The sequence below is a fragment of the Mauremys mutica genome, chromosome 5 (assembly GCF_020497125.1).
Source record: "Mauremys mutica isolate MM-2020 ecotype Southern chromosome 5, ASM2049712v1, whole genome shotgun sequence".
NCBI lineage: Eukaryota > Metazoa > Chordata > Testudines > Geoemydidae > Mauremys > Mauremys mutica.
The window spans coordinates 56,631,359-56,703,447 of record NC_059076.1 but is presented as its reverse complement, the minus strand read 5'-3'; the positions used below and the strand labels follow the sequence as shown (position 1 = coordinate 56,703,447).

The 72,089-nt window shown below is 41.6% G+C and overlaps 1 protein-coding gene and 1 long non-coding RNA gene across 4 annotated transcripts; one reads left to right on the top strand and one right to left on the bottom strand.

Moving 5' to 3' along the window:
- Window positions 1-43,633: 43,633 nt before the first annotated feature.
- Window positions 43,634-61,647, bottom strand: ZNF330 (zinc finger protein 330). Of its 2 annotated transcripts, none has more exons than XM_045017850.1 (10): window positions 61,510-61,647; window positions 57,467-57,596; window positions 57,168-57,187; window positions 57,006-57,076; window positions 52,456-52,535; window positions 50,441-50,567; window positions 49,192-49,296; window positions 46,481-46,527; window positions 45,213-45,330; window positions 43,634-44,349 (listed from the first exon to the last, which is right to left on the bottom strand). In XM_045017850.1, exons 2-10 carry the CDS (start codon window positions 57,584-57,586, stop codon window positions 44,072-44,074), a joined length of 966 nt encoding a protein of 321 aa, XP_044873785.1. In that variant the 5' UTR covers window positions 57,587-57,596; window positions 61,510-61,647; the 3' UTR covers window positions 43,634-44,071. The 2 variants fall into 2 exon arrangements, with proteins under 2 accessions (XP_044873785.1, XP_044873786.1); XM_045017851.1 differs by having other exon boundaries at window positions 61,476-61,585.
- On the top strand, window positions 44,834-61,530 carry LOC123370927. Of its 2 annotated transcripts, none has more exons than XR_006579639.1 (3): window positions 44,834-46,568; window positions 48,959-49,120; window positions 60,593-61,530. It is a non-coding gene; the product is annotated as an uncharacterized LOC123370927 (long non-coding RNA). The 2 variants fall into 2 exon arrangements; XR_006579638.1 differs by lacking the exon at window positions 60,593-61,530 and adding an exon at window positions 50,640-51,790.
- Window positions 61,648-72,089: the final 10,442 nt, after the last annotated feature.

The window sequence follows — 72,089 nt, the reverse complement described above, 5'->3', positions numbered from 1 at the left end:
ATGTTCTTTTTTTTTTTCTGTTCGATTTGAAAGCTATTATGAGGGTAATTTTATAACAACTCTCTGTCCAGTTCCTTGTGTGAGGGGAAAGTGTCAACCTGTTTCTGAATAGCCATCAGATAACAATGACTGTCAGTCACATATGCACTCTTCAATTAGTGTCATCAAAGTTGACATCTCAATACCAATCAGTCACTTTCATCTATCCTCTGTGAATCTTCAAGGATATAAAATAGGTCTGGATTGGTGTGATTAAAATCCAGAATATCTGGAGAAACATGTTATGCAAATTACTATCCAGCACAAGCTGCAGTCCTGAAGCCCTAAAACTCTGCCTCTGTGCAGGAAGGGAGTGTCTTATTTAAAGGATCTCCGTGAAATTCACCACACGGCAGAAAACCACGTGCATGTTAGGTGGAATTTTAAAGGCTCCAGGGCTGTATATTTTGCTGTCACATTTTGGAACAAATCTTCCACCCCATCAAGGTCTCTTTGTGCCATGCCTTAAATCAGTCCTAAATGGACACCTGAGGATTCCCCTGGTATAGAATAACCTTCAGTTTATGTAAGGGCAGCAAAGCTGGCCTTCTAACAATCCAGGAATTGTGTGTGTGTAAAGCATGTTGAGGTCGGAGGAGGTAGGACCAGAGTGCAAAGTGCTCGGGTGGTCATGGGGCTCACAGAAAGGTCCCTAAAGAACCTTTCCAGCTGATTTGTGTTAAGGAAGGCCTGTGGATCCTCTAACTTAAGCTGTGGGCCAGTATATTCCATGCCAACTCCTGGGGTAGGGATGGTGGAAAAAGTGGCTTATAAACATAAAGTGTGAGCTTGGTGCAGTTGAAGATTCAGCCCTATCTGTTTGCACAGTGGGGACCTGATTGTATTTGGGGCATCTAGTTACCCTGCCTGCTAGACTTTGATGTGGCTGTTTGATCCCAAGCTTAGTTACATTGGGGAGGGTTGAGCACAAGGCTAACCTAGCCTCACTTACAAAAATTAACTAATTCGTTACAGTAATTGAACCAAGCTACCATTCCAGTAAAAATGGCTAATTGGTAGAGAATACTGCTGGCCTCTTGTGCTGCAAGAGGCTCCCTGGTGAAAGCCAGTCTCTGGAAGTGGGGACCCCAAAAATTTTGATGCTGGCAGCAAGCAAACTCTTTAAAGTCAGTTATTGGAATGTGGGAACAGTGTGTTTCAAACCTCAAAAAAATAAAAAAGGTCTCACAGATGCTGGGGGAGATGGACAACTATGGGCTAGAAATTCTGGACATCAGTGAGAGCAGACTAGCTAAGAAATGCTTCTCTTCAAGCCATAGTGACAACATAAGCTCATAAGAGTGCTGCTTCTTCTGTGGAAAAATCACTTGTCAACTGGGAACCTATCTACCAACACATCATATATGCCAGATTCCTAAAGATGTCAATCATACAGTGCTATGTTCTGGCTTTGCGAACAGGGGCTGCTAACAGGGAGTTTCGCAAGGGAGTTTGGAAGGGGAGTGGGAAGGGAGTGGGAGTCCCTTGCCGGCCCTAACCCCTTCCCTGTAGCCCCCCCTAAAACCCTAAAACCTATATACCAAACTACATTCTAAAACTACTTTCCGTAAACCACCCTTTCACTAACTAGGAGACAATGCAGGCAGAAGCCCAGCAGCAGAGTGGGGGCTATCCAGTTTATTGCACTGACTGTCGCATGTATGATTACCTGCCCTGTGGGTGGGTGGCGTATGTGTGCAGTCGGTGCAAGGAGCTCCTGGCCCTCAGAGACCATGTACGGACTTTGGAGGCCAGGGTGGCGGAACTGGAGGAGCTGAGAGAGGCAGAGAGGTATGTTGATGAGGCTTTCCGGGACACTGTAGAATTGTCCCACCTCCGCTTAGACAGCTCCTGTGCTGTTGAGGAGGAAGAAGGGCTCAGGGAAGTAGAGCAGTCAATGGGAGCAGAGGGAAACCTTCCCATAGTTGGGACCCTCCTTCCAGATGGTGCTGGGGTTACCTCTCGCACTGAGGTTGCCTCTCCGGGGGAGGGAACTCGAGTTTCTAGGAAAAGGCAGGTGTTAGTAATGGGAGATTCGATTATTAGAAATGTAGATAGCTGGGTCTGTGATGACCGGGAGAACCGTATGGTGACTTGCCTGCCTGGTGCGAAGGTTGCGGATCTCTCGAGGCATCTAGATAGACTTATGTGTAGTGCTGGGGAGGAGCCGGTGGTCGTGGTACATGTAGGTACCAATGACATAGGGAAGGGTAGGAGAGATGTCCTGGAAGCCAAATTTAGGCTGCTAGGGAAGAGACTGAAATCCAGGACCTCTATGGTGGCATTTTCAGAAATGCTCCCAGTTCCACGCGCAGGGCCAGGTAGGCAGGCAGAGCTTCAGAGTCTCAATGCGTGGATGAGACGATGGTGTAGAGAGGAGGGGTTCACGTTCATTAGGAACTGGGGAAACTTCTGGGATGGGAGGAGCCTATACAGGAGAGATGGGCTCCACCTAAACCAAAGTGGAACCAGACTGCTGGCACTAAACATTAAAAAGGTTGTAGAGCAGTTTTTAAACTAGGAGATGGGGGAAAGCCGACTGCTGCAGAGGAGCGTGTGGATCGGACACAGACTTCTCTTAGGGGAGAGTCTGATGATAGAGAATCTCCAGGTTATAGTCAGGAGCAGAGGAATGAGAAGTATAATGTAAGGGCTGGATCAGATGATAAACAGTCACATAAAAAAGAATCTGGCACATCAGAAAAAGGTAGGCTAATAAACAGGGACAAGTTTTTAAAGTGCTTGTACACAAATGCCAGAAGTCTAAATAATAAGATGGGTGAACTAGAGTGTCTTGTGATAAAGGAGGATATAGATATAATAGGCATCACAGAAACCTGGTGGACTGAGAGCAATCAATGGGACACAATCATTCCGGGGTACAAAATATATCGGAAGGACAGAACAGGCCGTGCAGGGGGAGGAGTGGCACTATATGTTAAAGAAAGTGTAGATTCAAATGAAGTAAAAATCTTAAGCGAATCCACAGGTTCCATAGAGTCTCTATGGATAGAAATTTCATGCTCTAGTAAAAATATAACAGTAGGGATCTATTATCGACCACCTGACCAGGACAGTAATAGTGATGATGAAATGCTAAGGGAAATTAGAGAGGCTATCAAAATTAAGAACCCAATAATAGTGGGGGATTTCAATTATCCCCATATTGACTGGGAACATTTCACTTCAGGACGAAATGCCGAGATAAAATTTCTCGATACTTTAAATGACTGCTTCATGGAGCAGCTGGTACGGGAACCCACACGGGGAGAGGCGACTCTAGATTTAATCTTGAGTGGAGCACAGGAGCTGGTCCAAGAGGTAACTATAGCAGGACCGCTTGGAAATAGTGACCATAATACAATAGCATTCAACATCCCTGTGACGGGAAGAACATCTCAACTGCCCAACACTGTGGCCTTTAATTTCAAAAGGGGGAACTATACAAAAATGAGGGGGTTAGTTAGACAAAAGTTAAAAGGTACAGTGAGTAAAGTGAAATCCCTGCAAGTTGCGTGGGCCCTTTTTAAAGACACCATAATAGAGGCCCAACTTCAATGTATACCCCAAATTAAGAAAAACAGTAAGAGAACTAAAAAAGAGCCACCGTGGCTTAACAACCATGTAAAAGAAGCAATGAGAGATAAAAAGACTTCCTTTAAAAAGTGGAAGTCAAATCCTAGTGAGGCAAATAGAAAGGAGCACAAACACTGCCAACTTAAGTGCAAGAGTGTAATAAGAAAAGCCAAAGAGGAGTTTGAAGAACGGCTAGCCAAAAACTCCAAAGGTAATAACAAAATGTTTTTTAAGTACATCAGAAGCAGGAAGCCTGCTAAACAACCAGTGGGGCCCCTTGATGATCAAAATTCAAAAGGAGCGCTTAAAGATGATAAAGTCATTGCGGAGAAACTAAATGGATTCTTTGCTTCAGTCTTCACGGCTGAGGATGTTAGGGAGATTCCCAAACCTGAGCTGGCTTTTGTAGGTGACAAATCTGAGGAACTGTCACAGATTGAAGTGTCACTAGAGGAGGTTTTGGAATTAATTGATAAACTCAACATTAACAAGTCACCGGGACCAGATGGCATTCACCCAAGAGTTCTGAAAGAACTCAAATGTGAAGTTGCGGAACTATTAACTAAGGTTTGTAACCTGTCCTTTAAATCGGCTTCGGTACCCAATGACTGGAAGTTAGCTAATGTAACGCCAATATTTAAAAAGGGCTCTAGGGGTGATCCCGGCAATTACAGACTGGTAAGTCTAACGTCGGTACCGGGCAAATTAGTTGAAACAATAGTAAAGAATAAAATTGTCAGACACATAGAAAAACATAAACTCTTGAGCAATAGTCAACATGGTTTCTGTAAAGGGAAATCGTGTCTTACTAATCTATTAGAGTTCTTTGAAGGGGTCAACAAACATGTGGACAAGGGGGATCCGGTGGACATAGTGTACTTAGATTTCCAGAAAGCCTTTGACAAGGTCCCTCACCAAAGGCTCTTAGGTAAATTAAGCTGTCATGGGATAAAAGGAAAGGTCCTTTCATGGATTGAGAACTGGTTAATGGACAGGGAACAAAGGGTAGGAATTAATGGTAAATTCTCAGAATGGAGAGGGGTAACTAGTGGTGTTCCCCAAGGGTCAGTCCTAGGACCAATCCTATTCAATTTATTCATAAATGATCTGGAGAAAGGGGTAAACAGTGAGGTGGCAAAGTTTGCAGATGATACTAAACTACTCAAGATAGTTAAGACCAAAGCAGATTGTGAAGAACTTCAAAAAGATCTCACAAAACTAAGTGATTGGGCAACAAAATGGCAAATGAAATTTAATGTGGATAAATGTAAAGTAATGCACATTGGAAAAAATAACCCCAACTATACATACAACATGATGGGGGCTAATTTAGCTACAACGAGTCAGGAAAAAGTCTTGGAGTTATCGTGGATAGTTCTCTGAAGATGTCCACGCAGTGTGCAGAGGCGGTCAAAAAAGCAAACAGGATGTTAGGAATCATTAAAAAGGGGATAGAGAATAAGACTGAGAATATATTATTGCCCTTATATAAATCCATGGTACGCCCACATCTCGAATACTGTGTACAGATGTGGTCTCCTCACCTCAAAAAAGATATTCTAGCACTAGAAAAGGTTCAGAAAAGAGCAACTAAAATGATTAGGGGTTTAGAGAGGGTCCCATATGAGGAAAGATTAAAGAGGCTAGGACTCTTCAGTTTGGAAAAGAGAAGACTAAGGGGGGACATGATAGAGGTATATAAAATCATGAGTGATGTTGAGAAAGTGGATAAGGAAAAGTTATTTACTTATTCCCATAATACAAGAACTAGGGGTCACCAAATGAAATTAATAGGCAGCAGGTTTAAAACAAATAAAAGGAAGTTCTTCTTCACGCAGCGCACAGTCAACTTGTGGAACTCCTTACCTGAGGAGGTTGTGAAGGCTAGGACTATAACAATGTTTAAAAGGGGACTGAATAAATTCATGGTGGCTAAGTCCATAAATGGCTATTAGCCAGGATGGGTAAGAATGGTGTCCCTAGCCTCTGTTCGTCAGAGGATGGAGATGGATGGCAGGAGAGAGATCACTTGATCGTTGCCTTTTAGGTTCACTCCCTCAGGGGCACCTGGCATTGGCCACTGTCGGTAGACAGATACTGGGCTAGATGGACCTTTGGTCTGACCCGGTACGGCCTTTCTTATGTTCTTATTATGTTCTTATAGTGACAAGGATTAAAGATAAATTCTATAATTCCCTCCAAAATGTGATTGATAGAATACCCAAACATGACTTGCTCCTTGTGATGGGTGACTTTAATGCTAAAGTAGGATGTGATACCCTTTCCGTTCCCAGGTTAATGGGGAAGCATGGTTGAGCATCATTAATCAAAATGACAAAAGACTTATTGCATTGTACTTGGTGTTTGACCTAGTTCTTACAACTACACTGTCCCCTCATAAACACACACATAAAGAAACATGGAATTCACCAGATGGCAAAACAAAAAACTAGATCAAACACATCAACATCGGCTCGAAATACATGTAATCGGCCCAACACTCAAGAGTACCGTATATCGAGCAGCATCAGTAGCAACATAATCTTTGCATTGCCAAAATGAAATTAAAACTGAGATCCACTTTAAATGGAAAGTGGGGGGAAAAAACCAACTATACAGAACTGAAAATCAAAGTACTGTGAGAAATTCCAGCTTGAAATGAAGAACAAGTCTGAGGCCAGAAGCCAAGGAAGGTGAGACACTGACCAGACCTGCAGAAAAATGGCCAGTGCTCAGATACAATGGAATTCAAGCTGTAGCAGTCACAGCTGGATATCAACATAGACAGAGCAAGAATTGGATAAGCCAAGAAATGTGGCTTTTCATTGATGAAACGAAACTCCTGAATGCTAAGACCAATGAAATACTGGAAAAAAAAGTAAGAGTACCAGAGAGCAGACAAAGCAGTTAAAAGCAATGCAAAGAACGATAAATGAAGATATGTTGAAGACCTAGTAGGTGAAGCTGTTGCCATGGTAGTCACTTATAATGTGGAAACTTCAAAACTGGAAATGGGCCAATAAAAAGTAAAGGGAGGGGGATGCTTACAACTGAGGGAGAACTAAAATGTTCTGCCAGTCTGTTTATTATTCTAAGTCTTCAAGTGCGGTACCACAGCATCAAAGTTTGAAGTGTGAACCTGATCAACTTGATATCAATATCTGTCTGATAGAGACATCAGAAGTACAGGCTGCAATCAAGAACATAAAAAAACCAACAAAGCAGTAGATGATCAAATCACAGCAGACATGCTAAAAGTATTTGACAGTACCACACTAATGAAATTGTCAGAGCTGTTCAATGAAGTCTGGGGAAGAGAGACCCTCTCGTGACCAGTGGGAACATGGAATCTTATTGACTGTAACAACTGGAGAGGAGACACCTCTCTGAATGGAAAGTCTTCTGTAGCATGATACTACACAGGATGAAAGAGGCAATGGGTAGGTAATAACAGGCCAGATTCAGGCCCAAAACATCCTGTGTACATCAGATATTCACACTACAAACCATCACAGAAGAATGTATTGAATGGCAGGCTCCCTTTATCAACTTGATATTTTTTTCTCAAAAAAAATTCGACAGACAGCATCAGTATACTTTGTGGAATATTTTTTTCAGTCCTATGGAATTCCAGCTAAAGTTGTCAACATCAAGGCTATGTATAGCAATGCGAAGTACGCTTCAAGATAAAATGTTTTCAGCTCACATACAACTTTGTTGTTGGGATTCTGCTTACAAAATGAATTCTAGCTATCTTTCTTGATGGCATTTGGCTGAGGCAGTGTTATTCCAATGCTTTTGGGGATCTGAAAAGGTGCTGTTCTACAGCCGACATCTTATAAATATACCCCATATGATCCTGAGCTTTTTAAAATACGTTATGGGGAAAAAACTGATACACTATCAACAGGCTTCTAACTGCCATGTTAGAATCTCAGTTACAGCAACAACCTGGATATCAGAAATGAATATTAACAGTTACCTAAGGCCTGCATTGCACTAAACATAAAGAACAGATGTGGAGGAAAATAGAAATAAGTTGTCATTGAATAGGGTTACACTTCCCCATGCTAGCCAGATACAAACACACTTTGTAGGATGTTCTGATTTTCCTTGAACCAAACTCTCCAGCTGAGATGAGCATGAAATGGTGGGAAAATGGACCAAGGTTTTTTTTGTTTTTGTTTTTTTCTGAGTGCTACAACATTACCTGCACCCGTTACATCGTCCAGTAATGCATTTATTTCACTATAAGTTTGGGGACATTGTTCTAGGTTACTAGAAGGGGGTGGGGGGAAGCACAGTAAATACTACTGACTTATTGTAGAAAAACAGCTTTGTGAAATAATTACTGATGGTAAACCCCAGAAGGTTTGGAATTTTGCCTTGGGTTGTATAAGCATTGTGTTAAGTCTGATCAGGTTACAGTCTGAAAAGGCAAGACTTAAGCTGTGTGAAGGGGATATAATATACAAGCAAATTGTTGATGTTAGCATGCCACTGCCTATCTTGTGAGTCTCATGGTGTGATTATCTAGGGTGGGATTTTTGAAAGAACTCAGCAATTGCCTAACTCTTTGTTCTGACTGAAAATGCAGAAGACCATGTCAGTCTGTCTTTCCTGACCTCTGCATGAGGTGGGGTTTAGATGGTGTTTTGCTGAATCTCCGAAGAGAGCAAAAGGAAATATCAGGAGAGAAGTACGTGAGTCAAAAAGCTGGCATGATTCTTGCTATTAAATGACTCACCTTTCTGCAAGAGTTAACTGTCCTTTCACTTTAAAATGTCAACATCTAATGCCAAGATGTTTACATAGAATTGTGTGGGTTTTTCATAAAGTACAGCGATCAAATAAAACTATGTTAAGAGATAGAAAAAATGTGATGAGGAGGTATCGCTGACAAAGGCAAGAAAATAAAATCCGCTTCCTCATGCAGAAATGTTTGTGGAAATAGGGGTGCTGAATAAACAAATACCAAAGTAGATGCATAACCAGTCATTTGATATATATGCAGTGGCATTGTAAATATTATTTGATTAGCACTGACAGTGTGTTCAGAGCTATACAGAAGACAAAGTTGGACATAATTCTTGACCAGAAGAGTTTAAAATCTAAACAGAAAATGAAACTGTGCTGTATAAACAAATGTAGACTCAGTTGAAGGTGACTTCTGCACACAGAAGTAGGGCCAGAGGTGAAAGTAAGCCAGTATGGTGTGGTACGGCATCGGCAAGAGCCAGTACACAGCCGACTGTATCGGCAGGGGGCAGCTTCCCTAAGCAGGCAATTTAAAAGGGCCCTGGGCTCCTGGCAGTGGCTGGAGCCCCGGGCCCTTTAAATCACCGCCAGAACCCCGGGGCTCCCAGCTGCAGCTACCATGTAGCTCCGGCGGTGATTTAAAGGTCCTGGGGCTCCTGGCCGCCGCTTCCGGAGCCTTGGGCCCTTTAAATCACCACTGGACCCCTGGGGTAGCGGCAGCAATTTAAAAGCCCTGCCCCTTCTGCCTGAGGGACCTCCAGCCCCGACTGCTCAGGGCCCCGGCCCTGCGTACTGGTAAGTCCCTGAAGTTACTTTCACCCCTGAGTAGTGCTTCCCTCTCTCTCTTTAATATTAGTTCTACAATAAATTAATCTGGATAAACAGCTTTGGGGCAACAAAGCTGTGGTACTGTCAGACTGAGATCAAAAAAGCTGAGGATGGGGCAAACCAATAAACTAAAGAGTGACAAATCATCAGAACTAAATGATATACAATTCTGAAGTAACTTGAGGCTGAAGTGACCAAGCTGTTAACAAAAAATATTAATTTTATTTGCAATTTCATTGAAACCAGCTATTATATTGGAGGATAACAAACATTGTAGCTATCCTTTTCTTTTTATTTTTAAAGCCACTAGTAGCGAGCTTGGAAATTTGAAGACCAGTGATCTTACTTCAATACCAAGTACCTTAGATTAAATTTATATTTAAACTTCAATTTAGTAACTACCTTGATGAACATGATGGGTACAAAGCAGAGTGGCTTCTGCAATAGAAAATCAAAAAAACAATGAAATCGAAAGGTAAAATAGGATTTTTTCAAACACAACCCATAATTAACCCACGAAACTCTTTGCCACTAGATACCATCAAGAGCAAGATTTTTTTTATCAGCATCCAAAAAGATTTTGATCATGAGAAAATACAGAGTCCTATTAGAGAGGATACTTACTTATATCTTTTATAAAAATTTAGTCCTCCTGCTTCAAGGTCTAAACCAACTCCTAACTAATAGGGGAAGTTTCTTCTTAACCCTATCCACAGGAAATTCCATAACAATAATTGTCCATTATAAGGTTTCTTGTGCCTTTCTCTGAGGTAGCTGATACCAGCCACCGTTATCAATAGGTTTCTGGGCTAGACAGACCATTGATCTGATGGCGATTCAATTCCTATGTTCAGTTAAGCCTGTGCTGCTCCATTGACTGCTTACGTGGCACAGACGTGGGCTGAAAGCAGAAACAAAAAAGTAGAGAGAATAAATGTTTTCCCAGTGGAGGAACTAACCTATTACACCACCACCTTGTGGAAATATGCATGTCTGCACCCCTGAGATGCCTGGGGCAAACCACCAGAAAGGTAACTTGGGACATGTTTTCAATTAGTCAACTAAGGATTTAGGTGTCCTCAGCAGAAGAAAATAGTCTCCAAGGAGCTTTCTTTTTCTAATTTCATTGGGTCTATGCTTTGCTTAGAAATCCTGTCAGGGTGTATTTTTGCCTTTTAAAAATTTGTGGTGTTTTTCCCTGAAAACTTCCAGATGAAAATGCACTTTTTCTTTCAATACCAAACAAAACATTTCTGCCACTTGCTGCCAATGGTCCATTTGTTTGTTTTTGTTTGTTTTTTGTTTGTTTTGGGGGGGGGGGTTGGTTGTTTTTTTTTTGTTTGTTTGTTTGTTTTGTTTCCTGCACATCTCCAACAAAGTTAGTTCTTCTGAAGTTCTACAAGTGCTCAGGCAAGATGAACTGTTGTACAATCTTTTACGATGGGCTCTTATTTTACTATTTAGTCTGCAGAAGAGAAGTGAGGGGGATTTGATAGCAGCCTTCAACTACCTGAATGGGGGTCCCAAAAAGAACAGAGCTAGGCTGTTCTCAGTGGTGGCAGATGACAGAACAAGGAGCAATGGTCTCAAGTTGCAGTGGGGGAGGTCTAGGTTGGATATTAGGAAAAACTTTTTCAATAGGAGGGTGGTGGAGCACTGGAATGGGTTACCTAGGGAGGCGGTGGAATCTCCTTCCTTAGAGGTTTTTAAGGCCTGACTTGACAAAGCCATGGCTGGGATGATTTAGTTGGGGTTGGTCCTGCTTTAAGCAGGGGGTTGGACTAGATGACCTTTTGAGGTCTCTTCCAACCCTAATCGTCTATGATTCTATACTAGAGTCACAAACAATATAATTTTTCAGCAGAAGCAGAATGCTCAAAAATGGTAATTTTAACATGCTTTACCTTCCTCTTCCTTCCTGCCCCATCCATCAAACATTTTATATATGGATTTACTATGTACACTTTCATACTGGAGTGCTGAGAAACGTGTGCAGCTTTCTTTAAAGAAAATAGAAGACTCAGACTGGTCTTATGGTTTAATGCAGACCAGTCTGACATATCCTGTCCGACATCTGGGAAGAAAACTAGTCTAAGCTGGTGAGGCCTACAGCATAAAAGTTTGTTTTTAGATTGCATGGTTAGCTGTAACAACCCAAGGCCACTCGCATTACCTTCCTTTTTAGTCATATGAAATCTGTTACTGCCTCCTTGTTGGTAGATTAGTTTTTTTTGTTTGTTTGTTTGTTTTTTTACACTTTGGGTTGCAATGCTCAACTTCTGACATCAATTTAAGGAAGAAATCAGAGTCCAAGTCCCCTTTGTGAATCTAGCCCTAAGTGCATCAGTCACTTTTAAAAATAGGACTTTTCAAGCACTCTTGAAAATTTTACCCATTATGTCTACCCCTTTCCTGACTGAAAACCCAACTATATACTTCAATATGTTTACATGCTGTCAACATGTATTGATAAACAAATGGAAAGGTGATTGTATTCCTTTTCTTTTAACCAGATAATTGTCATCTTGCTTATTTGCTCCATTTTGGAAAGAGAGAATGTGCCCGTTTCTTTTTAAAGACTGAGATACAATTTACAACTTCAGCTACTTTTCTAAGGAACTCTTAAAAATAGAGCAATACCTGGGGCTTTAGTGAGGGGGATGAAAACAAACAGGCTGGTGATGATAAAAAAAAAAAGTCCAACTATCTATTAGTCCAGGTTGCATCACAACTTCTGTTGAAAGGTGGGCCATTCGAAGTCCTGTAAAATTGACGTGCTTAGTCGGATTCTTCTGAAATTTGGTGTGAGGATGCAGGGTTGGGTTAGTGGCCCAAATTTGGGTTCATGAACTGGGGGTTGAGGGAAAAGCCCCAAAACCATCATTTTTCAAAAAGTTTCTAGGTGGTCTATTTTTTTTTTTGTTCAGTGCTAGAAATCAAACTATAGGTGTGATGCAAGTCAAAAGGTCTCAAGCTGAGTTTTCCCAAGGTGATCCATGACACCCACTTAATCTTTGGGGTATCCAAATTGAAAGCGATATTCCAGAAAAATGCACTTTTACAGTGAGCATGCATCAATAAATACATAAAAATGGCTAGAGGGTTTCTATTCCTGCCATTGTATATGCTTTGAAGCTTGACCCTTTTAAAAGTTCTATAATTCTTACCGGTACTTGGATTGCTTTGAAATTTTGTGTCTCTCATGGGGGCTCAGGATAGCATTAGTGATTCAAATTTGGTGTCATTTCCCAAGTGGGTCCCAACTTATAGACCCTCCCAAAAAACCCTTTTTCCTTCTTCCTTGTGCTGGTAAACTCAGAGGGTAGAATGACTGGATGAATCACAGACCTCACTGAGGCCTGGTCTATGCTGCAGAGCTAGGTTGACATGAGGCAGCTTACATCAACCTGATTATATCAGTGTATACACTATACATCAGTGTGAGCAAGGCTAAGGGCCCTGCTACACTGACATAACTCCACCTCCACAAGAGGCATAGAGCTTATGTCGGTGTATGTAGGACAACACAGTGTCTGTGTAGACACTGCAAGTTACTTACATTGGTTGTTGGCTGTCATTCTTGTCAATTTCACAGCTCTGGAGCTGTAAAATTGACAAGATAGCTCACAGCTGGGGCCTGCCACCCTGGCTCTTGGCTCCCCACTCCCAGCTGGGCTGCTGCCCTGCTACCCATTGGGAGCCTGGCAACTGCCTGGGCTCTGGGTGCAGAGCCCCCTGCTGGGAACCTGGGCAGTTGCCGTGCTCCTGGCAGGGAGTTTAAAGCCCAGAATGGTTGGGGGGAGGCTATCGCGGTAATTACTGAGATGGCTGTAAACTGACCAACATAGGACCTATGTTAGGTCAACTTATGTTTGTAGTGTAGACATGCCCTGAGATCAGAGGTGAAAGTAAGCCGGTACTCCCCAGTACGGCATACCGGCAAGAGCCGGTGTGCCGTACCAGGGCAGCCTGGCTTGCCCAGGCAGCAATTGAAAGGACCGGGCTCCCGCTGCCTCTATTGCCCTGGCCCTTTAAATAGCCCCCAGAGCCCTGCTACCAGAGCCCTAGAGTAGCAGCATCAGCCAGGGTCTCTGGCAGCGGTTTAAAGGGCCCGGGGCGATAGTGGCAGCCAAGCTCTGGGCCCTTTAAACTGCTGCCAGAGCCCCTGGCTGCCGCTGCTACCCTGGGGGCGGGAGAGGGAGAGGGCACTTACCAGTACAGGGCGGGCTGGGGCTGGCTCTGACCCCCCACCACCACCATCCCCGCCCCTTCTAGGGGCCAGAGCCGGCCCCAACCCAGCCGTGTACTTGTAAGTCCCTATTTCTACTTTCACCCCTGCCTGAGATTGATGATGGTTACAAACTCACCCTTCAATTAACATACTTAAGGATAAGTTAATCACTCAGTGACTCAGTTGCCCTTCTGTCTGTAATCTTCCTCTTGCAATAGAACAGTTCTAGTGCTTTGAGCTAGTATTCAGCTCTATCGCCAAACCCAAGTCCTCCCTTTTTGAGGCAGCCAAAAGAGTACAGAACAAAACAAATCATGTTCCTTGCCTTTCCCAGACCACAGCCTTGACCCATGCTGACATAAGGTTCCTATTGGCATTTGTTTTCCCCAGTTTCTATTCCCATTTCTCCACCTTTTCCCCAGGGCTCAACTGTTCCTTTCCCTTTCTTGTGGGCTCCTCCTCAACAACCCAGGTGAGCCTAGGTTCTCCCTTTGCTCCATGCCCTGGCCCTAAAAGCCTAATCTGTGGCCTTCCCTGAACACAAGACTACCCTGTTTCACGATTGTGGGCCACTTTCTACTGCTGCCTTCCCCATATGCCTGAATCTTCCCCTTTCTCTAGGGATCGTCAAAACGTCCCGTCCCCAAACCATGCTTTATGCCCTCCTAGGAGTTCCTCCTTCACCCTTCTGTCTGTGGGCCTTCTCTCAAGTGCCTTTTTGACAGCCTCTCCTCAGCTGGCTCTCTAGGTCTCTTGTTAAAGACAACCACCACCATCTTGCCATGGTTTCCTTGTACTCACCCATATGTCTGTCTGTATCCAGCAGTAGTCTCTTGTCTTGTACTTAGATTGCAAGCTTTTTAGGGCTTTATTCTGTGTATACACAAAATGGAATCCTGGTCCATGACTGGGGCTTCTAGGTGCTATGATAATACAAGTGAGGCTAGAGCTGGATGGCCCAACTTAATTTGCCTAATGCTTCACACAACAGAGGAGAAGCCTTGCCATGCACACCTGAAGCTGCACATTGTGTGAATTAGCCCGAGTGACAGTGGCCCAAAAACATACCTTAACTTAAAAAGCTGAGTATTCAAACTTTACAAGAGCCACTAAAAACATCCTATGTGATGATAAAGTGAGCAAACTTCTAGCCATGTAATTATTCTATCAGCAAGTTCAAATAATCCCCAGCATGCATTCTTCTTTCAGGAGATGTTTTGACTAAATCTAACAAATAGCAGCTGAAATCCACAGTTCTTATAGTCACTTGCTATGCAAATCTGATATAATGTCAAGTCCTCAAGGCTATTTACGAGTCTCATCAGTGAAATCTGATTACCAGGTGGTCTACCTCCAACAGAGAGGCAATCCCTCAAGAGAAGATTGGCAGTATCATCGAGGTTCTACCCCCTCCTTCTCCCAGACTGGGAAATCTCCAGGGGAGGGATTGTTCCTACTTTAACTTTGAAAACATTCCTGAGACAAATTAACATCTCACTCTGTAGCAAGTGTATTTTAGAAGCAAAAGAGACTGGTGCTTTTAGAAACTTCCTAAACAAATTTCATTCCTTCCTGAAAGAGAGCCTCAGTTTAGCTCTAATGAAACTAGCAAGTTGCTCAGTTCTGATCTGAGAAGCTATGCAAAGGCATTAGCGCACAATCTGTTAATCTTAATTACAATATGTTTTGTGATATTGAAACATCTTCACCAAAAACTGGAATGAGAATAGCAATTTTTTTACATAGTCTAGCAAGTCTTCTTCGTTGACTAATAGCTCAGTTTAGATTTGAACTGGTCACCTAAAGGTTCAAGGCCCCATAGTCCATTACCAAAGTGGGGCCTACTTCCCAGTCTGATTTAGCAGCCAGACTAGGCTATAAATCTAGACATATCAAACCACAGCACTAGGAAGGCAGTTAGCAATTCATAAACTTTAATCATAGATATAACCTTATGCTCTTCCAAGAACATAAATACCTTGTGTCTTGATTATGGTTTGCCTACCCCAAAATGTGTGTGTTTTTGCTGTATGCTACCTGACATGAAGTAGCCTTTCATTCTTGTAGGATAATGAAACTCTTCATCTTATCCCCACCTCACAATATTTTATAGATATCTCATTCCTGTTAATAAGCATCAAAAAGAGATTCAGAGATCCTGGTCAGAATTTCTGAACATAAAACAGAAATGTGATTGTAATTAGCCCTATCCCTGGACTTGATCGTCAAGAGATCTTATTGTTTTACAAAACAATATTTTTTTTCATATAAAATTCCATTTGCTAGTGGGAAGTGTTGTCAGTTGTTGGCTGCAGGGGTGTGTTCTCTCTGTGTGCTGCCCCAGCTCTGCACAGATAGCTGATACAGCAGACCTCAATCGAACTGCCCAAGAAGACCACAGACTGGGTTCAGTAGCAAAGACACTCAGCCAGATAAAGACACCCCCCTTTGTTACCCCTGTTTTATACACTGATACAAACATGTTTTGTATGGCCACTCTGAAGTGGTTAGTTACCACCCTTGACCTTGTACATGTTGATTCGATCAAAACATCTCTATCTGTCATCCTGACCTTATCAGTGTGTCCCTGTATCCTCTTCGGGGAGTGTTTATACCGTAACTTTGTATTGGGGTGTTCTGGTACTAACATCCTGGAACATGTTTATGTGAATAGTTAGTGTCTAGGAGTGCTTTTGTTTTTGCAAAGCCAGCGCTGTTCTTGCCCAGTTCATGTATCGGATAGTGAACCCGCAAGCAGGCGTCTGCTTTGTAACAGGGCAGCGCCTGACTTGACCAGACTCCTGCTAACTCTGCTTTCTCTTAGTAGTGATTAACTTTGTTTGGGCTTTAGGCCTTACACTAGGCCTTTTATACCAGTTCAGGTGCTCTCTTTCTACTACAGCAAGTAATTTTTAATGGGTAAATATGAGTTAGGCATTTTCTTCATCATCATCATACTGAGGGTAGACAAGTAGGGTTTTTTATTTAGTATGGTAAATTTTCATGACAAAGTGGCAAGGTTGCACTATACCTCTGTGGGATTTCATAGCACAAGGGTTTACAAGAGATTCCCCACTTATGTTGGAAGGGCTGCAGCAGAGAGGTTGTAGCTGTTACATATGAGCCTGACCAGCTATGCAGATTACTGGTCACCTGATATTGACTGACAAAATCCATTTGATCCTATCCTCTCCCTCTGCAGACATGAACCAGATCCTCAGTTGGCGTAAATCAGTGTACTGTGTATACTACTTGTAACCTGTGGTGCTATACATTTGCTGTTGAAATCGTGTGGACCTTTAAATGTTTCCATTTGATTCATAGGTTTTTAACACCAGAAATGACTATTGGATCATTTTAGCCTGACCTTATGTACATCACAGGTCACAGAATTTCACCCAATTACCCTTGTACTGAGCCCAGTAACTAGTGTTTGACTAAAGCATAGGCATCCAGTCTTGATTTGAAGACCTCAAGAGATGGCTAATCCATTGCTTCCCTTGAAAACCTCTTCAGAACTCAAATGTGACATAACAGCCAACTGAAAAATATGGTCAAAATGAGGGGAAGGTCATGCCAGGCCAGAGACAAATGATGAATGATCATCACGAAGGCTGAGAGTTTGTCATGGAAGTCACAGATTCCGTGACTTTCTGGGACCTCTGTGACTTCTGCAGTGTCTGGCGTGGCTGGCTTGGGGGCCATCTGAGCATCTCGGGCAGCACCTGGGCACTGCTGGAGCAGTCTCAGGCCACCACATCCCCTCCCTCAGCAGCAGGAATTTGGGTGTGGGAGGGGGCTCAGGGCTGGGGGTTGGGATGCGAGATGGGATGAGGGCTCTGGGTGGCACTTACCATGGGGGGCTCCCTGGAAGCAGTGACATCCCTTGGCTCCCAGGTGGAGCCCTGGCCAGGAGGCTCTCTGCACTGCCTCTGCCTGCAGGCATAACCCCCACAGCTCCCACTGGCTGCAGCTCCTGGCCAATGGGAACTGTGGAGCCAGCACTCAGGGTGGAGGCAGAGCTTCCTGGCCATGCCTCTGCCTTGGAGCTGAGGGAGGGGGATGTTGCAGCTTCCGGGAAGGCAAGAGTCAGGTAGGGAGCCTGCCAGCACCACCAAAACCCTCCCATTTTCTCCCCAGCACCAGCCATGGTCCTGGCCACCACATGCCCCCTCCCCCCCCAGCACTAGCAGGGTTCCCAGGCCACACACCCTGAGCACCTGTGGCACCCCCCCCCAGTCCCCTCCCACGATTTAGTCAGGAGTATATAGAATTTTTGTTTACTACCTGTGACCTGTCCATGACTTTTACTAAAAACACCCATGACTAAAACGTAGCCTTAATCATCACTCAATACTTCACTCAGCTGATCATAGTAAAACACCTTGGAACAATGGATCTCTAGCTGGGAAAAAGCACTTCCTCTTCTTGTCTGAAAGTGAGGGTGGGAGAGAGGATTGAGAGAGCAGTGGAAAATTACCAAAAGGCAGAACAAAAGAAGCAGGAGTCTCTAAAGAGACTCCCCAGGAGCACTGGGGAGAGAGACATTTTGTACCAGATTAGTATGAGGGAGGCTGCTGCAGGGGCAGGGTGGGCAAAAGGGGTGGAGGACCCTGGCTGACTGCCCATGTGACTGAACATAGATGACCCCCGCCCCAAAGGATTCCCAAGGGAGGGTGAACTAGTGAAGAACATTGTGCCTGGGATGCTTTATTCTTTTTTATGATCTATACTGTCCTATGCTTATCTATTACATAAAGAGCATAAAAGGGTTAGACTGAGCAGTGTGTGTTGAGTGCTTCACAACTGCTGGGAGTTAAACTGTAAACCAGAAGCTTCATTGCAGTGAGTGGTAAACTGTGTGTTTACCTCACATGAATTCCATTCAGGCTTCATTAGCTTAACACCTCTGGGAATCCAAAGCTCAGAGGCTAGGATTCCCCTCAAAGCAATCCCAATGGATAGCCAGGAAGGGGTGCTCACTAGAATCCATGACAGAACTCTGTCACAGTTCAAGGCAATTGCACCCGTATTCCCCATCCATAGTCCAACAAGGCACCTACTCTTAGGCTTCCAGCTCTCCAGCCATCACTTCTTTTGGGTGGCGGTGCATCTCTCTCCCTCCTGGCTGGGGTATTTCCAGGCTGCACAGTTCTCTGCTTACACTGTGAATTTCCCATCAAGACAGACTGCCTCAGCAGGTCTGCTTTGCCTTTCTGTCTCAGAGGCTATAAACAGCATAATTACCCATAGTTAAGTTACTCAGCCCTTTCTAAGCAAGTACATTCTTAAAGTGAAAGCATTACAAAGAAAACGCATTAAAAACAATAAAAGAACCTACACGCACACTCAGACTTACCAGAGATCACCCTCCCCCACCTCCAACACAGACTCTGGCCAGTGAACAGTCCTTCAAACCCTACCAAGTCACAAGTTGAGAACAAGCCATGAATGAGTCATTTGGAAAAAAATCTAGTCCTAGTCTCTGATCTGGTCCTCACGTAAAGCGTGATCAGCAGATAATTGGTTTCTCCTCAGGGCACAGCTTTGGAAGATTGGGTCTGTAGATGGGAAGTTGCCGTCCCCTCTTTCCAAGTATTTCCTAGGAATTCCACTTAACTTTGTTTGTCTGACATATTGTTTTAAAGATTCCTTTGAAGCTCATAACACTCCCCAGGGTTTACATTAGCCATGTCTCCTGCCTATAGATACTACATACAATTCCACAATAATACACACACATTTGCCCTTTTAATACAGTGAACTCCTAAAATATTGAAACTTTGTCCAGGATAGTGCAAGAAATTTCCATATCTGTCAGAAGGGGAGGCAGGGAGCTGACCTATGGCTTGTACAGCTGATTTATCTGGCTTTCTTCGTGTAAGCATCTGAGCTAGAAAAAAGTGTTACCTTTTTATCTTTAATGGTGCTTCAGTATCATACTAATTTTATTTGGGGTTCCCTATCTTAGATCCTCACAGTCTGCTCCCAAAGCAGAGATCTGATGAATACTCTACATTGAAATATATAACATCTCTAAGGCATTATTCTGAGAGTCTGTTAGAGCCAAGTAATCTATATTTAGGCTTGGAAAGATGAGATTTTTATCAGTAAATGTCAACTTCACAAAACACCCACAAACCAATGAACAATATTTCCATCCTGGGGTGTTGTCCCTTGGGAAAATAACTAATACGCCTACTCTAGTCACAAAGACTATAACCCAGTACACAGACAAGTTAAAGAAGCATGGGCTGGATGAATGGATTATAAGGTGGACAGAAAGCTGGCTAGATTGTCAGGCTCAACGGGTAGTGATCAATGGCTCCAAGTCTAGTTGGCAGCTAGTATCAAGCGGAGTGCCCCAAGGGTTAGTCCTGGAGCCGGTTTTGTTCAATATCTTCATTAATGATCTGGAGGATGGCATGGATTGCACCCTCAGCAAGCTTGCAGATGACACTAAACTGGGAGGAGTGGTAGATACACTGGGTTGTAGGGATAGGATACAGAAGGTCCTAGACAAATTAGGGGATTGGACCAGAAGAAATCTGATGAGGTTCAACAAGGATAAGTGCAGAGTCCTGCACTTAGGACCAGGGGCTGCTCTAGCCATTTCGCCACCCCAAGCACGGCAGCACACCGCGGGGGGCGCTCTGCCGGTCGCTGGTCCCGCGGCTCCGGTGGACCTCATGCAGACGTACCTGCGGAGGGTCCACTGGTCCCACGGCTTCGGTGGAGCATCCACAGGCACGCCTGCGGGAGGTCCACGGGAGCCGCGGGACCAGCGGACCCTCCGCAGGTACGTCTGCGGGAGGTCCACCAGAGCTGCCTGCCACCCTCCCAGCGACCGGCAGAGCGCCCCCCGCAGTATGCCGCCCCAAGCACGCACTTGGCGTGCTGGGGCCTGGAGCCGCCCCTGCTTAGGACAGAAGAATCCCATGCACCACTACAGACTAGGGACCGAGTGGCTAGGCAGCAGTTCTGCAGAAAAGGACCTAGGGGTTATAGTGAACGAGAAGCTGGATATGAGACAACAGTGTGCCCTTGTTGCCAAGAAGGCTAATGGCATTTTGGGCTGTATAAGTAGGAACATTGCCAGCAGATCGAGGGACGTGATTGTTCCCCTCTATTCGGCATTGGTGAGGCCTCATCTGGAGTAGTGTGTCCAGTTTTGGGCCCCACACTACAAGAAGGATGTGGAAAAATTGGAAAGAGTCCAGCGGAGGGCAATGAAAATGATGAGGGGGCTGGAGCACATGACTTATGAGGAGAGGCTGAGGAAACTGGGGTTATTTAGTCTGCAGAAGAGAAGAATAAGGGGAGATTTGATAGCTGCTTTCAACTACCTGAAAGGGGGTTCCAAAGAGGATGGATCTAGACTGTTCTCAGTAGTAGCAGATGACAGAACAAGGAATAATGGTCTCAAGTTGCAGTAGGGGAGGTTTAGGTTGGCTATTAGGAAAAAAATTATTTACTAGGAGGGTGGTGAAGCACTGGAATGGGTTACCTAAGGAGGTTGTGGAATCTCCTTTCTTAGAGGTTTTTAAGGTCAGGTTTGACAGAGCTCTGGCTGGGATGATTTAGTTGGGGATGGGTCCTGCTTTGAGCAGGGGGTTGGACTAGGTGACTTCCTGAGGTCCCTTCCAACCCTGATATTCTATGACAATACAATACATTAATACAAGTCCCAACTAATATAATGCCATACTCAAAAAGAAGAGTAGATCACAAGGGATTTTACTGGGAACAGAAAACAAAGGGTCTAGGGAAGAAAAGGATTAAGATTAACTAAAATACTAAAACATCAACAATATAACAAATCTCCCACCTTCCTGTATTTTCCCCACAGACCCCCAGCACCCTCCCTCGCACCTTTCCAGGGATGGTAAACTGAGGATGAGTCCTGCACCAAGTGCTGCAGTGCTATGAATCTTGGCCAGCTTAAACGAAAGGAAAGGGGTTCCCTTACAGTGTCTTCATCTCTTCTGGGTCTGGAGTCCTGTGGAGGTTTGGGCTGGTTCTAGGTGGGCTACAGTGTCTTGGATTTCTGCCTCCCTGATCACTGGTCTCTGTGGTGCTGGCACTCTCCAGTCACATACTTAACCCCACAAGAGCTCTAAGTCTCCCTTTGTGTGTGTGTGAGTGGTGGGGCGGGGGGAATTGATTAGGGACTACTCAGGCTCTGCAGCTCCAAACTCAGGCAGCCCAAAAGCAAAACTAATCCCATTGGCTCTGAGTCAGCCTGTCCCCTTTCACTGAGGGACTGAGCACTCCTGGCTCCTAGTTGGCCCAGCAAATTGATCATGTAAATCACTCCATCCAAAGCTCCCCATTGGCATTTTGTCCCCATCTTGGATCCTAAGCAGGCTGGGAAATGGTGCCCAGAGGCTCTGGAGCCATTGTTGCTGTAGACCAGAGGGTAGGACATAGAGGCTGTGTTCAGTGTTTCAGGCGCTAGCCAACTCGAAAGGGGGTTAAGTAAGAATGACCCAACATGGTTGTCTCTTGAATACAACTTGCCCATAGACCAAAGTTGCAGAGCCAGAACTAAAACCCAAGAGCTTCTGGATTCCATTTCTGAACTCAACCCACTCAACTGTCTCTCAGTCTAAAATGTTTGTAGTCCCATTCTCTGTCTAATTATGTTTAACCCTAGCGAGTGCCCTAGAGGGGAAGAGGATGCAGGAAGCTCTTTTCCCTCACCTACAGTGGAAGCATGATCTGGAGAGCAAAATGCCCCAGCAGTAGCAGCCCTGTAGATATGTCTGTGCAAAGCATTGGTGAGGCTGCAGTCCTGCTTTCCCACTGTGCACCAGGATGGCTGTGCTGAAGGGATTGGTGGTGGCTGCTATTTGTCTAGAGACACCTTCCCCTCCCCCTATTTGCAGTGGCCAAAGGCGTAACTGACCCTTTCAAGTTTCCATCATTTCAGAGATGCTTTCCCCAAACCATGAAGACAGTGACACTGTTTTATCTAGGAATTTCTAGTTTAAATGTAGTTTCCAAAACAAAACCCCAACACCTTAGCGGGGGTATATATTCCCCTCTGTGTATCTTATTACAGTCTGGTCTGTTGCAACATCAAAGGTGCTTGTGTAAATATATACAGTGAGGCTAGGTGATTAGAATAATCGAATGCAAATTTCAAAGAATGAATATAGATCTAAGAAATCAACTTTGTCATTGCTTTACCTCAGCAACATGAGTGGAAATAATATAACTAAAATACAGGTTGTACTTCAAAGCAAAGCAGTGCTGAAATTCTAAAGTAAGATAATTGCTTGAAAGCTGAGGGGGGCGGGGGGAATCTGTCCCCAATAGCAGATGTATTTTATTTGCTCATAAACACTCTAAAGCAGTAATGATATATCTGCAAGCAGTGAGCCGCTCTTTTTCATTAACTTTTGTCATATACTATTTTCAAAGATCCTCATTTATCCTCAGAGAGTGACTAACTTTACATGCAATCCTGCTTTAGGCAAATCCTCCCAGCTTCTTTCAAAGCCACCTGCTGTGCTAATAGTGAGCTGATAAGAAAGAGAGACATCTAAAGGCAACTCAAGGAAGTGAATAATACATAGTGCTTTAAGAGGCATCACTTTTAGATTTATAATCAAGACAGGCACCACAAAATAAAACTAAGACAATAACAAAATAGCATTTTGGAAAAGTGTTGTGCATAGTAGCTTGCAAAAAGAAGACAAGGATAGTCTGTATACATCTGACAGCTGCAGACTGCTGTAAAATCCAATTTAATATCCTAGATCCCTTGAGTGTGATCAGAGCTGAGTTCTTCCTGACACTTTACCGCATTTACTATTGTGTGTCATCACTAATGATCTCTGCCCAAGGAAAAGTACAGGAGTGAGTTAATATATAGATGTACTATGCTTCCTATATGAGAGGGAAGGCACTAACACAGCACCATGAAAGCAATTGGTTTCAAATTAAAGCTTTCACAGTGACTGCAGAACTATTTTCTATGCTGTTATCTGACATCCATTTAAAGACTATCATTGCTTCAGTTTCAAGTGCTGTCAGACTACAAAAGGTTCCCTAATTGTAATAGATACTTTCCTTTAATTATAATGTGAGGCCTATATTCTGCCACTGATCTCTGAGCAGGATTTCTATTCTTTTCCCTATTTGCTGATGTCAATAGAAATTCCATGATCTTAAACTGTTTAGCAGATTTATTGATATAATCTGAATTGCTTCAATCCAAAGTGCAGTCACTCATCAAGCAGACTCTTTGAAGGTGTTGCAGTTCAAAGTTAGAAGTCCGCTTTTCTATCATGCTCTGAAATGACAGTATTGCACAAGAAAAGGTCACTTTTTAAGATGAGCATTAGTGAGAAGCTCTTTGGCTACGTCTACACTACCATTATGTTGGTCTAACTTATGTCATCCAGGGCTGTGAATAAGCCACTCCCGAGCAACATAAATTACACTGACCTAAGCTCTGGTGTGGACAGCACTATGTCGGCAGGAGAGCTTCTTCCGTTGGCTTAGAGTGGCTACATTAGCAGAGCTTACAGCTGCACTAGCTCTCTAGTGTAGCCATAGCCTTTGTTTACAAATTGCTCTGATGTGGAGGCACTTCCTTTAGAATTAACAACCCTCCTGGAAAATTCTGACTTCTCTCAAAGGTATGGTTTCAGAGTGGTAGCTGCGTTAGTCTGTATCAGCAAAAAGGATGAAGAGTACTTGTGGCACCTTAGAGATTAACAAATTTATTTGGGCATAAGCTTTCATGGGCTAAAACCTACTTCATTGGATGCATGCAGTGGAAAATACAGTTGGAAGATATATACACACAGAGAACATGAAAAAATGGGTGTTGCCATACCAACTATAATGAGTCTAATCAATTAAGGTGGGCTATTATCAGCAGGAGGAAAAAAATGTTTGTAGTGATCATCAGGATGGCCCATTTCCAACAGTTGACAAGAAGGTGTGAGTAACAGTAGGGGAAAATTAGCATGGGGAAATAGTTTTTACTTTGTGTAATGACCCATCTACTCCCAATCTTTATTCAAGCCTAATTTAATGGTATCCAGTTTGCAAATTAATTCCAATTCTGCAGTTTCTCATTGGAGTCTGTTTTTGAAGGTTTTTTTGCTGGAGAATTGCAACTTTGAGGTCTGTTATTGAGTGACCAGGGAGGTTGAAGTGTTCTCCGACTGGCTTTTGAATGTTATAATTCTTGATGTCTGATTTGTGTCCATTTATTCTTTTGAATAGAAACTGGCCAGTTTGGCCAATGTACATGGCAGAGGGGCATTGCTGGCATATGATAGCATATATCACATTGTTAGATGTGCAGGTGAACAAGCCTCTGATGGTGTGGCTGATGTGATTAGGTCCTGTGATTGCCAACTCTGTCCACAGAGGACACCATGGGCTTTGTTGCAAGGATAGGTTCCTGGGTTAGTGTTTTTGTTGTGTAGTGTATGGTTGCTGGTGAGTATTTTGCTTCAGGTTGGGGGGCTGTCTGTAAGCGAGGAGTGGCCTGTCTCCCAAGATCTGTGAGAGTGAGGATAGGTTGTAGATCCTTGATGATGCGCTGGAGAGGTTTTAATTGGGGGCTGAAGGTGATGGCTAGTGGTGTTCTGTTGGGCCTGTCCTAGAGTAGGTGACTTCTGGGTATTCTTCTGGCTCTGTCAATCTATTTCTTCACTTCAGCAGGTGGGTATTGTAGTTTTAAGAATGCCTGATAGAGATCTTATAGGTGTTTGTCTCTGTCTGAGGGATTGGAGCAAATGCGGTTGTATCTTAGAGCTTGGCTGTAAACAATGGATCATGTGATGTGGTCTGGATGAAAGCTGGAGGCATGTAGGTAAGTGTAGCGTCAGTAGGTCAAAGGTATGGTAGTCTTAAAACATTGCTGTTAAACTGTCTGCAAAGGAACTGCATCTTGAACTGCAATGGATAATTTGAAGAAAAATGTAAAAAAAAACTTAAAATGCAAAGTCAAAACAAAGGAACATTTGTTTAATCCCACATATTACTAAATTATATATTGATTTTTTGTTAAGAATGTTGATTAACAACTAATTTCTTATACAGAAAGACAGACTATAGCAATCTATGGTAGCAAATATGCAGAGTCTAGGGTCAATGTCAAGATATAAAATTGCTACCAGTGCAATTTAAGCCTCTGCAATTATAGTGAGGACAAAGGTACTTTGTACTCCAGCCAGAGTTCTACCCATTCTGTAAACAAGGTTATTAAAACACAGCTCCAATTCAGATCAGTAGTAATCAAAAGTCCATAACTTCTGAAAGCTGTTCAGTGGCTTGTATGAAATATGTTTGATAGACCACTCCCTGCTGGACAGAAGTCTATATCACAAACCCCGTCATAATTAGTACCATTGTTAGCAGGGATCAAAGATTGTAATGGGTTTTCAAAGTGAATTACCCTTTCATAGCTAGTGGTGACTTCCTCCAGACCATGGCGCAGGCACACCTGCCTCTCACTGCGCTTATCCTCTAGAGAGAATTTCAGGCACCAAGGCTGCTGGCCAGCTGGTAAAATGCACAAGTGGGTAGGCAAACTAATATATTAAAGTAAGTTAAGAGCTAATTAAAAGCAACAGATAAAAATGATCATATACTGTGTTCCAAAATTGATTGGAAAAGTGCCTCTGCTGAGGACCCTCCATGGGCCCTCTGTCCAGCATCTGAAACAGGTGCTACATTCATTCAAAAATAAATAAATGGGGGATGGCAGTTTGGGAGGTAGTGGGTAGAGTACTGGGTCAGGAGATCTGTATTCTTCTTCTGGTTCTGGTACTGGTCTGCTATGACACCTTGGACTAATCACATTGCATCCATCCCACATTTTCGCTGTCTTGGTTCTTTAGGTGCTAAGCTCTTTGGGGAGGGCAAGGGCTGTCTTTTATGTGTATCTTACAGCACCTAGTACCATGGGGCTCTGAACTTGATTGGAATCTCTAGGCAGAACCATAATACAAATAATAAGAGGTGAGCAGATCTCTCCCTCCTTCATGGAGGCCCCTCACCACAGCCCCATTCCTCCTGCCCTGGAGGCTCCTCCGATGGCGTGAGAGGGTATGGGAAGTGAGGCTGAGGTGGAGTGGGCAGGATAGGGAGGCAGCTAAGATGAGGAGAGGGAATCTCAGTGTGGGGATCCTTGTGGAGCTTTCTTCTCTCTTATCCCTTCAATAAATTTTGCCATGGGATGACGAAACCAATCCTTGATATTCAGCCAACAGCTCCTATCAATGTTTTATTGGTAAAGCTGAAAGGGATGGTTTTTCTTTTGACCAAAGTTTTCAAAAGGAGGATAAGCTCCTGTGCTACAATCCTTTGGCTTATCCCACTGTTTATAAACCAAATTTACCTTGCAGTTGGCTCAGGTGGCCTCCACAATCCAATCTACATTTTGCAGGATCTCCGCACCAGAATAACAGACTTTTATATAGGTCAATAATAGAATTAATATTCCCCACTCCTCAGCTCACCATGCTACATGGGATAAGGACATCTGTTAGTGCAACCTACAACTGCCCTGAATCCCATTGGAGTGGAGAAGAGAACTTGGGTCACCAGACTGCTTTCTAAATCTGCATCTCTATACCTATGAAACGTGGTCAGATGCATTAGGATAGCTACAGGAGCAGCAAGGGAAAGCTGGTGGCCTTCAATTGCCTAGCCACTGTCAGAGAGAACAGAAGCACAGTTGCAATAGGCATAGGATGAGTCAGGAGTCATGCAACTTTCTCTATTAGTATTGCTCTTCTTCAGTGCCCTGACCCATCCCCCTCTAGATTTCTCTCACATAGGTTGGAAAACTCTCAAATTATCAAATCTCCCATATCCTCTCTTGACTATAATACACTCCGTGGAAACATTTTCTTGATGATGCCTATGTGAATATTCCAGCAAACTTGCTTTTAGTTTTTAAAAGTTGTTTTATATGTTTGAAAATATATTTCCTTCACTTATATGCTCTAAAAAGATTACAGGACTAAGCAAAGTGAGAGCAAGAGTGAGTGGTTTTGTAATACTGAAAGAATGTGATTGAAAATGCAAATAACTATTTTCATGGTTTTTCTGTAGTCCAATTCTCTAAGTGGATGTGTGTTTGCAGTGGGTTGTGCAATGCTTCAAGGGAAAATAGGGAAGTTTAGAGTGTGTGTGTGTGTGTGTGCACGTGTGTGTGTGTCTTTGTGTACGCTAAGCCTGATTCTACTGTCACATTAATAAAACTCTATTTCAGCATAGCTACTCCTGAACTATATAGATGTATGTGAGAAGAGAATCTGGCTTATATAAAATGAATGAACCTGAATAGACAAAGAACTTTTTTTTCTTTGTTCAGTGAAATGCTCTTAGTGGTTAGGTGCTTGAATAGGGAAGCCAAAGGGATGTTTGTGCACCTTTTCTTTGTTCTGCTCTAAGGAGATGGGTGTATGTGCTAAGCTAAGTGAAAGTTTCTTGGTCTTTTTATGTTATGCTTTTGGAGAATGGGACTGGAAAGGATAAAGTAAGTGACAATTTATTTTTGTAAAATGGGGTGAGATTGTAATCTAGAAATTAATGAAAATGGGCCCTTAAGTGTTTGTTCAAATACAGTATGGAGGAGTATCTCATCATCCCATAGTGTATTGACTTTAATAACGAGATTAGAGCATTCCATCTTTATGGGTCAAATTCTACCCACATTTACATTACTATAAACCCAGAGTCACTCCAGCTAAGTGGATGGAGTTGCTCTGGATTCACACTGATGCAGCTGACAGCAGAATTTCAACCTAGGTCACTAGTTTGGATGCAACCCCGGATAATGGTGACCAAAACTTTAAACTATCTGTTGGCTTTTTGACCTATGTGAAGTGCACAAAATGTTTGACAAGTTTTTTTTATTTATATATATCTATAGATATAGATATAGGGTCAGAGCCAGTGGAGCTAAGCTCATTTACAACAGCTGAAGATCTGACCCAAAATTCTATAGAATTGGTTGCTGGCAGTCCCAACAGACAGGCCCTGAACTGAATGAGAATGGACATCAAAATACCTTCTGAACTCACCCAAACAGGTTGGAGGCACATAGGTGAAGCTATATAGTTGCATTTACATCATCAGTCTCTGCCAAGATGGCCAATTCCAACTTTAAGCAACTAGATCAAAGAGGAGGAGGGGTTTTGGTAACAGAGGAGAGAAGGAGGAAAAGGTCTAGCAATGGCCATTTTGCATTTGTAGACCACATTGCATCCCTTTCCATTCCTAGTGGCACGTCTTTTTATTTATAGATTTCTTAATTATATATTCCTACCTCCCAACTAGACTCCTGGAGACATCTCTCATGACTGTCAGAGGCCAAACAAGAAGAGGTTGCGTATCCTATGTGTATTTAGCCAATGCAATCATATATAGCCATCGTAGTTTATACAATTTTATATAGATACTTCCCTCTCATTCTGATGGAAATTTTCATAACTTGGCAACAACAGAATTGTCAGTCTGCTGCAGAATCCTTCCAAATTGTCTTCCCTACTTACTTTCTCCACAATTATTACTTTGGTTCAAGCTTTTCCCCATCGGCACTGCAAGAAACTCATTACACTCTCATTTTACAGAAAGGGTTCTAAAACTGCACAAAATAGCTGAATAAAATACATTTAGTTCTTACCGCACTTCTCAACTATAGCTCTCAAAATGCTTTAAAAAGTAAGGTAAGAATCGTTATCTGCATTTGACACAAGAGGAAACTGAGGCAGAGAGAAGTAAAGTGACTTTTCCAAGATCACACAGAAAGGTCAGGGCAGAGTTAGGAATAGAACCCAGGTCTCCACAGGACCATGCTGCCTCTCAAATAAGCTGCAATAGAAAGCTGACCAGTAAATAGTTTACTTATTTCTAACAGATACATGTGAGATGAAACAAACAGTGGAATCCTCTTAATGACTATCTACTAAGGAGCAGAGGGGATGCTTTTTTGGTTTTTAGGGTTTGTTTATTTTAATGAAGTGATATATTGACTAGTTTCTTTTTTTACTATTTGTTAGTCTCTAAGGTGCCACAAGTACTCCTGTTCTTTTTTTACTATGTTTGCCTCACCTCAGACCTTGTGATTGCCCTGAACATTGCAATTGCACTGTTCAGCAGTTTCTACTTTCCCAGTTTAGTGTTTTGCCATTGAAGTGGCATTCCAGTATACCTTCTTCTGTTTAGTTTATAAACTTTGAGGGCAAGAAAACAACATACTAGGGCTGCCTAGAAGTGGATTTGAACTGGAGGTGTTCAGCTCCAGGTTTTTGATTCAGACCTAGCTCAAGAGATGATATGGTCAAATATTTACTTCAAATTCTACAATATTATGTCACATATCATAAAACTGAACAGAAGAAGAAACCAGGCATTAAGAAAACATCATATATTCAATTAAAAACATTGTGCTTTTTCCTCTTAAACCAGAAGTGTTCATTGCAGCAGCATCCTCTCTGCCCCCAGTCATGGACAGCAGCAATAGTCTTAGAGTAGTTGGGAAGAAGGACCAAGGGAACCTGAAGGAAGACTCCAGCTGTAGTGGACAAGGGCCAAGAGGAACCTCCCAGTCAGGGGCTGCAGCAGGAGTTATTGCAAACAGACCCTTGCAAAAGCACATTAAAGGAAAAAGACTGTGATGATTTGGGAATATGTCGGTATAAATGTATCCATTCTGATTTGGTATTATGAAGTTATTATACAATGTCAGTATGAAAGCTGGTGTATCATGATTGACTCTCTGCATGTGTCTTTACCAAGCTGCAAACTCCATTTTGAAGGTGCAGTCTTCTCTATTGTCTGTTTCATTCCGTGTTGGAATCATTGGCTGAAATTCAAAGGCTATTGGCAAAAGAAAGTCATTGATGTTAGGTGCTCTCCCATCAAAACAGGATCGCTCTGAACCATAAACTGGCTCCCAAGCAGGAGAACTGGTTTGGCAGGGAGAGGTCTCCTTGGCAATGAAGTCACTTGGCTGGGGTTTGTGATCGCCTGCTGAAGCTGGCAAGGGAGTCTCCTGACAAAGGGAAGCTCAAAGTTATAAAAAAGGAGTGACTCTGGCTGGGTCACTGGCCATTTCCCCCCAGTTCAATGGGAAAGAAAAGCAACTCAATACACAGGGGCTGCACAAGGTGGGGACTGTCTCTGCTTTCCTGAGCGCAGATGGTCCCCCAAGGACACCCCAGCGAAGGGTGAGCTAGTAAGCAGCATTGTGGTTTGGATGTTGTTTTCTAAATGATAGGTGCGTGCTTGTGCTTTGTAGGTTTAAATATAAAGAAAAATGTGTTAGATATTTCACAACTGCTACATGCCTCCTGAAAGAGTTAAACTGTAAACCAGAGGCTCATATGTTTTAGGGTGGCATTCTGGGAGAGGGTATGTTTAGATATGGGGGAGTGTGAAGGGTCAGCCCTGTGCCCAGGGGCTAGACAGCTAGACTGCAGGCTCCAGCTGTCAGAAGGGAGTATTGGATATGGGCTGAACTCAAATAGTATGCTTTGGGACCCCAAATAGTGGGACAGTGTCTGGGCTCCTTTAAGGCCCTGGAGGCTTAAAACACTCAGTGACCAGCAACTAGATTCCCCTCACAGCAGTCCACTGGATCTGTAACAAGGACATTTAATCTTCAAATACCCTCTCCCCATCAATGCTTCTCATTGTGCCCTCAGGTTTCACTGCAATGGGAGAATGGGTTGACCACATAAGGGGAAGCCAGAGGCAGTTAAGCAGGTCCTCTACATCTCATTCCCTCCCTCTAGATTTGGTGTATTTGTATCTGGAATGCTGCTGAATTTCAAGTGCAAACCAAGGGCCCCATACAGTATGCTCAATTCAAGCAAAACTTCCATGACGTCAGCAGGAACTGTGCCTAAGTAAGGAATTCTGCCCAAGTAAGCCATTTGCAAGTACACAACAAAATGCTTTATTGGTCCTACAAAACCCAGGAACAATGCTGCCTATTCTTGACTGCCATCTACTAGCACCTCATATTAACTAACTAAATGTACCCACACCCTCTATTTTATGGAACACTCATCTATTTATTAAGAATAGTCACACTGAACTGAAGTTAATAAGACTGCTGGTGTAAGTGCTGCTCACATTTTGTAAGGGGCAGAGTCAGGCTTTATACCATTTTCAGTACCTCAGATTTAATATGGCTAGCAGCAACCTGCCGTTGGAGTTGCATCACAGAAAGCTTTTGAGGTGGGGGATCTTTTCTGGAAAGAAAACATTTTGTCTCAACAGCTCCATGGGTGATGCAACATTTTACCAGACCACAACTTGACTAAGAAACATGCATTTTTATTAAGATATCTCTTGCCTTATCTGTAAATTAACACACTTGTCTGGTTAAATCAACTATAAAAATACACTTCAAAATTGCTCATATTTTGGTCCACTGAAATTCACTAAACCAGAATGGTACCATTATCTCTCATGCTGCAGCTTCATTTAATTTAATAAACTTTTCTATCAGCTTCATCAGTTTTGTCACACTAGTAAGTTAACAAATACTTTAATACTAGATCCTTTGATTTCTAGTTTTCTGTGTTTGTGTTTCCTCAGACAATCAGGGAGTTTATTCAGAAGTAGGTCAGATTGCCTGGGGTAGCTGCAATTACTCACTTGGCACTCCTGCATAACTTTATGCTTTATTAATTTTATGTTGAGACTTCAAAGTTACTTTTCAGGCATATAAAAAGTAATTGAAACTGCAAAAGTAGCTTAATACCTTAATTATGGTTCAATCACCTAGCTGCTTCTAAAACCTAAATTAATACTATGCTATCTCTTTTAACTAACCAATGATATAGTTTGTTTAGCAAGTAATTGATTTTTTTCCATATGAATTAGACCAACAGAAAAATGAATATTGTACAAAGCAAGTTTTGTGCTGTTTGGGAGCCCCATACATGGTCTATAGGTTATATGCTATTGTTCCACTGTTATACCTGAAGGAGGATAAAACATGAGTCCTAAACTGCAAGAGTTAAAGCCATATTTTACCCTTGGGAGTATAGTAAAGGCAGGAAAGGAGGGAGGATTTGGAGCTAGCATGGCTAAACAAAGCAGTAGAGGCCTGGATCTACTGGGAAATCTTCAGAGAATATGAGGATTCTTGCCTATCCTTGCCAAGAGCATCTCCTCCACAGTTTGCAGGCATGGAGGGAAAGAACAGGTCTTAGCATCTTGTAAATGCTGAAGTATCTCGTGCTGCCTGTCACAGCAGGATGGGAGGCTGAAACCAAAGACTGACCATCGATGGTCAAATGAGAACTGAGGACAGGACTCTTCAGACAGCACCAGCGGTGGAGTTTCAGTGCATTGGGGGTCTCAGGTTGATTCATAGAATTCTATGGTGAGTTCTATTACAATACTAGCACAAAATGTATAAGAATGTTCAAGATGTGAGACTCTGCCTCTCACCACTCCTAGTTATTGTTCTCTACATCATCAAAACAAAGAATTTAATCAAGCCTTTTACAGTTGTTTATTAAGGAAAGAGAAATGTATAACAAAGTAGTTCAGTAGTTGTGTATTTTTAATTTAGTAAGACAGAATGTGGGCCTTTGTGTACCAAAGCTTTATTTATAAAGTTCATGTTCGGTATGGGCATTCAGAGGCTCTGTAAACAAGGATTGCTAAAAAGTAACATACCATGGTAGCTGAGATATAGAACCTGCTCCCCTTGAAATTAATCACAAAACTCTCTTTGACTTACATGGGGGTAAGTTATCATTTCCTTATTTCTTGTACTAAATACTGAAGAAATCTCACCCTGTGGTCACTGCTGGCAAGTGATTTTAAGCGCTTTTTAGATATTTACGTTTGTTTATTTTGGGTCACAAAGTGAAAAATCCCATGTCTAGAAGAGAAGAAAATGATGAACAGTTCTTTTATGCTGATTTTTCTTAGTGTGAATAAACGTTCAGTTTTGGAAAGACACATTGTGGTGGTGGTAGCTTTGGTTATGCAAGGTTCTGTGTAGAGGCAGTGGTCTTGGGAGAGCAAGCTATGTAAGAAGCAAGAGAGTTTGTTTAGTCTTGGTCCCTGATTAGTGCTAATTCTTGGGGCAAAGTTGCTTTCTGGGAACCAGTCATTTCAGGAATCTCAGCCCAGCAAAGAGGGATTGCCTGCTGTCATAGTTTAGGGAAACAACACATGGGCCCCCAATCTCTGGCTTTCACCTCCCCAGCTGTTCTTTGGTTGAAGAGCCATGTCTCACTCCCTTCTGACCAGGGTAATTCAGGCCAAACAGTTCCCTGCTTTCACTGTGTTGCTCCTAGCGAAGACAGTCTGCCTAAACCGACCTGCTTTCTTTCTCTTCAGAGACTGATAAGAGTGATACCACACAGCTCTTTCTAAACAAGCCTTCGTAAGGTGAAAGCATTACAGAAAAAACATACTAAAACAATAAAAAACCTACATGCATGCTAGTAGGCTTACTAAAGTTCATCCCAACTCTACATGCATCTTCAGCTTAGAATAAGCAGCTCCATGACAAGTTTAGTCCACCCTTTTATACAGATCAGGGGTCTTTGACCTGGAGTTTCCAGAAGTGGGTAATTACTGTAAAATGAGTCTCTCTCCAAAGGACATATCTTCAAAACGTTGGCTTCAGAAGGGAGAATTTGCATTCCCCTCACCTTAAGGTACTTCCTAGGAAATCCACTTCATACTTACTGTTCCAAAAAGATTTTTTAATTACCTCACACCTTCCAGAGATTGCTTTCATCTTGTCTTCCTTTTTGCAGACATTCCCAATGTTCTCTCAACAGTACATAAACACTAATACCCCAAAGGTATTAACTCTAATTCAATATGATTTAACTTCATTCAGTAAAGTGCTTTCAAAATATTACAGGATATTTGTTAATCTGTCAGACCTGCTGCTGTTCGAACACCTCTATTGCTGGACTGGTGTATATGTGTAAATAGAAAAGTTACATTTAGAAAGTACCAGACTCCACATTACTTACTTCTCTCTCACTGGAAAGCTGATCTGAAGGGCCCCAGACATCTGCTCGCACTCAACAAAGAGCCAACTTCGATGTCAGAACGAGATACTAGTGTCAGAAAAAGGGCAACACAGAGTTGTGGCCTAGGGAGACCACAAGCCAGATAGTTAGTGTAAATCAGCTTAGCTTCAAGTCAACTGAGCTATGCCAATTTATACCAGCCAATGATCTGTCCCTACAAGTCATAGTGCACAATGTTCCATCTTGATCCAAGCAGTCAGATTCATATTAATTATGAGGTTGACAAAAGACCCCATCATAGAACTCTACCAGTCCACATTTGATTTGCACTCCGGTTCCTGTTAATACAATTACTGCATATTGGATATTTGATAGAGGCTTACATAGTTCAACAGAAACAGGTTTCATTCTGTTTTTTTTTTTAATTAGTGCTGTAACATGACAAATGTTTCATGTACTAAAGCCACAACAAAATAGTATGTGGGCAAAAGGATTATTCTGGTCAAAAAACATTAATTTCCCTTGCTTTTTTTCATCTGCCAACCTCACCAGGTTGCTAGGATCAAGATGGAACGTATTATGTACTATGTCATGTAAGGATAGATCATTCTCTAATATAAATGCCAACCTTTCTTTCAGTTCTGATTTGCACTTTTTCAGATGGACTGAATTTTGCATGGATACAAGTTTTACTTGATTTCAAATCAAAGCCACAAAACATCTCAGCTTTGCTTGAAAATATTTTTGAAATGTAGTGCATCTTTTCATTAATTTGGATCTAATTCTAAGTTGGATATACTGATAATCACATCCATGTTGGGATTCACAGGAAAATTTCACACAGATCTAATCATGAGGTCATAAACATCAAACATATTTTAACAACATTCAACAAGAGTACCCTCAAGTGGTAGGACACCGCTTATTTAAACACCAAATGGCCCAATGGGGAGATCTGTAATCTTTGATTCTAGAGGAAATGAGCATTATCAATGTTCAGCTAGCAGAGCAAAGTCTTAAACAACATTTAAATGCCACTCTGTGTGTGTGTGTGATTTTTTATTAGTTGTTAATAATGTGATCTGATATTTTTTTCACTAATAGAAAATTACATTATATACAAAAAGATCATGAGATTACATTTTGGTTTTCAGAAACCTAGAGCCAGTCGTATTAATATATTATGAAGGCATTATAATGAGTGTTATTTTAATGATAGACTAGGGTTGGCAACAAAATATATAGAAACTGTAAATTCATCCTAGATACTCTAAAATAGCATTATTGAGTAATCCTTTGTTTTTAAAAAGATATGTTGTTTGCTATGCAGCTACATCGAGCAGCACTTTTCGTTTTCACCAATTGGTAACAGATATTGCACTTTTGCTTTATATTCGATTTATTTTCATTCTGTCATTGCTACAATTTTTAATCTATTGACTGTAGGTCTGATGAGAACTAATTGGAAAATACTTTGCCTGAATAGACTTCTGGGATTCATTATGTCATCCTGGGGGAATATAAACAGAGTAAATATTGTAGGGTTCTGCTTTAGATTAGACACCTCACTTTACCTGCCTCTAACTATGAATTGCTTGGAATAATCTGAAGTATTTGGGTTTCTGCCTATTCCAAACTAGCCTAGTGAAGGGGTCACATTTCATTTCTAACTTTTTATATTCCACAAGCTGGCAGGAAATGGAAGCATAATCATTACAGAACTGACCCTCAGGTTGGGGTGGGAGTGTCTGCATCTCTCCCACAGGGCAGAGTTTCCATGGGGAAATGCTTGTCTTTGCCAGGAGGAATCTATCCTGTCTTTAATACTGAATATGGGATGTTCCTACTAGAGGGTTAGTGCAGTTTCCTGTCTGGTGGCTGTGATCCTTGGTGTGATGAGCAAAGGAAAAATACAGTTTATTTCATATCTCCAAGATATATAATCTGTCCCACATTTCAAGGTCTCACAAACAATTTTATGTAATTCTTCTGCCAGATGGTGCAGCAAGGTCCAGGTTCAATATCTAGGGGTTCCTCTTAAAATTACAAAACAGAACCAGCTCAAGCTTCCACCTAGAAATCTGAGAAAACTAAATACCACCCCTGGGCACTTCTTCCCCAACAAACGCTCTGTATGTGTACATGTGCGAGAGAAAGAGAGAACCAAAAGGAAAACTTGATTATGGGGAGAAGAGACCACAGCATTAATTTGGGAAAATACAACAACAATGACTCAAAAGTAAGCAAACAATAAGTAAAACACCTGGCCCACAGTATCTTGGGCTGCATCCTTTGCCATGCAATATGCAAGTCCAATGGACAACTGTCCCTTTAACACATGACTCCCCCATTTCTTTTGCTGTAACCCACTCATGGTTTGTTATCTGAGGTCAAGATGTGCATTCAGGTGAGTTCACCTCCAGCCCCTGGGGAGCAGGAGTGGGACAAGTGATGCCTCCACTGCTGTTTTGCTGCTGATGCTACTACTGCCTCAGCTACTGTTTTGCTGTGTCTAGTAGTAGTCACAGCTCTAAGATTTGCTGGTTACAGACGGGGTCCCTTTACTGTTGCTGTGTCTCTCACCACATGGCCTTTAACTGAAGAACCATATTCTGAGGTTCCATTACCTAGCCCAGTTCTTAGTGACATCAGATACCGCAGGTAGCATAGAACCTCATTGCCACTGTCTCCTCTGTGTTATGCTTCACCGGAACACTATGTCCACACCAGGTCTAAGGCTTAGCCCCCCCTAAGACCAGCTTATCAGTGATTTCAGCTCTGAAGGTCACTGAGAAGAGACATGGACTCAACTAGAGACATGGACTCAACTAAGTCTAACCAGCTCTAGCTTTAAGTACTGGAGGGGAAGGGTCAAATGGCATGTAGGACCCTTAAACAGAGTCCTCTCCACCAGGTATAAACACCTGTTCCCACCACCTCTGAGTTTCACTTGATTTACTTCACTGCCCCATGCTTAGTGAGTGATGTTAAGTTAGGGAGACCTATCAATTTCAGGCATCTTAAGTTTAGTTCTGCTGCCCTTTAGTCATACAAGAAGGAGAACACTTCATGATCCCTACATCCAAGACTAAAGTGAATTTTAAACCCCAAACAACCAGCATTGATCACTTTGGCAAAGTAGACATGTCTATGCAAACACAGTTTGCTCCTGAGGTCTTTCCCCCAGTTCAATAATAGATGGCTCATTCAGACCATCGGCTTACACTTATTCAATTATATCTTTAATACTGAGTTATATAGCCATGTTAAGCAACCAACATCTGTCTCAGCAACACCCATTGACCTGCTGTACCTTAGCATTCTCTTTGTTGAGCAGCTTTGGAGATTTTTAGCTGTCGCTCTCCTTGCCTTCATCTCCTCCTTTGATTTGCACTCTTGGTCTTGACTGAGTACCACTTTCCCCCTTTGATCTTGCCTCCGCTGAGTTCCCAATCCCTGAACATCTGCCCCACCCTCTTGACCTGCCATCTGGCCTTTCCATAACTTGCAGTCCATCAATGTTGATAACATCTCTTTTGCTCTCAACCTCTCTTCCATTTATATAGTTGTTGATTCTCTCCATTCTCCTCCACTTTGACTTCTTTGTCCTTCTCTCCCTTCACAAGATCTACCCTGCTAGCCCCCAGCCGTAGCTCAGCCCCAGTATCCTCTTCTCTGCAATGGAGCAAGCCCAGCTGATGATCTGCAACCTCGCTGATTTCATCCACTACAAATTTGTTCTCTCCTGCTTGAACTCTGCCATTTTCTGAGCTAAACAGATTTACTTCTTCATCTTGATTGACTGCCATGCCTGCAATCACATGCCTATTGGCCACCTTTGATTCCCTCTTCCAACCCTCCCCCCGACTCCGCTGCCTTCTCTACGCAGGATCTTACTGACATTTTTCAAAGAAAATGTTGACAAGGTCCAGCACGACCTCCCTCACCCCACCTTCCATTCACTCTCTCCTACTCTTCCATCACTGATGCAGAAGTTTCTCTTCTGCCTTCCTCCAACAACTCCACATGCTGCCCTGACCCTTTCCCATTTTTCTCCTGATCTCCCTTGGCCCCATCTTTCTCTTCAGGCTCCTTCCCCTCACAACAGAAACATAATTTAGTCTGTCCCGTCTTTAAAAAACCCACCCTTTGTGCCATCTTCCTTCCCCACTTCATCTCTAAGTTCATTGAATGTGCTATTTGCAATCACTTTCTGCAGTTCCTCTCCTCCAGTTCCATACAAGACCCTCTCCAATCCAGCATTTACTGCTTGCATTCCAAAGAAATGGTTCTCACCGAAGTCTCTAATCACCTCTTCCTGACCAAAGCTCAGAACTGTTTTTCCATCCTTATTCTCCTTAACCTGTTAGCTGCTATCACTGCTGTCTACCCTGCTCTTCTACTGAAATTCTTCTCCCTCAACTTTCATGACAGCTCTCTTCTTTCCTCTCTAATCATTCCTCCAACATGCTATTCAGAAAATCCTCTTCTTCCCCTTCCCCACCCACACTTTCTATGGGAATCCTCTAGGACTCTGAGAACTCACAAATTTACCTCTCCACTCCTGACCTGTCATCTTCTGTCTAAATTAAAATCTCATCCTGTCTCTCTAACTTCTCCTTGTGGTGAGAGTCCTGTGACTTGAGTCTGGCAATTATCACCACCACCATCTTCATAAAAACCCTGTGGGTTGAGGACAGGCTGAACAGGAGTGTTCTGAGGTTCACCTATGGGAGGAAACATCAATACTGATGTCTGCAGTGGGAATATGGAGAAATGCATCTACTACATCTAATGAAGTCAAGAAGTCTCTCCCAGGACAGGGATAACACTTTAGAGGCCAGGGTCTCCATCCAAAACTTTTTCTTCATCCACTTGTTAAGCCTTGTGACATCAAGAAAGGCTTGGATACTGCCTGGTGCACTTCAGTAAATGATGGAGTAGAACCCAGAGAACCTTTCTTCTGAGGAAAAGCTCTCTATCATTCTTGTATTCAGAGGATATTTTGTTCTGAATCAGATTGTTTTACTGGGTTGTAGGACAGGGCGACTGGATTAAAAAATGGATGGGGTAGAGCCCTCCGCTCCAGGGAGTATCTGTGGCTCACTATTTTCCTGACCCATTTGTCTGTGATCAATGAAAACTCATCTTCTAGGAAATGGGAAATCCTGCCCCCTAGCTTCAGCTTTGGGTGGAGGCCTCCGCAATCTTTATCATAAAGTGGATTGGGGGAAGGCAGGCTGAGCTTGTGCTCTCTCTCTGAACCTAATGTTATTGCCAATCAATGGACAATTGAAACTGGTTAGTACATTAGAATGATCTTCACATTAATTTGCCTGAAGTAAAAACAGCAGCTCTGCCCTGGGATTGATCAAATGACTTTGTCACTGGTGCTAAATTCCACTTTCATTTGTATTCCAGTGTATTACGTTCACAGGAGCACTGAATAAATTCATCACAAGCAGGTGCTATTACCATGAAGGTGTAATTTGAGGACCTGAAAACTCAAGGGTCTTTACTGCAATTGTTTCAAACCCCACGCAGACCTTTCACCAAATGGTCATGAACGAAAGCAGTTAAAGCATAAAGTGTTCTAAGTTTATGAAGTGTTACTCATAACTGTCAAGGGTCCCCAATTTCACATCAGAAATTATCCTGGTCTTGCTTGAGCCTGGCATTGTCCTTCATCAAGGGCAGGGATTTTTAAAATGAACAAACAGCAGTGCACACTGAGGCTTTTATAAAGAGAATCCATCTGTTTTCTAACTGTTGTTACTCTTTCCAAAACTTACAGGCTTCACTCATTATCCCAGAGGCACTTCTCAACCCATTACATTGTCACTTGGCATTCAGGAGAGAAATGACGTGTCCCCTGCTCTCTGATTAGAAACTGATTAGGTTGAGCCACTCAAAATAACAGCACTTTGAACTTGTCTAGCCTCTTAACCTCACATCTTTTGGAGGTAGGTAGGTAAGTAGTGTCTCTGTTTTATATTTGGGGAAACCAAGCCACAGAGGCAAGCAGTAACCTCCCCCTGGACAGAAGTCAGAGGTAGAACCATGAGTGCATGTGCTCTGCTACACCCCATTACCAGGAGCCTTGGTAAATTTGTTTTGGTGTCCTTCATAGCTGCTGTGTGCAGTACATCCCGATGTTGTGGCATTATCTTACTATAGCGTGTGATGGCAAAGACAGGAACATGAATTAGCTGAGAAGGATTTATCTTGCAAAGAGATTACCATTGCAAGGACATTTCAATGAGAACATGAATAATTCTTTACTTTGGTGATGATGATTAATGCTTTGACGTCAGCAGCCCCTGGCATAGCCATTGACAGCAACAGATTTCACAACAGGAAAATCTGGCTCCCGGAGCCAAGAACATTAATAGAATTTAATTCCAGTGAATAATAATAAAAAAGTAACATTTGCAGATGACACACATAATTTCAGTATTAAACATAACTGAAAGAGCACACATCCTTTCAGCACTCTAAGACTTTGTCCTAGCACTTAATTATTTTGCATATGAGGTATCAGTCAAGATCTGCAACTAGTTAGCGTTTGTCCATAGAATCACCAGGGGAAGACTGATTCACCAGTGGAAATAGCTGGGCCTAACAGTTAAGGATGGGCTGAACTGGAGCCTACACTGCTATTGCTGATTTCACAATTTAAAAATTTGTAATAGGAAGGCACTGCCACTGTCCCATTTTCCTTACCTTGGTATTTCCCAAAGTATGGGATGTACTTCACCATGGGGGTGTGAAAGATTAGCCATGGGGACATGGAAAATGGATACATTCAGATGGTTAGGTCTTTAATGAACAACTGAATAGGACCCCAGTTGTTTTCATTTTTCTGAAGGGGGATTCAGCTTTTAAAAGTTTGGGAAACACTGCTTCACCTGGTCTCCCTTCTGAAGTTTGATCATGGAGCATTTGATGTGATTGGACCAGTTTGTCACGTACACTAGCACATCATCTCACTCAGTCATAAACAAGTTGTACTGTGCATCTGTTTATTTTTATCTTAGCTATATTTAAATTTCCATATCTTGTAAACATTTGGGATGCAAAGCATATAGGAGAGGTTCCATACTAGTTGATCTAAGATGTGCATAGTATCAGAGGGGTAGCCGTGTTAGCCTGGATCTGTAAAAAGCAACAGAGTCCTGTGACACCTTATAGACTAACAGAAGTATTGGAGCATACCCATTTCGTCAGACGCGTATTCACCCATGAAAGCTTATGCTCCAATACTTCTGTTAGTTTATAAGGTGCCACACACTCTGTCACTTTTTAAGATGTGCATAGTACTCACAAAGAAAAATATACTGCTGTGAATTCTCCTCTTCCATTGCTACAGTCATGCATCTTCTGATGCTCTTCAAAACAATGGCTGGAACCTCTTTCTATTGATGAAATGAGCAAGCCACCTCCTAGACAGCTAGCTGAGAGAAGGATGTCACGCCCAAACTAAAATGGCAAAGGCCATGATTGTGTGTCTCAGTCATGTTTTGTTAGGAACTCCAAATTAGGCAATTCTAGCGTCACTATATATGGTGCTTTATGGCATTTACACCACCATCTTATGAGCTTTAGTAAGTAGGAAATGATATAGTATTTGCAAAGCGCTATTGCTATATAATGAGAAATCCTCTGCCATAAAGAGAATGTAAAATACATTTTATGAAGTGTTATTAAAAATTATAAAACAGCATTTGGAAATTCTGTATTCTGCTGGGTCAATAACGATATCGAAGGTCTATTCATCCATTTATATGGCCCACCATCGCCAGGGCCGGCTCCAGGAGTTTTGCCGCCCCAAGCAGCCCCCAAAAAAAAAAAAATAAGCCACAATCGCGATCTGCGGGAGGTCCTTCGCTCCGAGCGGGAGTGAGGGACCCTCCGCCGAATTGCTGCCGAATATTTTAAAGTGCCGCCCCGCTCCGGAGTTGCCACCCCAAAGCACCTGCTTGATAAGCTAGTGCCTGGAGCCGGCCCTGACCATCGCTGTAGAATGTGAATGCCTCACACTTACCCTTACCCCACCCTTTTGGAGGTGAGGAAGCACTATTACCACCTTTGTACAGATTGGGAGAACTGAGCCCCAGATCTTCAAAGGTATTTAGGCACTGCCAGAGAAACTAAGTGACTTGCATAAGGCCACATTCCCACCTCCGGTTTCTCTGGTCTTTCAAGCAGGAATTATTCAGCTGAATTGCAAATGCATCAGACAGAAAATCGCCAGTGCTTCTCTTTTTAATCCATTAGCTCCATTTGAAGTGTCATGACACTTCAACTGAATAGATCAAAGCACCTGGCTCTGCTGCAAGGTGGCACAATATGGTCAACCTGAATAGTGATGAGAGGAAGAAGGCAATTTAGTAAAAGCTGGGGAAGATGCACATAGCATGCAAAGCAGAAAGTATGGGTCTGTGTGCACACACACGTCGCTGCTGTATGGGAAGTATTACTGGAAGAAAGTGGAGGGAAAAAAGATTTATCAGTAGTTACACCAAGTTCCAGTTCCAATTTTTTACTTTAAACAATTTAAGTTGGAACTGTTTCTTGGAAGAACCACGTGACTTTTCTAAAAAGCAGCAAATAATTCCTAATATTTTGATTATGAAGTCATCAGTGTCAGCAAGACACTCCAAAGCATGCATCACTTCTTCTGTAGTTGTGACAGTCTTGTACCTAACAAGGAACAGGGTGCTAGTCCAACAGAACACAAACACCCTATTATCTTATTTTAACAAAAATCCTAGGTTTGATTCTTATTGAATCTTTGATTTCTTCCTGCTGCAATGCAGGTGAAGGGGTAGAATACACTAGTTACCGCCCTTTTGACCCCTCTTTGCAAACGATGATACTATACTAAAAGAAAGTGATGGCTTTTATTGGGTAGGAAGGAATATTAACATTTTTATTGTGATAAATAAACCTTTTGATCTTATGTAGGTGACAGCGTAGGTGACTGTACATAATGTCTATGATTGATGTATAATGTTAAAAAGGCATAGAATGATAATGTTCAAGAAATATGTTAGGGGGAAATGTATTGATCTGCCTCGCCTACATGAAATGGTAACGTTATTTTAATTTCAGTTTATATTTGGCTCATGATAGGCCTGCAGTAAGTGCTTTCCAAGTACTCAGGCCAGATCAATATTTATGAAAACTCACTACAGAATGCTGCTGACTTTTATTTTGTAGGCCAAAAATACAGCCACCCACTTACACCACTACATATAATTTACGAAATCAGATTACAAAATTACAGTCAAAATTACTCAAGAAAAATAACTTAATTTCTGATGAACAGATGGAAACAAATCCCTTTACCCTCCAACTTGGTGGGGGAGAAGACATTAAGCTATTATCCTCAGTAATCGTGAGATCAAAACCACTTTGGTTACTTGCATGAATATGAACATTTATCTATTTTCCTCTCCACGCCCTCGCCTTACACACACACAAATCTCACCTTGAGTTTCTATAGAAGTTCCATGCCCTTTTTCCCTAATAAGCTTTGAAGCTTAAGTGCCTGGTAGAGCTATTCTAGTGGCACGCATAAAGCACTCCTATACTTATTCCTTCCAAATGCTATAGTGCTCCCCACTACGTAATCTTAGTCTTCAGCTTCTTCATAGTGGGCATAGCCACTAGCATAGGTCCTTCCTAAATTCAAGTTACTGAATAAATCTGTGGTCTCTGTTTCAGAATCCTTCCCTCCCTCCTCATTGTCTTCCTCATCATCATACTCTGCTTCATCTTCTTCATATTCGTCGTCATGGTCACCTGTATCTCCATCCTTGCCCGATGAGAGGTTCTTCCAGTAGGCATCATAGCCAGAAGCTCCATCTGCCTCTTCACCTCCTGTCTGCCGGCCAAACTTCAGAGAGCGTGCTGTGAATAGAAAAATAGTTAAATTTTTATTCTTCAGCCTCAGTCATAAAGCACCCACTCATCAATGGAGCATTTGACATTTCTCCATCTACCATCCATCTTCACCACCTACTCAAGAGTACACTGTCAGCAAACAGCCCAGGGCTACAATGATCAGTCTCTTGAGAGACATTAACTGGTTGTTTTCAGGTTTAATCTTTAAAGTCGGAGCACCTAACTATGACAGACCCTTTTTCTGCTATTCCCCATCCAAAATATCTTCTCTCCAGAGATATTCATACAATAATGTACCAGATATCTTATTTAGATCATAAACTCTTCAGGACCAGAACTTTGGCTGAAGAGCACACTTTTGGTAATGTATAAATATGTATTTTATATATAGATATGTAGCACCTAAGATAATGTGTGTGTTTTATGGATAAGCAGTATTGAGTAAGCAGACTCATGTGGGTATCTTCTAATGAATTTCAGCATGCTATTTCTTGATGGTGAAATAAGAAGTGACAGAGCAGAAGTAAACAGTGATCATGAACTTGAAAGTAGCACTCAAATTCATAACCATGTCAATATCCAGGACACAAATAGCAGTCCTAATGAAGAGATGCTGCAGCTCAGAGTCAGCAACAACTCAATGTACTCTCAATATAAATGCAACAAACTCCCCAAAACATTCCAAAGTATTCAAGAACTTCAATATTCCCATACATCCCTACACGGCCACCAATGGCATCACATGCTGCCAGCTGAAAAAGATGAACATATTAAGCTGTCAAACACAGAAAATAAGACTCCTAGTAAACTGACTCGCTCAATCAGAGATGCAGCATTTGTTCCATTAGCCTTTCAAGGACAGTCCTTACTTGACATGCTCAGATCCTTTGTTTCCTGAGTTTCATGCCCACATTTAGGGCAAGGAGGCTCTTTTCCCTTTTCTTGCTTAAAAACCTTGCTTCGGGTGTGATCATCACAGAAACAAGCCTGAAGGGTGAAAAAGAGGATAATGAAAAGGATAAAAGTTATAGTCATAACATAATACTCTTCAGGAAGCAGCAGGCAAAAAAAAAGTTAAATTTCTAACAGCACCAGGGTAATCTGGCTGAGATTAAAATTTAACTAGTTCTTTCTATAGTGGGACTGGAATTCATGTACAATCTATCCACTAACTGCTTCTGTGCTGGACAAGGTTCCACTGCCTTCTAAGGAAGGGAAGCCAGGAGGATGCTGGAACTGGGAAAAGAGGATGGTGGCAGAGGAAGCAGGGTCCTCAAGCAGGGTCCCTGTCTTGGAAGTTGTCAGCCAGGAGGCTGGCCTCAGTCAATGGGAGCACTGTCTGATAGACCTCAGCCATATGGGTATTGGGTTAGTCCAACAAGTTAAAAGAAAACAAAATTAAACTTCAAATGTCTGTCTTGCAGGGCAGTGTGTTCACTGTCCTGCTAAATGGAACCTCTCCCTCCCACAGTCAGTCGGTTTGTAATTAAAAGAAGACACCAATGTGAATTAGTACTAATTAAGCACCAACAGTGTCCTCAGCACTGTCCAGGACACCTCAATAAAGACAGTTCCTGCTCTGAACTCTGAGGAGCACACAGTAAGAATAGGAGACTGAGAGAATGGGGTTAAGTAGATTGATTTTTATTTATTTAAATTGCTCCCCTAATGAAAAATGTTGGGGTAGACAGTACATTTGATTTGATGTAAGACTTTAGGCATGATCCAAAAGAGGAAAAGGTGGAGGCCTGGGATACTGGAATGGGAGAATCATACGCTCCGTGCAGAGGAAACAGCATTGAAGACTGTATGAAAATGGGAGCAGGAAACAACTGAGAAGAGCCTGGCTACACTAACAGAACTGAAGGATGCAGCGGGTAGATACGGTGTGTTTGTGGGGGTAGAGGAAAATAATACCAAGTGAGCTGAGAGATGCAGGCCCTCAAAAGCAAAAATGAGAAATTTAAAAACTTAAGTGCTGGACAAAAGGTTCATTAAAAGTAATGGCTCTTACCTCATACAGAAGGTATGAGTTTTCTATATATTGTGGAGGGAGATGTGACAAGACTTGGTACCAGAAGGACATGTAAGGAGAAGGAGTTACAATTATAGTTACTTTAAGTATCTATATTTTTACCTTACAACGCAGGCATGAATGCTGCCCAAGCCGATTACAGGAAACACCTGATGAAAAAATGGATAACATCAATCTTTAAAAATGAAAGGTAACTTGGCTCTTTTCTTCTACTTTATACATCCAGATCAGCTCTCCAGTTCCATGGGTAGCCTAAAATCACCAATGTCACCAAACAAAATTAAAAGATAATACAGGGAAATTCAAATAATATATTTGGCTAAATATGTAAGGACACTTCATTTCTCAGCAACTTTTCCTGATCAACAGTTCCCAAAGCCACCTAACTGCAGAGTTATCTGCCACTGAAGTTCTGAACATACATTGAACATAGAGTATAAAAGTAAATGATTTTGTATTTTTTGAAGTCCTTACGATAAGTTTATCTTGCTACAATCATATTCACTGTAGTTACGGTTGTATTGGGCTATTTGTAAGAGTTTTATATACCAAGTCTAATATCTCATTAATAATTTGGTGTAAGTTTGGGAGCAAATGGTCCCTTACCCACCCAAAACCAATTTTTTTAAAAGATTCAAATATTTTTGTAGTCTCACATCTTTACAAACATGTTGGAGATGATTGAAACCACAGTTTGTTCACAAGGTGATTTCACTGCTTCTTTTTTCCTCATGGTATCAAAACAAACAAAACAAAACCCCACCAGAGCTGTATAGTAACATTCCATTTAAAGTAAGGGCAGAATGCTGATTACCCTTATTTTCCTAATTTGAAAAGGATTTGATGATGCTTAGCAACTTGCAAAATTGAGCTGTCTGAGTAGTTTTATAAAGAATTGTCTGTCATGTCCTTATTTAATTCATACTCATTACATATATTTACATATACAATCCTGTGTAATTTTATTGATGGCAAATACACAAGTAGCAAGGAGCAGAACTGGGCTTTGACGGTGTCTTTTTAAAATCTAGGTTGCCTTAATATTTTCATGTTATTTTTATCTCCACAAGAGGGAGTATTGTAAATGAAATGAAATACAATTTTATACCTAAATGAGGCTTGTTGGATAAAGCACATGAGCATGCACAGCTTGTTTTTGAATCTTTACAAACATTTTATCATGTGCATTGTTTATAACCAAACCGCCATCTCACTCTCATCCAACCGTGAGAACAAGCTTTTAAAGATTCAGAAATGAACAGAAGGGATTCTTCCTTTTGCAGAAGCTGAGCAGAGGTGGGGGATCTGTCATATTCAAAGGCACTGTGAATATTAATTAGTACATTAAAGTATTCCCACGAGGTAGTCTGCATTTTTAAATGTGTGGTTGGGTGTTTTTTTTAAGCTACGTTTTATATTTCAAACTTATGAAATAAAACATTTTTTGTAGCTAGAGTGGGATTGGCCATATCTATTTGACAATATTTAAATTTAATACAAAACTATCTCACACAGTCCATCTCTCTACTAGAACTACCCTGCACTGTAGAATGTTAAACATAGTGCAAACCTTGTAAAGTAACTTCTTCACTCACTGTACGGTCACAGCTGTGAATTAAGAGTCAACCCATCAAGAGGAAATTATCCCTTTTGAGCAGCAGTTGCTGCTCCAATGGTGTCTCACAGGAAGGCATTCTGGCAGTACATAAAGGAGAGCTAATCAAGACTCAGGCAACAGTTGGCAGGGGAAAAAGGGGGATGAGAGATGAAAAGGAGAGGGAAGACTTAGAAAAACAGATTCAAAATATTCCTGTTTTAAATTTTATAATCATGAGCTACCATTGAGGCCAAGAGCTTAGTAGATTCATAAAAGGACTGGGTATTTATATGGACAACAAGAACATGTAGTCAGGGTAGCAAGGATTTAAAAAAAAAAAAAAAAAAAAAGCACAAAACCAAACACAACCAAGTTTTGAAAGCAGTATAAACCCTCGTGTGTTGGGCATAAACCATCCCCTAATTAACAAGAAAATTATCCTATGGACAGTACGTTTCATACATGCCTACTACCAGTTCGTTTTTTTCCCCATCTTCCTCTGAAACGGTTGGAATTGGCTGTGGCTGGATACTGGACTAGCTAGACCACCAATCTGATCTGATATTACAATTCCTCTGTTCCTGTAAGGTTTCAAATCCATCTGAGGTTTTTAAGTTTTGCCCACATGATTTTATGGCTGTACCAGACCCCCTATGGTAATCAGAATTTGATAGCTTGTAGTTTCCTGTTCTTTGGTCTATGTATTAAGGTATGTGTTGTTGAAATGTGAATGTTGACCCCTTGCTCTAGACACAGCGAGACTGAGAGAACAAAGGCTCTCTCTATATAGATATAGGTCCTAATCCAAAGCCCATTGACTTTGGATTAAAAAAAACTTCCCCACACCTTCTCCATCCTTCTTGCATTCCTCTTCATGCCTTCATCTGTGCTGTATTCTACACGATAGGCCAAGTTCCTCCTCAAAACTCACTTCTTCAGATGCTAACCCACACTGACAAAAAAAATCCTGTCTTCTATTCAAGATGTTCCAGCTGATCCACAAGGAATCTGGGGAAGTGCAGCCATGCTAGACAGAGCCAACCTTATTTCTGAGGGACCGACAAGAAAAACTCCTGTTGCCTAACCAGCTGGGATAATTCAACTGGACAAGTGAAATACCAGGCCATTTTTCACCACCTAAGCAGGTACTATTACACAGTAGGAAGAAATGAATCTGCTTAACATTGGTGAAAGGGGTTTTAAGTTGATAACTTACATTTAAATGTCTCTGCCTCCAAAACTTGGCAGCTGGCTTGATGCTCAAACTGATCATCTTCACAGAGGAAGTTATGACAAAAAGAGCAGCTGAATATTCTGCCTCCTTCAAGATTTATCAAGACAAATAGAAAAAAGAGCAAGCATTGGTAAAAAAAACAAAAATGCAATTTAGGGAGCTTTACAGGGGTTTGACTAAGAATAAATTTTCCCTTCTGTCACAAAACACTTAAGAAGAAAATCCTGAATTAAACATTGTCCATCTGGCATTACTCTGAAATATACTACATATTATAATGACACGAGATAGCATAAAAGTGAACCAAGGAACACTACTGGTCATTTTATTCTTATAATATTTTGATTTGCTTATGGCTGACATTTGGGCCAAAATATCCCTTTCCCATGCTTAACATCCCCTCTCCAAAATACAAATTTGGTTGAAATACACAATAGGAACCCCACAATTGGAGACTAGTGTGGTTTGATCAAGGAGCTGGGTACCAAAAGAGACAAAACACCTCTTCTAGTGCAAGGAAAGGAGCAAGAATACCGAAGAGACAGCCAGTGTTTACACAACCCGTTGGAGTGATATAATTACATAAGGCTCTCAGACACTAAGGTGATGGATGCAGTATAAATGTCTAAGTAGATTACATAAATACTCCTGAGTTGTAATCCCATTTTAGACAGATTACCTATATGCTCTAGGGCACGTAATTTAAATTCTGTCTCAGTTTACCCATTGTAAAATGGAGATGATGCTTAGTGAGCTTCCAGGTGTGTTTTGAAGATTAGCTAATATTTGTGGAGTGCTTTGAAGATGTAAAATGTGACATTAAGTGTTGAGTGTTACAATAATCTAGACCAACGGTTCTCAACCTTTTTTCTTTCTGAGGCCCCCCCGAACATGCTATAAAAACTCCATGGCCCACCTGTGCCACAATAACTGGTTTTCTGCATATACAAGCCAGGGCTGGCATTAGGGGGTAGCAAGCCAGGCAACTGCCTGGGGCCCCACGCCACGGCAGCCCTTGAGAAGCTACACTGTTCAGGTTTCAACTTCAGGTGGCAGAACTCAGGGCTCTGGGCTTCAGCTTTCTACCCTGGGCCACAGCAAGTCTAATGCTGGCCCTGCTTGGCGTCCCCTCTGAAACCTGTTTGTGGCCCCGGACCCCAGGTTGAGAACCACTGTCTAGACACTATAAGCAAAAAATTAGTTTTCTTTCCTTCAAACTTAAACAATTTACCGTGATCCCAGACACCTCTTTCACACTCAATGCATTCTGCATCTGCAAGAGGGCAGATACAAGCATGTGTGCTGAGACACTTCCTACCATGGCAGACCCAAGCTTCACAGAAATCACAGATTGCACCCTGCAAGCACAGAAAAACATCATATTGGAACATCTATCATATCTAAAGAGAAATTCTGCTTCTGTACTCTAGAATGTGCCCATGTATCCGCTTGGGCTATCAGTGGGCTCGTTCCACTTGAGGGGCATGTGGTTTGAGGGGAGATGAAGGTAAGGCATAATACCTCTTTCACTTTTACACCCAGTAGCTAGAAATGTATCCAGATTCTAATCAAGTCCTTTCAATATTCAGCTCACGTTCTCGGCATTCACTTCTGCAGGACTTAATCTAATCAACTGTGCTTTGGTTTTGCTGTTTTATTTTTTCCATTAATGTCTTGAATCTTATGCATGAAAAATAGCTTTCTCCCCTATAATTTATGGATATGATCTTGCAGCCTTGTTGACATATATGAGATAATGCTCTGGCAAAAATACAATTTCTCAAATCAAAAACCACTCAAGCTATTCTTACAGCTTAAATCAACTATTTAGATTTTATAACAAACTCTATACTAGAACTCTGACCTCTTAAGATAGTAAAGGTCATATAACATATGAAAAGTAAGGCAAAAATTAAGTAAACCGTTTATAACCAATTTAATTTTACAGTCAAAGTTACAAGACTACACAAACTACAAACCTCAATAAACTGCAATTTTAATATTTAACAGACAGAAGATTTCCTACCTCACATATGAGAGCAACTTCACAATATACTGTATGCATAGAGATTTAATGGAGTTACATCAACATAAAACTGACATTTTGGAGTGGAGAATCAGGCCCAGAGAGTTAAGATTCAATGAAAAATCTGTTATATTTAAGGCACAAAATGATTTTGTTATTGCAAACAGTCCACTACCTAGAGGAGGCAGCTGCAGGGATATATTTTCATAAATTTTCCACACAGGAGCACCATCCCCCTAAATTTTAAATTTTTAAGAATTTCTTTTGCAATATTCCCATTTACAAAGAATACTTTGGGTATTTCAAAGGGACTTATCACCTAACTATATAAGGGATGAAAAGGGAAAAATAAGCTACTGATTTACAGAACAATCACTGTAAATAAAATTATTTATGGTTAAACATTGTTCTCAGTGACTGCATTCTAAAAATCTACAAACCTCCATTAGCTTCAATGGCATTAATCTAGATTTATACCAGTTGAATGGAGAGTGGAATGTGCCCTTTATTTATTTAGGCTCCAATCCTGTACATGCTTAACTTTACTTATGTGAATAATCCCACTGAGCTCATTGGGGCTACTCAGGTATGTATGTAAAGATACTTAAGTCCATAAAAGTTTGCAGGATCTGCATTTAAAGTGTTAATTTAGGTTTGTAGTCCTATGGAGATGTATTTTGTTAGTGTATGAGAATAATAATAATCTGAGGTTTAGTTTGATATTAATCTATAAAACAATAAAAGCCCAATTCACCGAGTCCAAGACCAGAAGGGACCCTTATGATCATCTGGTCCAGAGGTTCAACCTTTTTCTTTCCAACCCCCCCGCCCGTACTATAAAAACTCCACAGCCCACCTGTGCCGCAATAAATGGTTTTCTACATACAAAAGCCAGAGTCGGCGGTAAGGGGTAGCAAGCGGGACAATTGCCTGGGGCCCCCATGAAGATACATTGCTCAGGCTTCAGCTTCTGCCCCAGGTGGTGGGGCTCAGAGACCTGGGCTTCAGACCCATGTGGTGGGACTTTGGCTTTCTGCCCTGGGCCCCAGCAAGTCTAATGCTGGACCTGCTTGGAAGCCCCCCTGAAACCTGCTCGAGGCCCTCTAGTTGAGAACCACTGATCTAGTCTGACCTTCTGTGTAACACAGACCACAGAATATGTGAAGAATTCTGCACATTGCTCTCGTCTTCCGAAAGACAACATGCTTTTGTATACATACCACCATTGCAAGGCCAGTACTGTACACGCCAGCATGTTTTATAACACAGTCTGAAGACTTCATCATACATTTTGTTTTCCCTATTAATCCAAAACAACAACAAACAGTTTAGAGTGAATGACAATGTAACAGCAGTGAAAAATAGGGAATTTAAGCAGTTACTTAAGTACATAAAAGGCACACAAAAAAATGCACCCAAACAACATGCAACACGCTACCACACCTCCCTCTCTGAACCTCCAGAACAAACTGATTAATTATTTTTCTTATCCGTTTAGGCCCAAATATTTCTCACCTTACTTCTGAGATTGTAAATTCTGTAGGGCTGGGCCCATGTCTTACAATGTGTTTTGTAGCCTGCTGAGCACCCTGTCAGCACTTGACAAATCATCAAAAATCACATAAATTAAAAACATTATTTAGATTGCAGAGTCAAACAATCAACATTTTTACCACTCCGTAATAGTGACCATAATATAATTACATTTAGCATCCTTGTAGTGGGAAAATACCAAAACATGTCAGCACAGTAACATTTAACTTTTAAAAAAAGGACTACAAAAGAATGAGGATGCTAGTTAGAAGAAAAATCAAAAAGAGCCCTCACAAAGGTAAAATACTTTCAAGCAGCATGAAGACCACTTAAAAACACCATAACAGAGGTTCAGACTAAATGTATACCCCTAATCAAAAAAGACAGGAGGAGGACCAAAAGAATACCACCGTGGCTAAACTTCAGACTAATGGAGGCCATTGAGGGGGTCGGGTGAGGAATCCTTTAAAATCTGGAAGTCAAATCCTAATGTGGAAAATAGGAAGGAGCACAAACTCTGGCAAGTAAAACATAAAAATATAATTAGGCAGACCTAGAAAAATTTGAGAAGCAACTTGCTAAAGACACAAACTAACAGTAAAAAAAAAAAAGGTAAAGTACATCAGAAGCAGGAAACCCAGGGAACAGAGCCACAGATAACAAAAGTGCAAAAGGAGCATTCAGGGATATCCAGGCCATTGTAGAGAAGCTAAATTAATTCGCTGCAGCAGTCTTCACTGGAGAGGATTTGGGGAAGATAACTCACATCAGAGCTATTCTTTTGGGGCATAAATCTGAAGTACTGTCCCCAGTTAGAACAAATTGATACCCTAAACAGTAATAAGTCACCACAACCAGGTGCTGGTCATCTAAGAGTTCTGAAGGAACTCAAATATGAAATTTTCAGAACTATGAATTGTTGTATGTAACCTATCACTAAAGTCAGTCTGTGGTCCAGATAACTGGAAATTAACTAATGAATGCCAATTTTTAAAAGGGCTCCAGAGGTGATGCTGGCAATTACAGACTGGTAAGCCTAATTTCTGTACTGGGTGTATTGGTAGAAACTATAGTGAAGAACAAAATTATCAGACACAGATAAACATGATTTGTTAGGGAAAAGTCAATAGAGCTTTTGTAAAGGGAAGTTGTGCCTCACTAATCTATTAGAATTATTTGAAGAGTCAAAAAGCATGGGGATAAGGGTGATCCAATTTGATATAGTGTACTTGGATTTTCAGAAAGCCTTTAACAAGGTCCGTCACCAAAAAGTTCTTTGAGCCAGGGCATAAGAGGAACGGTCTTTTCATGGATCAGTAACTTGTTGAAAGACAAGAAACAAAGGATAGGAATAAATGGTCAGTTTTCATAATGGAGAGAAATTAACAGCAGGGTCCCCCAAGGATCTGTATTGGGACCTGTGCTGTTCAACATTCACTAATGTTCTGGAAAAGGAGGTTAACAGTGAAGTGGCAAAGTTTGTAAATGATGCAAAATTATGCAAGAGAGCCAAGTCCAAAGCAGACTGTGAGGAGTTAAGAGAGTTCTCACAAAACTGGGCAACTAAATGGCAGATGTAATTCAATGTTGATAAGTGCAAAGTAGTGCACAAGTGAAAAAATAAAACTGAAAAAAATGGAAATGCTGGGGAGAGTTCTCTGAAAACCTCCACTCAATGGGCAGCAGCAATCAAAAAGGCTTAGCAGTATGTTAGGAACTATTTGGAAAAGGGATAAAAAATAAAACAGAAAATATCATAATGCCACCATGTAAATCCATGTTGTCCCATTTCAAAAAGGATATAGTGGAACTGGAAAAGTTAAGAGAAGAGCAACAAAGATGATTCAGGGTACGGAATGGCTTCCGTACAAGGAGAGACTAAAAAGATTACAGCTGTTCAGCTTGGAAAGGAGATGACTAAGGGGGGATATGATAGAAATTATAAAATCATGAATGGTGTGGTAAAAGTGAATACAAAAGTGTTATTTACCCTTTCCCACAATACAAAAATCAGAGGTCACCTGATGAACAGGCAGATTTAATACAAACAAGGGGAAGTACTATTTCGCACAGTGCACAACTAACCTGTGACACTCATGGCCGTGAGATATTGTGATGCTAAAAGTATAACTGGGTTCAAAAAGGAACTGCATAAGTTCACGGAGGATAGGTCCATTTATGGCTATTAACCAAGATGGCTAGGGACCCAATCTCATCCCCAGGGTGACCCTAAACCTCTGACTACCAGGGGCTGGGAATGGAAGACAGTGGTCCATAATTCCATTCCATAATTGCCCTTTTCTGTACTCTCCCCTGAAGCTCTGGTATGGCCACTATCAGAGACAGGATAGCGGGCAAGATGGACTATATTCTGACCCACTCTGGCAGCTCTTATGTTCTACAAGTTAAGAAATGCCACATTTAGAGTTACCTCTGCAACCGTAATTCTGCCCCCTTGTGTGTCCACCTTGTGCACTGGATGGGGCCGGGGTCTGGAAAAAGTAATGTGTGATCATGTATCTAAAGACTATCATAATACATATGCACAAAAGGGCTGAATGGATATTGCACAGGCAACTGCAAATCTTGCATTTCCTAGCTTTTGAGTGCTTGACTTTGCAACCCGAGTAATGTTCTTTTAACACAGCTTTCATGGTATGCAAAAAAAAAAAAATTAAGGAAAAATTAGGATAAGTATTAAATTCTACCATGTGGAACTGTAAACTAAACCCTCCATGCAGCATCAGCAGGTGCTTATAGTACGTACTTTAGCTGCATGACAATCTACATTAGCTAATGGCAGGAAGGGTGGGGAAGGACTGCTGGAGTTATGTGCTGGGTATGGAAGGGTGGCTGGGGTCTCATCAGCATGGCTCTCTGTCCCCTTTCAGCACTTTTGGGGAGCTGGTGCCCTATATGATACACCTAAAGGGGGGAACATTTTTTAACAGCTTTATAACTCAGGAGAATTTCCTGGGACAAGAAAGCAGAAGGCATGCTTCTAGCCCTCAGGCTTTGTTCCTACCTAATTTCAAAGGCCCACCACAGACAATGATGGTGTTAGAACTTCTTAAAAAATGGAAGTTTAGAATGTTTTAATGGAAAATTTTAGGCAGCCTAAATATAAGAATCACCAGCAGCTCACCCTATGATACAAGTACCAAACAATTCTGATTGTCTTTACTGGGAAATCTTGGATGCTTACATCTTTTTTTGTAGGATACTTTTAGGAACACTTTCTTCTCTCTGTAAACATTCATTTAAAAGATGTGTTTTGCTACGGCGCGGCAGGGGGTGCATGCTCAAAATTTTTTTTACTGATAGGGGTGCACGATCAAAAAAGTTTGGAGACCACTGTACTAGAAGAGCAGAAAATGAACGTCCATCACTTTAGTATAGTCTCTAATGACAAAAAGAAGGTTTATGAATTATGATATAAAGTGGAATAGCATTACACACTAATGGCCTAGTTTTTCAGAAATGCGCAGCATCTGCAGCTATCCATGAAGTCAACAGGAATTGCAGGTGGTCAACACCTCTGAAAATCAAACCACAAATCACCAACATGCTTTATGGCAAGTAGAAAATATTTAGTCCCCCATCACTTCCCCTTTTAAGCAAGCACTAGTGCAAATAAGATTTAGTACCTGATCTAAAGCCCCCTGCTGTCAGTGGGAGTCTTTCCACTGAGTTGAAAGGGCTTTGGAGCAGACCTTTAATGCACTTAAGTAATGTGGTAACAAGTTATACAATGTACACATACAAGGCAAACAATTTATCACTGATTTAATTTATACTAATAAGCAGTGGTAATAACGTTGTGCTAAAAGCTGCAATATTTCCTGATTAAAAGAGCAGCGTTTTGGCAGCCTTTTTAACTTCGCTCTCAGCATCAAGCAATCCCACAGCCATTTATTCAAAGAGAGCCAGAATGTAGAAAACACTGTCATAACAAATAGCTAAACATGTTTTTTTAAACAATAAATATGAGACACAAATCAAGGGCCGAAACCCTTTTGGGGTCAGTGAGACTATTCATGTGCACAAGAGTTTGCACAATCAGGCCTCAAGGGGCAAATTCTCAGCTGGGAAAATTGGCATAGCCCCATGAATTTACACCAGCCGATGATCAGCTTCTAGACAGACCTAGTTAAAATACTGCGACTTTATATAAGAACACAAAAGGAATGCAGTTTAAGGGGGGAAAAGTGTATTTTCCTTTGTCAGTTACACTTACCACAGTGTGCACAAATAGGCAATTTTTGAACAGAACTACAAAAGTAGCAGAAGGCTCTATTCTTCTGTCGTCTTGTCATATGAAAAAATCAAAACAAAGCATTAAACAAAATCTTTAAAAGTAAAAATAAGTTAAAATGCTGAAGAAAAAAAGCATATTTACCTTTGGCATTTATCACATTCCTGTGAAATGTAAATTATAAATAGTTATTTTTCCCCATGTAAAACAGTCAGTGTACAGCTTTTGTAATGATTCTGATATAATTTATGATTAGGTAACCAATAGAGATATATTTATATTGAAACACTCAAACTCTTCTTTAAATCCAAAGCTCATGATATAAATAAATGATCACATAAGTAAAAAGAATGACTTTCTAATTTAATGCAGCCAATGTAACTATATCACTGGTTTCACAGAAATTTAAAAATTGGTATCAGAGGTAGTTTTGGTTATTTTACCATTGAAGCATTACAAGGATGTTTAGCTAAATCTATGTTGCCCTTTGAAGCTCTTATCTGCTTTTCACGTTCTCGACGATTCTCAGCCTTCTTGCGTGCGCCTGTTTTCTTTTTAGGCATTTTTCTCTTTCTGGCAGAAACAACAAAAAACAATACAGACACACAAATATTTTACACATATGGAAGCATTAATTAGTCCTTTGTGTTCATGCCCTGTAAAGGGCAGTACTATTATATTAGCATCATCTACTTCCACTCATTCCTTTCTCTGAAAGCTCCACCCCTTCATCTTTGAATGTAATTTAAGGGCCCAATCCTACAAACACTGAATTAGCTGTAGTCCCAATGACTTGAATGGAGCTATTCTGTACTGAGCTCTGTACTTAGTAGTATTTGCAATATAATCCATCTGTAAGGTAGTGGTGATGATTTTTTGTTGTTGCTTTAATTTCCCCACGTGTCTTACTAATGGATCACACATAGGATGACCAGACAGCAAGTGTGAAAAATCGAGATGGGGTGGGGGGTAATAGGAGCCTATATAAGAAAAAGACCCAAAGATCGGGACTCTCCTTATAAAATTGGGACGCTGCCTATACTGCCGCTTTTCAGCGCTAAAACTTTCGCTCGGGGGGGGGGGGGGGTTCCACATCCCCGAACGACAAAAGTTTTAGTGCAGAAAGTGGCACTGTAGACACAGTCTAATCTTAAAATACACCAGTGAAGTTGTGTCGCTGTAGCGCTTCAGTGTAGATACTATCTACGCTGACAGAAAGGGTTCTCTCATCGGCGTAGGTAATCCGTCTCCCCGAGGGGTGGTAGCTAAGTTGACAGAAGAATTCTTCCATCAACCTAGCGTTGTCTACACACAAACTTAGGTCAGCTTAAGAACGCCACTCAGGGGTGTGTATTTTCAGACCCAAGTGACGTAGTTAAACTGACCTAATTTTCTAGTGCAGACCAGGCGTTGGGGACATCCAGAGCATGGGGGTCACATCCCTGACCATCTTGGCTAATAGCCATTGGTGGACTTATTCTTGGTGAAATTATGCTATTCTTTTCTGAACCCAGTTATACTTTTGGTCTTCACACATCCCCTGGCAATGAGTTCCACAGGTTGACTGTGCATTGTGTGAAGAAGTACTTCCTTTTGTTTTAAACCTGCTTCCTATTAACTTCAGAGGGCGACCCCTAATTCTTGTTATGTGAACCCCTAAATATACTTTCCTGTACCCTTTCTCAACTTCTATCATTAGGGTTTAGCGTGGCTACGCTGCTACACCAGCGTACTCTGAACTGAGGATCACAGCCCTGAAACAGAAATAAACCCATCACCAATGGCTTCTGATATCTCGAGGTGTAAATCCATATCTCAAATTTCACTCAAAAAAAGGAAAAAACAAACCAAAAAAGCTTATTTGACAAAACAGTTATTCTGCTGAAGAAAAGGCTCTAGGAGAGTGTTACCACAAATTTCTGTGTAGGGGGCTAAAAAATGTAGTAACTTCTAAAGAAAAATGTTTCCTAAGGGGGAAAAAAATACCTATCTTCCTCTCTAATAGAGAAAGCAATATATTGTCTAGTCCAAATATTAAAATTTGCTTTTTGATAACCCACATAAGTCAGTTTGTTCACCTCTTAGCATTTCACACCAGGTTTAAATTGTATTAGAGTGCCATATTTTGTATTCAAAATTGCATTGCTGAGCTTCCTGCTGGCAACTGTCATTACTTTGGAGTGTTACATTTATGATGCTTAGAGCCCAATATATCAGATTGTAAACTAATTTACATGCTACTTTAATACTGATTTAACAATAAGAATGTTAATGTTTACTATTTATACATAACCTTGTCATTGTTGATTTCACATTCTGAGGCACTGAAATGCAATTTTAATGAAAAACTTCACATTTCAAAAACAACTGGGTACACAGATGGCGACAAATGCTTAAGATGTGAATGTAAAGAAAGCTGCACTAAAATAAATTGTGGTGCAGGTTTCTTTTAATAAAGATACCATATCAAACAGCCCATTCAAACACTATGAAATAAATAATAAACAACACTTTGCACACACATCGTTCTTTTCAAATGAGGATCTCAAAATACTTTACAACCATTAATTAATCACCATTCCTATGAGGTAGGTATTACACTCATTTTACAGAAGGGTAAGATGAGACTCAGCGAGGTTAAATATATTGCCAAAAATATACAGGAAATATGCAACAGATCTGGCAGCAGAATGCAGGAAACCTAGCTCCTGGTGTCATTCTCTAATCGCTATTTCCCCTCATTGTTAATTCCATATTGGCCTGAGTGACTTTACAGTAATGTTAACCCATGATGTTGTGAAGTTTGTTACAACTGACCATTATAGCCATAACATCTGAGTTACTGAGAGATAAAAGTGTGCATCCCCCACAAGAGAAATCAATGTTTTCATAGTTAATGAGTTCAAATGTTAACACTTGGAATAGGCTGTCCTTATCACCCAGATTCATATGCATGACAATTTATACATGCACATCAGTAAGCTGCCCCATACAGGGAAGGCAGCTGAAAAGCACACCAGAACCTTTATTATAAGGAGTATTTGATCAAGGTGTCTATTAATCACTTTGAACAGAACCGGTATGAAATTGTATTTTAAATGTTTCCACTGTATTAACATCATTTGGTATTTATATTATTCTGTACAATGACTGTGCATTTATTATTTAATGACCACACTAGCTATACTCTCTAGTCACAAAACATGTAAGGTCCTGCCAATTTTATTTCTTGAATGTCTTGCTCTTTATAGGCTGAATCCTTTAAGTTTTACTCAGGCAAGACTCCCAAGAGCCCTGTAAACACCAGCTAAATTACCAGCTGCCTCCCCTTTAAAACGAATGGCATACCTCTTGTACTGGCACTGGCTGCCTATTTCACCACAGTACACAGCAATTAGGTATCAATAAAGAAAATTCTCTACCGCTCCCACCTTTTCTGTATTGTTATTTAATCAAAATTGCAGGTAACTATTTGTGGCACACATTCAAGTAGTTTTATGGCTTGATTTTATGTTACTAATATTCCATCTAACAAAAATGCAGCATATTTTTGTTCCTGATTATTTTAGGCTTGACATTTCATCTATGCCAGAATATTAGCAACATCTTTGAAAGCTGGTGTCAATCATCCTGGAAACTCTTGCAGGTTAAACTTCAACAAAGTTCCTAAAGCAGTAGCTTCTACTAGCATGATTTAGAAATAGCCATGTTTTCTAGAAGTGCTGGAAACCTTTCACCACTCATACAAGATATCTAGCATAAACTGTAAACCTGCTATATTGTTTAATGCCTAGCATACATTGCAGGCACTAAAATAACTTTTAATATTTTTGGAAATAACTGAGAACCAGGGCAGATTTTATGATTTACTGGACTCTAAGTAAGAGAGGGGCCTAAATCATGAGTTGTCACGCCCTTCACGTGACCCGTTTCCAGAAGAAGAGATCAAGCAGGACCTCATGTCTATGGCCCTAACACAGATCACAGCAGGATTCTTGGATCCAGCCTGCGAGGCATTCCCAGAAGCAAAGTCCTCAAACAGTGACGATCTCTTGGAGTCGGGTCCCTGGTTTAAACTACTAAAAGCAAATATTACAGAACACTGTCCGCCTCCAGCTTCATTGCCCCCCACCCCTCCTTCCGGGGCCGGGGCACACAATGTCCCAGACAGTCAACCTGAGCACTGGTCAAACCAATGAGAGTGGAGGTGGTTGCTGATAAGCCCCGGCACTACGCCAGGGGCTTGCTCCCGAGAAGTTTGCAGGGGTTGCCACCGCCTACTGGGGAGCTCGAGGGTCTCTCCCACCCCCACTGCCTACGGGGGGGAGCAGCTTGAGGGCTTCCCCTCCCCCCCCGAACGTTGGGACAGAAGTAGAACGCTGAAGAGCCCAGCGTTCTTTCCGCCCCTGCTGATCCAGAACCAGGCACAGCTGGCAGCCGGTGCCTACAAACCTCCCTCCGCCTCCAGCGCCGCGCTGCCTCTCACCTGGCCCCGCTCCTCCGGCAGCCGCCCGGCTTCTCCTCTGCGGTGAGTGAGTGTGCGGAAGCCGGAACCGGTCCCTCCTTAGCCGCTCTCGGCTTCACACACAGCCGCTCGCTGTGCAGCCTCGGAGGTTCCGGGCGGCGGCGGCGGCGGCTGGATCCCGGATCCTTTCCCCGGTGCCAGGGGCTCCAGGGCTAGTGTGGCTGCCCGAGAGCAGTATCGCTGTGCAGGGCGCACGGGCACCTTGGAAGCTGAACTTTGAGCGGATACGCGGCCGGGGCAAAGCGCTGTCTAAAAATGCCCCTTCTCGTGGGTGGCAGCACAAAGCCAGGCTCAAACGTGGCAGGTGCTGATGGCCACCGTGACCTCTTGATCTTGCACCCAACTCTTAAGCCGAGACCTTGTTTCCTGTATGTCTGCGAAGTGACAAGCAGTCCTGCATAAATAATAAATCATGTACAAGATACAAAAATAATGCATGTAGACAGACAGTGGGAGCCCAATGACCCCATCAGAGCAATCGCCTCTGGTCACCGTTGCCCCGGGAAATAAAACTAGATTGCAGGGTTTGTGTAATGTTTGCTTTTAGTGAGGGGATACGTTTTAAATATAAGCAAAGCCAGTACCTGGTTGGGCTCCTATTGTGCATATGTGCATGTTAAAATCAGAAGTAAGAACTTGATTTAATATACATATGAGAGAGCGAGAGAGCGTGCACCTCTTTGGCAATATAAAGATAGGTAAGATCTCTACTGGAAAGAGTGTACAATCTTACCAGAGTTGGTACAAATAGAGCATGAGACTGGAGATGTGATTCATCAGAACACGGAGTCAAGGTGGGGAGAAAAAGAGATGCAAGCAGAAAAGCATAGGTCAAAACAACAAAGTGGATTTTTTGATGACACATGCTAGCAAATGTTAAATATATAGCTGGTGTGGGAACATCCAAGATGGAGTTTAAAAGCTGTGCTCCTACACTGCATTGAAATACATTGGACAAGGATTGGAAAAACAATAGAAAATGGTAAATGTGTGGTCACCAAATGATGACTGACCCTCTGAAGCTAAGACAGTTAGTATATTGTTGCCCCTTTTGACCCAAGTGGTTAGCCAAAAATTTGGGATCTAATAGGTTGTTCCAGTTAGGAGGAGAAATTGGTGATAATCAGGTTTCAGTCTCTAAGGTGCCACAAGGACTCCTCTGAGCAAAAGCTCCTGGGTGGTTTCATATATTCCTTTTTCGTAAGTGAGGGCTTATGCTTAAATTATGTTAATCAAAGGGTGAGTTCACACCTATCTTCTCAATGGGATTTTAACTCAACCCATAATAAAATTTCACCCAGCTCATAACAATATAAACATAATTGTAATATATTTGCTTGTATCTTCCTTGATTGAAAACTAGAAATTGCTTGCTGTCTGAGTTTACCAGCAACAATAAACATTCAGATTTGGTCTCTGTAGGAAAAGAAGGACCATGGACTACATTTAATCTGTTGGGCTACGCTTTGGGTACCTGCGTTCTGGAGAGAAGCCAGAAATCTCTCTCCATCTTCATTAGCGTGGGTACTAATTAAGCAGAACATTTTTCTGCTGATTTAAAATGTATGGTACTGGGTACAGTGCTTGAAAAATAATTGAAAAAATATTTCTTGTTAACATCAATGGCTGTATGTTACACCTTTGACTCTCTCTTCTAATCTCTCAGAGGACACCCCTTAAGATGTTAGGCCTCTTGCCTTAATCTGTCCTAGGCTGAAATCATGTGATTCTCCCACTCTGACTCAGTCCTTAAGGTACACTACCCTGTGCATAAACCATGATTCACCAGTAGGCCCAGCTGGGCTCAGTGCTTCCAACTCTTCCCGTCAGAAGCTGTGACCCAAACTATGACCCAATTCAAATTTTTGTTTAATCTTAACATCAGAAACATAGCAAAGAGAAAAAGGACTTTAACACAATGAAAGGCCTGTCTGCATATCCATCTTATCTATAGGCTTAGGCATAGGTGCTGGGGGTGCTACCACACCCCCTGGCTTGAAGTAATAATAACAACCCAAATCTATGGTTTCCACCTTCAGCACCCCACTATAAACATTGTTCCAGCATCACTTAGGTAGGCCAATCTTATCACAGCTCCTTTTACCTCTTCGGCCTGGGTTTCAATCTGTTCCCTAGCAGTCTCTGCTTCCCTCACCTTCAGGGACTCTCCATTTATCCAGCCAAAGTTCTTTCTTCTACGTTTTCCTGTTTGTTACAAGCTGGGAAACACCTGCTGCCACCAAGATAGACTAGTTAGTTCAGAATGGGGGGAGGTAAAACTTCAAAGCGAATGACACCTTCATTGTCTTTTAAGTATCGCTAAATGGGGGTTTCAGAAGCTATTGTCCTCTTTCCTGCTTATGTGCAACACACCCCTGCTTGAATTAACTTCTTAAAATCATATAGTAAACCACACAATAACAAACAAACAGATGGAACATATAAGAGTCATAAAATATGACAGGCAACCCCCCGGCCTTCATATATGTTCTGGTATTTTTCCATGTTTGTGCACATGTTTTTGCAGAGGTCCTTATTCATTAGAAGATGTTTAGTGTTATTAAATTAATATGTTCTACACAACTGAAGGTGAGGGAGGAAAGCTGGTAGTATTTCTATGATGTCATTATGAGCCTTTGTGATGGGGTGTATATACCCCTTGCCTGGTTAGGATAAGAAAAAAAATAACAGACAATATATTATATATTTTGCCAGTATTGCGTCACTTAAATAAGTTTTCTTTCAGGACATTTGTTTTATTCACAAGGTGCTTTGATAGTTCTGTTCATTAGACTTGTGGGACAGAGGCTAATCTTCCAATGAAGTTAATGTGAGTTTGGCCTCAGTGACGAATGCAAGTTTATGTACTCATTTGGTGAAATCATGGCTCTACTGGAGTTGTGGCAAAACTATTGACTTCACTGGGGCCAACATTTCACCCAATAATTCAGTTGTCAGTCATTTCCTTGAGGGAAAGCCAAGGAAGTAAACTTAATAGCATACTAAAGGGCAACCTATACAGCTCAATTTCTGGTTTAAACAAAATAATTACAGGAATCACCTAGCCAGATATTTCTCTTGTGGGGGTGCAGAAAAGGTAGCATAGAAGTAAAATGTCATAAAAACTTCTTATAATGTGGGTTCTGTATAGTTTAAAGAAGAGAGTGTACATCTGTGCTACCACCACAGATGGCAGATGTCTTGGGCTTGGCTACACTTACAAATTTGCAGCGCTGCAGCAGGGTGTGAAAACACACCCTCTGCAGCGCTGCAAATTGCGGCGCTACAAAGCGCCAGTGTAGTCAGAGCCCCAGCGCTGGGAGCCGCGCTCCCAGCGCTGTCCGTTATTCCCCACAGGGATGTGGAGTACGGACAGCGCTGGGAGAGTTTTCTCCCAGCGCTGGTGCTTTGACTACACTTAGCGCTTCAAAGCGCTGCCGCGGCAGCGCTGCCGCGGCAGCGCTTTGAAGTGTAAGTGTAGCCAAAGCCTTTGTAAGCTTCCTCTAGAGCTGCATCATTCATATTGTTATCCTTACTATTCGTATTCTGGTTGAGTCCACAATGTCCACACATGCAGGAAAGCAATCAGGATAAATAACAGAATTTGCCCCCAAAATGGTCTTTCCTGCTCTGGAAAAAATATACAGGTCAAATAATCCACTTTCAGAACCCAATGGTGTTATACCAATATAATAAAAACCAGCAGGATCTTATTAAGAGGGATAAGGCAAAGATGCCACATTTATTGTAAATACCATAACAAAACAAAAGACAATGTTTTCCTACTTGTTTCTATTACTACTTATTCCTTATACACACACACACACACATATATTCATCCACACAATCATTCATTCAGGTTCTGTATAGATGTTATAGTTACCAGCCTAGATGTTGCTCATGCCAAGTTACTGGCCAGGTATCTTGGTCATGAGGATGGAGCCGAGTCTGTGTCAGATGCATCTGATGCTCCTGGAGGCTGGCAGCAGAACCATAGACTCAAAGTCCTCAGTCTTTAGAGTCCAGTTTTATAGGGATTTTTCCCTATGTTAGTTCATAGGAGTTGCTTCATTCTGCTGTTGCTAAATCAATCAGCAGATGGCTGGCTCCATGTTATTAGATGTTTTGTTTTTCCTTCCTTTGAGGTGTGGTGGGTGGATTCCAGTTTGCCCTCCGGGGGTCATCTGGTTGATCCCACTTGACACCTTCTTCAGCCGACACTGAATTCTTCAGGCTGGTGACTCCCTAACCATTCATTCATTGTTTAAACTAGGTGTCATAAACAGATAGTTAAGGGTTAAAGTCTGTTTTACCTGTAAAGGGTTAACATGTAGTACCTGGTGACCACCTGACCAGAGGACCAATCAGAGATAAGATTTTTTCAAATCTCTGTGGAGGGAAGCCTTTGTCTGTGTGAGAACTGTTCTTGAATCTAACAGAGGACAGTCATGTCTCCAAGTTCTCCTGGAGTAGTTTCTACTAATTAATAGTGAGTATTAATTAGAAAGGCAAATTAGTCTTATAATTTGATTTCTATATTTGCAATTGTGTGTTTGCTAAAGGAAATGCTTTATTCCTGTTTGCTGATATTGCTTTTACTGAGAAAAGGGGGAGAGGGGATTCTCTCCAGAGATTGATAAGGTTATACCCTATGAGTGTCCAGCTTGGATTCATAGAGATTCTGTATTTTCTTTTGTTCTCTTAATAAATTCTTTTCTTTTCTTTGGACTTGGTTAATTCCTTCCCTTGGGGAAATTCAGGGGAAGGGGAGGGGGAAGTGGGCTGCTTCCCTGTGTGTGTGAGATTCAAGGGGTTGAATCAGGGGGGAGGGGGAAGGTTCCTCCTCTGTGAATTGATCTGTGTTCCCAAGGGGGGAAACAGGGGTGTCCCGGCCCACGGAATTGACCGGGTGGTGGCAGCCGAAGGGAAGACCTACCCTAGGATTTTGGGGTGGGGGGAAGACATGCGGGTCCTCACTTTGAAACCGCCCAGTTTCAAGTGAGGGTAGACTCTGACACTAGGCATGCATTCACATACATTCTCTATCTTAATCACATCTATTTCACTGTCTCTTTACCTTTTGGGGTGTTATCAATTTATGTGAGACTCCCTGTCTTTTAACAAGCAAAGATAAAGTGAGATGAAAACTTACAGAGGGTGGGGGTCTCTATCTATACACTATAATAGCTACTGTTTTGGCTTACTTAGAGATAATTAATGTTTAACAAGTTTTATACAAAGTATTTCTTTGAGCTTAACAAGTTTTATACCAAGTATCTCTTTGAGCAGGCTTTACACAGACACAGCTGGTGGCTTGCAGGTTAGAAGCTAAATGTTGGGGATCACAAATTTACTTCTAACATAAACCTTAAGTTATAAAGTATTAATTAACAATAAATCAATAAATCATTTCTCATATAAACCATGTTTAATATAAACCTTCTTTAATATCCCTACAATGGGGCTGCTAAATCAAAGCAGATATTGTCTTTGCAGAGGTGTCTTGGCAAAACAACTATTGTGCTCACCTCAGAAAATCACCTCACTAGAAAATCTGATGTAAGAAAATAATCTGAAAGAGCACAAATGTATAGAGTGGAAGGACAAACAGATGAAACAATGAATAACAACTGGACAGATGGGCCAGCTGGCTAGATTTGTTTGTCAGTCTAACTTAAACTGACTGAAGTGAGTACTGTATATTTATTTTGATCTTGTCAGCATATATGCATTGATTAGGTTCCAGAAATCAACCTCTAGGTCGCAGTAGTCAGACACCTCAATCTTAGAAGCAGACAGCAAAAAGTTAATTTCCCCAAGTAGATAAAGGGTCCTAGAGCTGCAACACAAATTAAGAACAAAATAGAAGAGAATGGTCAAGATAGCACTAAACAATATTTAGCTTTTAAAGTTTCCGTTGGAGACATTTACTGGAGAATTTTGAAAATGTAAAATAATACCCATGAAAACTATGAATTATCTGCCTCTCTGCAAAGAATTTCCCAAGCAGTGTGCAAAAATAATGCTTATTGTCTGCAATGACATCAATTACCACATTGTAAGCAGTTGGGGGTGAAATCTCCATTTCCCCGTCAAAGCTCAATCATCTCCCCTCCTCCCTCTTGTGCACCTGCTTACTGTATTTTCCACTCCATGCATCCGATGAAGTGGGTTATATCTCACAAAAGCTTATGCCCAAATAAATTTGTTAGTCTCTAAGGTGCCACAAGGACTCCTCGTTGTTTTTACTGATATAGACTAACACAGCTACCCTTCTGAAACCTCAATAGCTTTGTATCACAGCCATCATCCTTCCAGCTAAGGAAAACTGGACAAGACTCCCACTGGAGCTATCAATGCTGCTCCTTATCTGACTAGGTGGGTTTCTGTTGAATAATGCCCTCGTGTGTCAGCCTAGCTGCACTGACTCTGCTGCAGCCCTAAGCCATTCTGCCTGGGGACCAAGAGACCGAGACCTGAAATGAGGGACAATGAGGGTCACCTTGGATAAGCTAAGGGATACATATAATATCGTGTGCAGTATTTTTTGTCATATCGTTAGATTAGTTGTAAATCCTGTGGTATACATGGTGGTTCCTTTCTTCTCTGCTCAAATACTATGTTGCCCTGCATCTTTTGTAGTCATGTGGAAAAGTGGGTGGAAAATGACTACCAAAGCCGAATGTTGGTGTTTTATACACAGTCTTCACTGGTATAAATTGTTGGATAAGGTGCAGAACAACAGAGACTCAAGCAATCTTTCTTTTTAATTCAGGTTTCTGGGGTTGGATAATTGGACTGAGCAGGAGCATTGGGGAGTCAGAGTGATACGCTGGGTATTGGTGCAGTGAGGCAGCAAAGAGCCTGCTGATCAGGCCTTCTCTTCACATCCTGCCTCCTTGACTTCATAACTCAGTTAATCAGCTATCCTCCTTACTGCCTAATCTGCCTCCCTGGTTACGTCTACACTGCAAAACCAGAATAAACCCCCCCACAGCAGCAAGTCTAAGAGTCTCTGGTCCATAGTCTCACTTTTGTGCTATGGCACTAAAAGTAGCAATGTAGACATTCCCTCCCACTCAGGCTCGATCTCAGGTTCTGATACCCTCCCTCCTCACCAGGTTTCATAACCTGAATGAGAGCATCTACACGACTATGTTTAGCACTGTAGCACAAACCTCACAAGCCTGAGTCTGTAGACCTGGCCTCTGTGACTCTGCCATGGGTTATTTTGTTTGCTTGTTTGTTTGCAGTGTATGTGTACCCCCTGGCTTCTCTACCTGTTAGTTCAGAGGCTGTTGCTCATCCCAAAGTTACCTACAGTCTACACAAATCTGAAGTCTCTTCACTCTTAGTGTTGTCAATTATTAACATCAGAAATTAAAATCATGAAGCTGAAGTTACAGAAATAGTTATTTACACTAAGAGAAGGAGTTAGCTGCATGAATAATTTGAGTCTCTCCTTTTGTGTCTTTGATAAACATTTGAGTTAGCAGGTTGAGAGGTACGCCTTGTTGTTTTTATGCCTCCCCCAAGTCTTTCACAGATTTGCTAAAATACACTACTAATAAAGTATCTCAAAGTGGCTTTCCATTCTGTCAAATTTAGGAAGTCTGTCAGAGAAAAGCTGCTCCTTAGAGGAGATAGGTTGCAATGAAACACAGGTTGATGGTGTCAAGATTGAATAATGAGACATTATCAGTGCATCTCACTGTAAGTTCTCAAGTCATTTTCAAAATATAATAAAGCTTGTTAGCTATCATGTCCAAATAACTATGGACCTAAATTGGTGTAATTTATTTTTAATTAAATACATGGCACTTGCCTTTCCTCTAAAATACCCTGGCTGTTTCTATCTAATTAAGCCCCTATTACTTTCCTACCTATTCCTATAATTACCTTCATTATTGCAATGCCTCTGTACAGCATTCAATATGTCTGGCTCCCAGGGCATTGTATTATAAAATGGGTGCAGTGTATATGTTTCTAACTGATTTTTGAAAGTGCATACATCAAATGTAATTTCCTTTTAAATCATAGCCTTGCAGCAAGTGACCTTAAAAGCTATGTCAATATTTGCTTGATGTAAAATCATTTTGTCCAAAGACACTTGTCCCTGCTGATTTAACTATATAAAGAAAAAGGGAATAAAGAAAGGAACCTCAGGCAAACATTTACTGGTGTATAGTAAAGCATCGTGTTCAGATAGCATATTCCGAAATGTACCCTGTTACATTAGATGATGGAAAGATTGTATGTTTTTTCTTTTGTTTTATAACTGATGCTTAGAATTATTATTCATAACATGCACTGCAACTCAGTAAGAAATCTCTAACTGGTCATTTCATCTGATCATGTGTTTGGGAAGTACACCAGAAAAAAAAATTGTTGCTAAGAGATTAGGATTCAGCAAAGCACGTAAGCACATGGTTAGTGGTCCCTTGTGACCTTAATCTATTAATCTTTTTTGTGAATCTTAAATTGCAGAATTTCCCATTTCTTCCATTATGTCCATGAAAAACAGTGAAACCATCCATTCCATGTAATATAAGCCAAAGAGTGTAGCTGTTATCTGAGATTTATTACTGATTCTCATATTGGATATTTGATTCAGCCAGGGCCTAAAGAACAGCTCATGCTTCTGAAGACTTAAAATGTGGAAATGGGTATTGTGGTGGTCTTGCATGTCAGGGCTTTCCAGTGATGGCTCTGTTATCATTTTCTAATCTAGCAACGTATATTCTTCTGGTTCATCTGTCTCTCTCAAGGCCCACATCTGCCTGAGGAGCTTACCAAAGCATGATAGCAATGAAATCTGCAAAATAAGTCCTTGATCCTGCCATGACGCATGTACGTGCTTAACTTCACACACTGTTCATGGGACTTCAATGGGACTACTCACATTGCATGTTAAGGATTGTAGGGTCATTGTAGGGTCAGGGCTTAAGATGTTAACAGCATGATTCAATGTTTTGCCCCTTGACTTCAAAACATGCAGTGTAATAGTGGAAGAACTTTTATTTCTGCCTATTTGTGCATGTGGAAAAAATACACATACGTGAATGCAATATAAGCAGTATGTATGTTACACGAGAGGCTTCTATGACTTTCATATAAACTATTTTTAATGATGGTCCAGTGGTTAGGGCACTAGTGGTTAGGGGTGGGCAAAATTTTTGGCCCGAGGGCCACATCGGGGTGGGGAAATTGCATGCAGAGACATGAATGTAGGGCTGGGGCAGGGGTTTGGGGTGCGGGAGGGAGTGTGGGGCATGGGAGGGGGTGTGGTATGCAGGAAGGGGCTCAGGGCAAGGGGTTGGGGTGCAGGAGGGGATGTGGAGTGTGGGGGGGCTCAGGGCAGGGGGTTGGGGAGTGGGGTGCAGGAGGGGGCTCAGGGCAGGGGGTTGGGGTGCAGGAGGGATGCGGGGTATGGCAGGGGGCTCAGGGCAGGGGTACTGCCCCCGAAGCTCCCATTGACCTCAGTTCTCCATTCCCGGCCAATGGGAGCTGAGGGGGCTGTGTCTGCAGGCAAGGGCAGCCCACGGAGCCTTCTCTTCTCCCCACCCCCCTCCCGGGGCCACAGGGATGTGGTGCCAGCCGCTTCTGGGAGCGGCACGGGGCTGGCAATCCTGTGGGCTGGATCCAAAGCCCTGATGGGACAGATCTGGCCCACAGGCCGTAATTTGCCCACCGCTGATTTAGGAGATCAAGGCTAATTTCCCAGATCTGCCACAGACTTCCTGTGTGACCCTGAGCAAGTCATTTAAACTCTCTGTGCCTCTGTTCCCCATCTGTAAAATGGGAATAATAATACTTCCATACCTCATAGAGGAGATGTGGGGATAAATACATTAAAAACTGTGAAGTGCTTTGAGGTCTACTGATGAAAAGCACTATTATAAAGTTATGTATTAAAGTGGTTACACATTTGAAATATATATGAGCTATACTTTCATATATGGAAATATATATTTCCATATATGACAGCAGCAAGGCAATCAGTTTGAGTGGGAAGTTTATTTAATATGTGATTTATACTTTTGATACAATAAATACTTGTGCAACGTGATCGGTTAACGTGTATATATAATGCAATTGTGATAAGGTGGATCAGGTTTAGGCAAACAAGACTCTAATTTTAATATCTTCAGTATCACTCATCTAATTTGTGCTAAAATTAAACAGGAAAACTGTTCAGTATGCATTTGCATAAGTCTTCTAAAATGGAATGCTATTGACCAAGGTAAAGCCATAATTAAAGGGGGAAATTACCATCTAGTTAAAAAGCAATGTGAAAAAGGTACTGTGCCATGCAGTTTTGTGTTCAGGAATATATGAAACTGCTAAAGTACTGAATATGCTACTGCAATTGTTTAAGAAAATAGATGGAAAATTAATATTCTGTCTTATCTCTCCCAGAGTCAATGGGATTCTTTTCATTGGCTTCAATAGATGTTGGATCCACTTGATAGTAGGAGGCACTGCTTTGGAGATTTTTCCAATTATCTTCAAACACATAAAAACTTTTCAGAATTCCACCC

What these genes read in the sequence shown, in the direction of transcription:
- ZNF330 (XM_045017850.1), bottom strand. Translation starts at nt 57,586, where the DNA reads ATGCCTAAAAAGAAAACAGGCGCACGCAAGAAGGCTGAGAATCGTCGA. An exon ending in GCCTATTTGTGCACACTGTG is followed by an intron (nt 52,536 to 57,005) that starts GTAAGTGTAACT and finishes TTGGATTAATAG; the next exon opens with GGAAAACAAAATGTATGATG. An exon ending in AAGAGGTGTCTGGGATCACG is followed by an intron (nt 49,297 to 50,440) that starts GTAAATTGTTTA and finishes TAAATCTTGAAG; the next exon opens with GAGGCAGAATATTCAGCTGC.